Source organism: Emys orbicularis, chromosome 16 (genome assembly GCF_028017835.1).
Source record: "Emys orbicularis isolate rEmyOrb1 chromosome 16, rEmyOrb1.hap1, whole genome shotgun sequence".
In the NCBI taxonomy this organism is placed as follows: Eukaryota; Metazoa; Chordata; order Testudines; family Emydidae; genus Emys; species Emys orbicularis.
In genome coordinates, this window is record NC_088698.1 from 11,694,652 (window position 1) to 11,765,404 (window position 70,753).

The following is a 70,753-nucleotide window of genomic DNA, read 5'->3' on the forward strand; positions in this document are numbered from 1 at the left end:
GGGGGCGGGCTGTGGTGCGGAAGTGGCGGGGTTCTTATCAATGGGTAGGTCGGGGATTGGCCTGTGACCATAAAGAAGCGGAGCTTCCAGAGGTGGGCGTGGCTGTGATTGGCCCGCGGCAGGGAAGGGGCGGTGCGGTATTTGCCCTGGGGCGGGCGTTGCAGGCCCCCTGGGCCAGGTGCGGTATGACCCACCCCGCACTCCGTAGAGGCTGACGTCACATGTGCGGGCGAGGTCTAGAGACCTGGTGGAGGCGTGGGGGGGCTTTGGCCGCGCGCCGCACTGAGGGGAGCGAGCCCGGCCGGGCGATGGAGGGGCCGCCAGGTGAGGGGCTGTGGGGGGTGAGCTCCGGTCTCTGCGCTGCCCAGGCCCCGCGCCCCGCCCTCGGACTGGGGGTGCCCGGCTCTGCTGGCCCCGGCCGTTGCAGGGCGCGGCTCCATCACCGGCTGGGCTGCCGCGGGGGGCGAAGCGCTCTGCGTGCCAGGCCCGCCCAGCGGGGACAGGTGCTGCCGGCGGCTGCTCGCAACAGGAGCTAGCGGGGAGCTGGGGCCGCTGCTCTGCCCCCCGAGACTCTTTTCACTCCCCCAGTGTCCCTGCTACAGCCCCCTCCCCTAGGGTCGTGGCATAGTTCTTCTCTCCTGGGACTCTGGCACAGCCTCTCCCCTCACATCTCCCTATAGTCAGGGTATAGCCCCTTCCCTGGAGTCCTGGCGTAGCCTTTTCCCCTCACATCCCCCTATAGTCAGGGTATAGCTCCTCCCATACCCCTTCCCTGGAGTCCTGGCGTAGCCTCTTCCCCTCAAATCCCCCTATAGTCAGGGTATAGCTCCTCCTATACCCCTTTCCTGGAGTCCTGGCGTAGCCCCCTCCCCTCCCCCTATAGTCAGGGTATAGCTCCTCCCATACCCCTTCCCTGGAGTCCTGGCGTAGCCTCTTCCCCTCAAATCCCCCTATAGTCAGGGTATAGCTCCTCCTATACCCCTTCCCTGGAGTCCTGGTGTAGCCTCTTCCCCTCAAATCCCCCTATAGTCAGGGTATAGCTTCTCCCATACCCCTTCCCTGGAGTCCTGGCGTAGCCTCTTCCCCTCAAATCCCCCTATAGTCAGGGTATAGCTCCTCCTATACCCCTTCCCTGGAGTCCTGGCGTAGCCTTTTCCCCTCACATCCCCCTATAGTCAGGGTATAGCCCCTTCCCTGGAGTCCTGGCATAGCCTTTTCTCCTCACATCCCCCTATAGTAAGGGTATAGCCCCTTCCGTACTCCTTCCCTGAAGTCCTGGTATAGCCTCTCTGCTCACATTCTCCCTGTAGTCTCCACACACCTCTAGGCCAGGGCCAGCCAAGCCATCTGTATGAGTGTAGGGCCATAAGTTTTTGCTTTTTCTCCATCACTGGCACACTGATCTGGGTGAGTGGGAGAGACTGTGAATTGCCAGCTGAGTGCAGAACAGCAGGGCACAGAAGTGGATGCATGGTATCAAGAAGTCACTTATAAGCTTGTGCCTAATAATGACCCAGCTAAAGGCTGGGTGTGCAGCTCCTTTAACTGCTGCACATATCCTAGCTGACATGTGAGTTCAGAGTGACCCTGCCCCTCTCCATTGGTGGAGACTGAAGATATTTTTATATTCTCCAGTCTCTTGCATCCTTTTCTGGGCAGTGGAACCTGGGCATCAACTTGAGGCTTAATTTGCACAGTGTTACTTCTGCTGAAAGACTATGTAAATGTCTCACTTGGTAATGTAAAATTGCTGTTGAAACTTTATCATTTCTTTCATTGGCTATTGCAGCTCCCTCTTGGTTTTAAATATTGATCTATAACAGTTTTTTGACGCTTTAGTGAAAATTTCAGCAGAATTTTCCAACCTGTCCTGCAGGCATAGTGACCTTCTGGGCATACAGACAGATCTGTTGTAGATATGTTGGCCCAGCAGTCATACAGAAAGCTTGAAGGAAAGGGAGTAGAATTCAGTAGTGACTCACATTGTGAATTGCCTTCCTGTCCCAGTGCTCCACAAAAGTGGCTGTTCTTTCTCTGTGTAGGCATCCAGACTAATCTGTTTTTGGCACTCAGTTGTGGTCTTTTATTATGTCTGATTTCTCTTTACGCAGAGACTTGCATTCCCAGACATGCAAAATCCCAATGGGGTCCTTTGTTGTTGAGGTTCCACCCATGCTTTATACTCCCCTCACTTTGAGATATTCCATTGCAGCTACCATCTTTCTAGTTGAGGGTTAGCCTTACAGATTATCTGCAGAGGGTACACTGCTAAGCAATGAGGCACTTCCTTTGCTCCTTCACCCAGCAGCATTCTTGTTGTCCTGGGGGAATTTGAGTTGAATGACCTACTTTGTTGATTACATACTTCTGTTGTCTTTTTCATCCTCACTGTTTCTCCTGGATACCTAAGCCAACAAGGGATCGCTTCAGCTGAATACAGAATTTTTCACTTGCTTTCCTAAACTGTTGTGTAGTCTTGCCACTGCAATGCAACAGCTGTTTAACATTACCTAGCAAGTGAGGTGATTATTGAGAACTTAGGTGAATTTGTAAAGTCCTGTTTGAGCCTTTTGGATGACTGTCAGTCACTGTTAACTAACAACAGTGTTGTAACTCGTTGGAGCAAAGGCTCTGTTTTGTACAGTACATGGTATGCTTATGGCACTAAATAAAGAGAGCTAGATGTAAAGAATATGTATCTTATGCACAGAGACTATTTTATCCAACAGGGAGTCCAGAACTAGTTCACCTATTGCATTTTTTACTTACACTTTTTGGGAAGCTGAACAGTTTTGCTCCTTGTCCTCATGTGTAACTTCTCAGGCACATGGGTTCAGGGACTCACCCTTTACTCTGGAACATGCATCAGGCTTATTGGAAACTGAAACACACATTCCTATACCAAGTGAATGAAGCAGAGGCTGTGGCCTTCTGCATCTTTCTCTTGGATTTTAAATCAACATGGTGTCTGTGAATAAGGTCAACTGGAGTCCTATATTCTAAGTAGCAGAAAGGGGTAAAGCAGTTTATGGTATTGAGCAACAGGTAAGTGGAGGAAGAATTGATTATTTGATACATTTGTAGTTTAGATGAGCTTGACTCAGTTTGTATGGACAGTGTCACCTAAACTAGCAAACCCTTTTTTGTTAGGGTGGGTCTTGTTTGTGGCTTGAGTTACTTAGATACGTGTACATATATTGATCTCTGCACTGGGGGTGAGAGACTCGTGACTTCCTATCCCTTGCAGCTTCCTGTCTCATTATGAATGCTGAGGATGAGACCAGGAAACTGAGTTAAATATCTTTTAATATTTAGAAAAGCCCTAAGCGACTTAAAGAGAGAGATGTTCTTCAATGAAAGATTATCCTAAGTACTGAGGAGAGTACCTAGAGCAAATGTTAATCATTATTGAAGTCTAATTAATGGTTTATAGAATCAGGTTTTTCTTCTAGTCTTGGCTCCTCTCCCATTGTGGTGCCCTGCCTTTTCTACTCTTCCAGGTTCTCTCTTTGACATAGGTTGTCAGGATGACTCTACTCATCTGCTACCACGTGGTGCAGTAGAAACTAACTGTTAGCTCTTGAGCTGTCATGAATGCACAGATTCTTTGTTCATGGTCCTTGATAAGCAAGTTGTTGACCTTTTCATCTGAGGTGTGCAGAATGCACTATGCCTAGAGGTCCATGGTAGGTTAGATTGGCTTCTCATATCTGGTGAACCCTTTCTGGTGATTGAAAATTCCTTAGCTGTTAGATGTGATCCAAAGAGCAAGGCTGCAATTGAGCTGCCTCATCCAGTATGGACTCACTAAAGAGGGCCATAGTTTTTCCTAAGAAAGCGTATCAGGCTGAGTAAATTGGAATAGTTCAGTCTCCTTCATAATCCCCACTGCCACTCTGTTTCCAGGAGTGCAGCTATTGAGGTGTTGGAGGTTTCTAGTGCTGACACTGTTAAGGGAACTGAGCCCAGTGTCATGCTCCTGCTTTTGTGCTTCTAATCATCCTTTTGAACAGTACCCTGAGGTGGGATCTCCCAGGCAGTGTGGCACCAAGGTAATAGAGACTAGTTCTTCAAAGCATAAAGGAAAGCTGGGACACTGAAAATGCAAATTCCCAATCACTGCTATAGTGTTTGGATTGTCTTTTTAAAATTTCACTGACATGAACCATCTAATGGTGCTGAGAGGGAATAGTTACAGCAGGCCCACTCATCACAAGCATTTAAAGACAAGGGAGCCCTTAGCTTAATTGCAGCTGGGCAAGAGGATCACCAAAGGCTTGACCCTGAAGCAGTTTATTCAGTGATGTAAAGTGTGCTGCTTGTTGTGGCATCTGGGCTCATTGAGTGATGCTATCATTCAAAATGTCAGTTTAGGCCCTAGTCTCATGGCATCTGGGTTAATGTAACTCTTTTAAAGTGACTTCCTTCAGCATTTTGTGTGGTGCAGCATAGTTCTGTAGACAGAATATGTTAGGAAATAGCCAGGAACTGTGGGTTCTCCTCTCAGTTCTGCACTGCTTTGCTCTATGGCCTTGTGCAAGTGATTTCCTGTCTTTGTGCCTCAGTTTCTCCATCATACAAGAGTTGGCTAGCCAGTCATACAGTGCTTTCAAACACTGAAGAGCTATTTAATGGCTAAATATAGTTGTCCCTTTTTTCATTCTTGTTCTAGACAAGTGTTTCTCAATTGAGTTTGATCTAGCAACTTCATCTCCATCCCAAATGTTGATGCTGGAGAACCAGGCAAAGAAATGACAAGATGAGGCAATAAACCTGGCTTCTTGTGATATCTGGGGTTGTTTTGAAAAGAGACTTCAGTTGTGAATCCTGAAACACACCAGTGTGTTTTCCTCTCAGCATTGGACAATGGAGTGTGTCTGCTGGAGTTGATCATACCTGAGGAGAAAAGTAACGTAGGAGCTCTGTTCTGCTTGGTCTGGTTACCTAAGCATGTGAAGGCTGGATTTCAGGCATTAAATTTCTTTCTTTCCAAGCTTTCTAGTGAAGAGTAGAAACCCTGTGGTGTTTGTGTTCTTATGCCCAGGATCTGTGTCTCAAATGCAGTATCCTGAAGATTTGGAAAACAAAACCTGTAAATAGATGGATGTGCATCCTAGTTTCTAGCCCTCTGAGTTCATCAGAGGTGATTAATGCAGAATCTGGGCTTGCGGGTTCCTGAGTGTAATGTTTGCTTCTGCATCTTGAGCAAACAAGGAACCTGCAGTTCATGAGAGCCTCAGAAAAATTAACACACTGAGCAGAAACTCTGGCTCCCTTGGCACTCTTTATGAATGCACAGAGGGTGGTAACTGGAAAGACATTTGGAAATGGCTTTTGCTCCCCAGGGAGCCATTGCATATGTCAGTGCTGTACCCTGTCCAGTTCTAATTTGCTGCGGACACTCAGTGCTAGCAGGTGACCCTGAACAGGAGCCAACTCTTGTTACATGTGGCTCGGGGAAGTGGTGGTGGTGGTGGGTTGACTGAGCTTCTGTCAGGTTTTCCTGTTCTCTGAAAACTGGCTGCTCATAAATTGGAAGTCTGGCCTTTTAGATGAATGCTTGGTTAATGAGTGTTGAGTTCCTTCTTTTATCATATCCTTTCCATGCAACCTCAATTGAACAAAACTTTGAGTAGAAAAAAGGTGCATTTTGACAACTGCCCCGCTATGTGACATGTCTTTCCACCCTCTTGACACCACCTAAACTTTGCTCTCGCTTCCCAATCCTCTCTTTGTGCCTCATAGATGGAGAGACTTTCAGGCCAGAAGGGACCATCATGATCATATAGTCTGGCCTCAGAGCCTCCCCCACCAACTCCTCCTTAGTTTCCTTTAGTCCTAGCTTCATGACTCTGCCATGCTGCCCTCTACACTTGAAGTAGTCTGTCCTTGTACGCCAAGCACACTCTCCCCCATCCTTCAAATCCTTTTGTTGTCCAAGCTTGTAAACTCGGGAACTTGTCATATCATCATGTCTATTTTAGTGGAGGCCTTAAAATCCTTCTGCCAGTCTCTAGCTGCTTCTGAAGGGTCAGTAACCCCAGGAAACAGTAAGCCTATAGGATTTGTTCATCTTTTCCAAAACCCAGCTGCCGCTTTCAGTTGGAATTGTCTTTAGGCCGCATAAATGCTTGTAGTAATGATGTACCTCTGTTGGTCCCAGGATATTAGAGACACGGGGTTGGTGAGGTAATATCTTTTATTGGACCAACTTCTGTTGGTGAAAGAGACCAATGTCTGTTCCTGAAGAAGAGCTCTGTGTAGCTTGAAAATTTGTCTTTCACCAACAGAGATTGGTCCAATAAGATATTACCTCAACCGTTTTGTCTTTATGGTAACGAGTGAGCTGACTGGCAGTCAAGGTTATCCTCTTTTAAACAAACCTCTTTTTATTCTCCCTTATCGCCTTCTCTCTTTCCTAGGAAATCCAGTTAATTAGATGAGTTGCTGTAAATCTTCTGAGTCATTAGCATGGGGCAAATGCTAGCTTGGCTTCTATACTAGCCTAGCATATAATGCTTCTGAGTAATAGCTGAAATACTGAACTAGTTTGTCCTTGTAATTTTTGTGCGTGGGAGAAAGGCAACCAAGTGTGACTGCTTGATTTATTTTGCTGAGAGTCCTGCTTTATACTGCAGAGCACAATGACACTGATGGCCATTGTAGTGAGGCATACAGGTCTTTGGACAAAAATGTGCACAAGTGTTTTAAGGTTCCAGTTGGAAATGCACCCCATTTTCTAGAGTTGGGTGTCCGATAGTGGCACTGGCTTTTACTTTTCTAGCCCTGGAGGAGTTGACATTGAACATGTAACTCAAGGATTGTCCTAACAGAGGTTTGGGGAATTCTTGCCTGAAAGCATGAAGAGAGCTTATGCTGTTTGGTAGCCATTCTAATAACCCTCTGCTTTTCGTGTGTAGGTGAAGAGGTCTGGAGATGTCTGGGCTGTGGGGACAGCATTCCAGCTGGTCAACGACTGTACAGGACTGTTAATGAAGCTTGGCACAGCTCTTGCTTCCGGTACGTTAAATCTAGCCTGTTTTTAGACATTACTTTTTCCCTGTGTTCATCCACCAATGTGTTAGCCTGTATGCTGAGTATTAACACTTAGGGCAGGTCTACACTAACCCCCCAATTCGAACTAAGGTACGCAACTTCAGCTACGTGAATAACGTAGCTGAAGTTCGAAGTACCTTAGTTCGAACTTACCTCGGTCCACACGCGGCAGGCAGGCGCCCCCGTCGACTCCGCGGTACTCCTCTCGCCAAGCAGGAGTACCGCAGTCGACGGCGAGCACTTCCGGGTAAGTTTAGACCTACCCTTACAGGGTTTAAACTGGCTGCAGTATTTTACTGCCACCTTTATGCTTACTCAGGAAAATCTTACAGAATGATCACGTGCTCCTGCTCACTACTATATTCTAATGCTGGCATAGCACTTTGAAACTAGATTGTTTCAAACGGCTATTAAAATTGCAATCTGGAGAAGTGCTGCTTACACAACACACAAATAAAGATTAAAATAAAAATGAAAGCTCTGATTTAGTGGTGATAGCAGATAGGTGAGATGCTGCATATTTCTCTTCAGCTACATCCCAAGATAGTGCCCACTGAACTAGGTTGAGGCAGTTTGAGTAACCGTGGTTCTCTTTGCCATATGTGTATGGCTTGAGGGAGCTATTGAGGATTGGCGGGGAGAGGTGCTGATGTGCAGGAAGGTTTTGAGTTCCCCAAACATACTTTCTCCCTGTCAAGCTATTTAGATCTACAACTTGCCATAATCTCCTCTGACCACATTGCTAGCAGCAGAGAGTGAAGAGGCCTTTGAAATCCTCTGCTCTTGGCAGCAGGATTTCATGCATGTAATCTGTTCCGTGAGCAATTTATCCAGTTCTTGCTACATTAGTTGCCTTTCTTAAGGGGTCCTGATTCTGAACACATGCAGCTTCTGCTGACTCCACTATGAGTAGCAGTTGTATAACAGCTGTTGATCAGTCTCAAGGTTTTGGCTTTCATTTGGCTTTATCCTTTCACCCTTGCTTATTTTGTCTGTGCCCAGGGAAAGGGGGGTTTGGGAGGTGGGTGATATGTGTCAGGAGAAGTGTTTACTGTCCTGTGTTTTTAAAGTAAAGATCCTACATTCTGGTTACTGGTGTCTTAAAAAACACATTGGGCTGGCAAAATGTTTCTAGGTCTGGCAGATCATAAGAGACGTTAATCTAAATAATCTCCCAGTTTGCAAATACTGGAAACGAATACTTTATACCACTGAACCCTGGCTCTCCAGTGCTAGGGTATTTGACAATGACCAGTCAAAGAGTACGGGACAATAAACGTCACAGAACTCTAGTCTTCTCTTGTCCACACTCAAAAACAACCTGGGGGTTAAGCACTCCGGCTTCCTCTCCCCCAGCCCCTGCCAACTTGTCAAACTCAGAGGTGCATGACAGACCAGAGCACCGTCACAAAGCGAAGACTTCCCTAACTGATGCCTGTAGGGCTCCGTTGGAATAAACTAACTTTGAATACAGGTTTTAGTTTACACTTGTCTACGTGCTTTTTGCTATGTGACCTTTCAGGCTACTACACAAGGTGTGGGGCAGCTCTCAAGTGGTGTCGTAGCAGATGGACTTGAGGATAGGATGTGAACCACATGGACTCTTCATAATGGGCTGATGGAGACAGTCAAATCCTGCTCTTAGTGACACCTGCGCAGCCTGCATGGCCTTCAGTGGGGCTGCGCAAGTCTGAGTAAGGGCAGGATGTAGTGCTGTGCGCTAGCTTGGTTTCCTAGTGAAGAGTCTAATCAGACCATGCCAGCAAAAGATGCCAAACTCTCCCGTCCTGTGACATGCATCAAATCGCGGAGTCTAACTGATGTTGTGCTTCCCTTACTGCCTTGTGCCCTTGACTGGCTACAATACTTGATTAAGCTACTGTGCTGAACTAGGCTACACTGTGAGAAACTACAGTCAAGGAAACTGCCATTCCCTTTCTTCTTGTTCCAGGGTGGGGCTGTGCGCTAAAACAACAAATTCCAGGTTTAATTGACTGACTCGCCCTTTCTCCTCTCGCTCTGTAGCTCAGCATGTCTCTAATCTTGTGCTTAATATCCCAATGCCAACTTTAAAAGGCCTTTACTGGTAGGAAGCCTCTGGTAGCTGAGAGTTCCGGCAGCTCTTGTGCAGAGTTGTTTACAGGCTTCCTGTGGATTAGCTGACTTTTTCGCCTGGCACATAATTTCTATCATGCAGATTGGCACCTCTCCAGGCCTGTTAGCTTTGTTTATCCTCAGTCAGGCTAGCCTTCTGATCACACTTCAAGCTGGTAGCTGCTGACGCGTGTGCATCTCTCTGAGGATTTAAACTCTTTCTGTCACTTCCCTCCTTTCTTGAATAGCGTGCACAGGCTGTGTCCGTAGATTCTGTATCTTCTGTAGGTATGGCTGGAGAGGAAAGTGATAAAGTCCTATTTGATACGTACCTTGGCCATCTTAAATTGTGTCTGTTGGCTAGCTAGTGCTTTGGCTTGAACCTACTGAGTTATTTGCTGATATTCTTTAGGAGAGGCATCTGTCCACTCTAAATATGCCTTTGCATGAGGCTATCTTCACCTGTTTCTGCTTCCAGATGTCCCCAGCCACCACTGAGATTCAGTCCCAGGGGCAATGGCCACATGGGGTCTTGCCCAGGTTTCCATTTGTCAGGCTTTCCTTTAGATTTCAGGAGTGTCTGAATAGGCATGGTTGTGTCCCCTTCTTGCTGATGCTTATGTCTGAATTGTTATCAATAGGATTACTGGAAGGAAAATCTGTTTGTGTCTGGGCATAATTAAACTTCCTGCTCTAGCAACATAGGGACACAAGTTCTGTTGCCTTCAGAGTGACTTTATTCCATGGTATGGCTTTAAGGTGGATGGCTTACCCTCTGATCAACAGTAGATAAAACATCAGGCTTCTGATGGCCTGTGCCGCTTACTTGATGCTAGTTTCTCTTCCTTGTTCCTGGCTGAAAATATCATACTAAAGCTAAAAATATGTCGCTGATATCGCTTTTCTGTATAAACAATTACGTTTGCCAGAGGGATATTGCGTGTGTTTGAATGAGAGTGGTGGGCAGGGCCGGCTCTGGCTTTTTTGCCGCCCCAGGCAAAAAAGCCTCCGGCCGCCCCCCCCCCCCCCCCTGCGGGGGGGGCGGAGCCTGGGGGGGCGGGGGGGGCGGCGAGCCCCGGCGGGGGCTCCGCTCTCCCCCCGGCGGCCGGGGGCAGGGCGCCGGGGGGGAGGGCGGCCGGAGCCCCGGGGCGAGGGTGGCGAGCCCCGGCGGGGGCTCCGCTCTCCCCCCGCACCAGAGGGCTTCTGCCCGGGCCGCTGCACACTGGGGCCGGGAGCGCAGCCCAGAGGCTGCTCCAGCCCTGCAGCCCGTGGGGCAGCGTGGTGGGTCCAGGCGGAGCAGGCAGGGGCCCAGTGGACAGCGCGGGGGCGTGGGCCGAATCCCTGCTGCTGCCGGGGAGCCCCGCGCCTCTCCCTCCCGCTTGCGGCTGCGGCTCCTTCCCGGCGGGACGCGCCCCGCGGCCTGCCGCCGGAGGGGAGGGCGGCCGGAGCCCTGGGAGGAGGGCGGCGAGCCCCGGCGGGGGCTCGGCTCTCCCCCCGGCGGCCAGAGCGCCGGGGGCAGGGCGGCGAGAGGGCGGCGAGCCCCGGCTGGGGCTCGGCTGTCCCCCCGGCAGCCGGGGGGAGGGCGGCCAGAGCGCCGGGGGGAGGGCGGCGAGCCCGGCTGTGGCCCCGCTCTCCCCGGCGGCCCGAGCGCCGCGCCGCCCCCCTCCAGGTGCCGCCCCAAGCACCAGCTTGGTTGCCTGGCGCCTGGAGACGGCCCTGGTGGTGGGTGATCAGAAATGGGGGGTAGAGGTGAGGGAATGTGGTGAGCTGGCCATCTGAAATGAGTTCTGTGGTTTAAAAGAGATAACAGTTGTGATAAAGGATGCAGAGTGCTGTAGTCTCTGACTCTCTTCCTTCAAAAAAGTTCAGGGTGGGGGGGGAAAGCTCCTAGTACGGCTTTGTCACAACTATGTCCATATCTTAATGCTGTCTACTAGTGGGGACAGCAACACACCTCTGTGACCATGCTGAGGGGTAGTGTTGTATTGCAACCTCACTTCTTGAGTAGTTGTCTGGTGCATGCCTCCATTGTACTTCATAGCTATCCCATGGAGCAGTGTAAAGTTGCAACATTCTTGATAGGATTCTGAATGGCAAAAGTGAACTGACTGGTCTTATTTCACTCTGCATTGGGGAAAGCTCTGAGCAGCAGAATAGGTTCTGAAGTTGTCTTTCTGTAGAAACTTTATTTAAGTGGGTGCTTAAATTTAGCAGAAATTGACTTAGGACTCCACACTTTCCAAGAAAATCTGCTTACCCTCCACTGACAAGTGGTCAAATAGATTTGTTTATTTATTTGTTTATTTATTTATTGATTTATTTTAATTCTGTGTGGACAGGATTAGGATTTCAGATGGTTCCAAGGCTAATGTGCTACATTTTGTGCGATAAAGATTCAAACTAAAGACTATAGCAGTGCAGTTTAAAATGTGGGACAGATATCTAACACTTTCCCTGGCTTTCTTTTCGCTGTTTGCTTGTGAATACTGCCGGGTTTGTGTACGCTGCAGATACATTTGGGGCTGAGATTTATCATGTCCCTTGTAATGAAAGGCAGTTACAAAATGCATCATTTTTCATCTCTACCCACTTCTTATCCTTCTGCTTCTCTTCTCCCCTCCTGCCCCCCCTCCATCCGCATATTCTGGCAGTTACAGTAAGCACCTGGTAGAGTTCCAGGGTTGAAAGGTCAATGCTTTATCCACTCATCCTCATGGGAGTCTCTCTTTAGAGATGTCTCTGCAGTGGATGGGGTGTTTAGCTGTTGAATCTCACTCTGGCTATCGGATTTAGAGAGAAACCGTTCCTAAGTGCTCGTTTGCCCACAGGTCGCCCTGAATTTTCATTGGGGTTAAAAAAAAAAAACAATGAAGCACTTTGCAGGTGGTCTGTCTTCTGAATAGTTAGAATTCCTCAGGGAGGGTGTAGCTGCTGCAGGATCTCGGTGGCCACTCTATATAAGGTAGAGTTGGATATTGCATTCTGAGCTTTTACTTTCAGGTTGTCTTCCAGGGCATTATTATCAAAGTCATTACTCACTGTGCCCTAAGTGTGCACGGTGGTTTACAAACAAGGGTTGCTTGCAAAATTTAATCTAAATAGACAAAAGCTATGGGTTGGGAAGCCCCTGAAGCATGAGGGCAGTGGTGTTAGTGCACATTTTGTTACTAGAGATGTGCACTGTTTACAAAAGAGATGTTGCTGTTCCCAGAAACATATCTAATAGACAATTACAGATTTTTTTCTTGCTTGCTTCTTAGCATACAGATAAATACATTCAGGAAGCTTTTAAGTCTTTTTGAGTTGGGCAAGTGAGTGGTGGTGGTGACGAGGGAGATCCATCTGTTGCTGCTTATTTCAGATGTTCATTCTTAGAGCATCGTGCTTATCTGTGTACCCCTATGAGGAGCTGTCACTGTCCCGGCTTGAGACTGTTATGGTTTAAAGTTAGAAGCGATAGGCAATAACATAGTAAACGTGCAGTACTTCACTCCTGTTTTTTGTACAGTTTGAGAGGTATGGCTGTTTGCAGGAGTTTCACTCAGATACATATTGAAATATTTCAATAGCTGATCACTGTGATCAGACCTTCCATTATACCATATGACCTCTGCTAGCCACATCTTGTGTTGTAAATGCCTTGGAAGTACAAGGAGGTATTGGGTCTGCATCAAGATACTTGGAGTGCCTCCAGGACAAGGAAAAAAGGGCACACTACAGCCTCCCCATTTGCCCAGTAGATGCCAAGCCTGCTCAGAGCTCCTCCTCCCCCAGTTTCTACCAGTCCCATGAATGAACTGAAGTGCCCCTCTGTGCATGGACAGTGATCTGCGTATCTTATAGGCTGGTGGAAGTGCTGAGGAGTCTCAGTCCATGCCTTGTTCACTACCACCCCTGGCATCTAAAGTGCCACTTTAAAAACCAGAGCATTTGAGAATGTGCAGCATGTAACCCTTGCCATTCAGAGCCCCTGGGATTATCTGTATACAGCTTGCTTTAAATACACCAAGACGGTTATTTTGCAGTGTTAAAATTGCAAAAAAAACCCCACCCCTGAAATATAAAAATCTGCTTGAGTTCCTAAATCTAAAATTAACTAGTGGGGAGCCTAGAAAGTGATTTTAAGATGGAATTAATTTGTAAATGGAAGTTGTCCTTTTACCTGTCAAGGCCAGAGTTCAGGCTTCTTTGTTTCTCTTGCAACAGTTAATGTCAAATGTCTAAAAACATTGTAAAGAAAGCAGCCCCTGTTGTGGCAAGTTTGTTAGTCCATTCTGTCCCCAAATCTTGCAGGAGAAACACAGAATTCATGACAACCTGTCAAAACCAGATAAAAAGATACAATTTTCAATTTGCAAACACATGCTCTAAGGCCACCTATGTGAATTATTTAGGATCTTAAATAGTCTTGTATTTTTTTTTTTTTACTTCAAAAATGCACAAACTGGAAATGTTGGCCCCTGCCACACAACCCCACGATGCATGATGGCCCACCTAATTTAGCTGTGGGAATGTTAACTTTAGAATTTCTTGACTCTTGTATGTTCTCACCTTTAGTGCAACTTGTTTGTCCAGCAGAGATCAGTGGTATCTGCAAAATTACCTGGGGAAGATTAGTGGTTCTGGCCGGGAGTTCAGATCTAAAACCTGAGACATGTAATAAACAGATTAGCACCTCTTTGAGAGAAACCCTTTTATCAGAGCTATAATGTTCATAATTGAGTGATAAAACAATTGAGAAGGGAAGTAACTCTGTTCACAGAATTCTGTGGGTGGAGAGTAACTGCTGCTGCCTGATGGCCAGGACTTGTTTAAAAAGTAGAATTATCTTCTTGATAAGATGTTTCCTGTTTAAACAGAAGATTGAATATATGTCCCTTGGCTTTAAGGAAACCCCAGACAAAAATCTCTTCCCAGTTTCTTAGCTGTCTGGGTGGTTTTATTACTTTGAAGTTGGGTTTTATCTGCTGGCTTCTTTCACAGACTAGTAGGCTCCTTATCACATCTCTGGATCAATCTTCAAAGGTTCAGTCTGAAGAGCTGAGATTTATGGGGTCACGTGGACTTGACCATGGAGGGGGTTCAGCCCATGACAGCGGCATTAAGGGGACTGCTTTTGTCACGAGGTGATATGCAATGGGAGGAGGGGCTCTCCAATTTTCCATGGTGACGCTTATTCTGTGGTGTAGCGTTGATAGTAAGGGGGCACTGGGACGTGACCACTGGCCCACTTTCAGCACACAATGTATGGGGAATGTGGGAGAAAGGAGTGCATTCCTAGACACAGACTCACAGCATTGCTGCTTGCAGTGAAGCTGTCGGAAATGTCAGGAGGAATTAGACCTGCATCAGAATTGATGGCTGCATCAGGCTTTACAGCCTTGGTTCTTTCTGCACTGTCTTAGTCTGTTAAAAATCAAACTGAGTAGGAGAAACTGACCGTTTCGGGCTCCTTTTTCCCATAAATGTAGCTGCATCTTGTCATTACAAAAACTAGGTGCCTGGCTCTCTAGTGGAGTTGAAACGCCAGCCACAGCTGTCAAACCTGCAGCCAGTGCCTCCATTGAGGAGAATGCCAGCTGTGTGAGATGGAGGATTTTCAGTCGGAGCAAATCTGGGAACTTTCATCTTTGGTGCATGGCTGGGTTTTGAGACTCTTGTGAGAATGGCAGGTTTTACTGACTGCACAAATATGGGAGGGCTAATAGCAGCAGTAGCATGTGTAACAGGCTAGCCACTCAACAGAGCACTGTACAAACACCAGTGCTTTGTGTTGGGTAGACCAGGGCTCTGAGTAGAACTCTCTGTTCACTGTTCAGTCAGTGGCATGGACAAGGCAGAACAGGCTGAAGCAGCTCTCTGTGCAGCTGTTGTAGGTTTAAGTCAAGGATCGAGTGACTTGTTTGCTCTCGGATTAACCAATCTTTGACCTGTTTTAATGTTACATCCTACACTGCCATTCAGAAGCCTGGGCTGGGTTAAACTGCCGGGCCTGGTCTTCTCTTTCTGCTCTGAGGCAGCCGAGGCTGTATCTTTGGGGGCAGATTAGCCTTCCTCAGAGTGAAGGGCACTGTGCAGCAGAGAATCAACAAGCAGGTTGGAGGGACTGGAAAGGGTGGAACGTGCACACACCACTGTGATCTAGGAAACTGCGATAAGCATTTATCTGACATAAGCAGAGGCTTAACTCTCTGTATTTGACTCTGCCCTTGCTTGACTTCAGTATCAGTACCATTACTGTGCCGAGAGGAGCTGTGTGTTCACAAACTTGGCTTTTATTGTAACAGAAGTTTCAAACCTTTCAGGGTGTCTGTCACATAACCTCTCTCTGGAGTCTGGATCACAGCTCCACCCCTGGTGAAAAGGGTCTATTTCCTTGGTGCTTCTAACCACCCATGTTCCTTTTGTAAAGGATGACTCCTCCTCCCCTCCCACCCTCAGGTGGGTGGAACCAAAGAAGGAAAAACTAACTTGACAGCAGTTCGTTCTTGCAAACTCTACCAGCTCCCGCACAAGAATGTCCGAATTTTAGCAAGGTTAGTGGTTACGCTATCCCACCCAAGGGTGCAATTGCTGCTGAGTGGAGGAGGAGATGGTTACAGCCATGGGAGCCAGGAAAGATCTGAAAAGAAATGAGTGGCTGAGAGACCTGGCACTCCTTAGGCAGTTTCAGAGAGGGGAGAGGAACCTGAATCAGCACAAGGTGAAGTGAGACCTTCCAGCTGCCATGCTGGCCAAGTGGAGTTGTTCAGAGGCAGTTGGACAGGTTTGCGACCGAGCCGGTTTATCCAGTGCTTGAAGATGGGAAGTTACTTGTCTGCCCCAGCTTATTTCACTCCCAAGGAGCCCTTTCGGTAAGTTTTTATTATTTCCCTCCGGGCCTTGTCTCCACTTGGCACCCTGTAATGTCGTCCTGGGCGCCTTGTGTTTGAGGTTCTCAGAATGAACTTCAGCTGCTTGTGTGTGGGGAGCAGCAGGCCTGAAGCTAGGAGCTCTATGACTTGTGAACTGGGGGGGACTAGGCAGAGTTATTGAAAACTAATCTGTATCCATGTTCTTATTGATAAGAGGGTGTGGCATGTGTGCATATCTGTTCCGTAATGCTGTGCTTATGTGCACAGCCCAAGTGTGTACTGGCAGGCTCCCTTTCAGATTCAAACCATAGACGTCTGCTTCCTCACTGCCTCCCAGGCAGCAGCCAGAAAGAATAGGATTTTATGGAAAGCTCCTGGTATATAGAAAGGGAGACTGTGTTCATGGGAATGACACAGAATATGAGGTCCTTGAGTGCCATATGCTTCTCACTGGGATGAGTTTGGGAAGGTAACATAATCCATAGGCAGCAGGGTGTGACCATATCTAATGAATGAAATCAAGTGATTTGCAGGCAATAAGTAGTTACAGTAAATGCCTGGTTATCTTGGAATGAGCTCTTATCTCCGATGTTTTGCTTATGTTAACCCCTTTGGTTTATCTGAATGTCCAAATTCTTCCTCAACCCCGAGTCATTTAAATGGATTGGAGATGGCTCCAGAGCAAGGCCTTGATTGCACTAGTTGCTCCATGTTAGCCAGCCAAGTTTGAAATTAGTCTTGCAAACATAGTTGTGGTGGCCAGTAAGGCTTGGGAAACTCTGCTAAAACAGTCTTAAAATCCTCAAGACTCAAGTTCCTAGCTCATGTGGAACAAGGGCAGGCCCATTTAGACAGGACAGACCTAACTTCACAGGCAGGCTTCTAAAAACCCATTTCCTACCATTGGGAGGAAGTGCAGTCAATACGCATGTATGGGAATTATTCACAAATACATGCTCCACTTGCTGGTGCCTAAAGGAAGTGCCATGGGAGAGGTGCATGTGGAAGCAGAGCTTCCATGCCCTGCCTTCTGTCTGTAGCACCTTGGATATGCTTTCTGTTGTCTCTTTGCCCTGGAGGTTTCTGGGGCATTAGCCAGTGTGCGCACTTCAGCTAGGTCCTGGGTGAGGAGGTGGTTAGGTTCAGTTTTAGGGAAGCGCTATGTTCTGGAAGTGTCCTCCTTTCTGCATGCCAGTTCTTTCCCTTCCCCACCTTTGGAGATGTAGACCTGGTGTAAGGGTGACCACATGTCCCAATTTTTATAGGGACAGTCCCGATATTCGGGGCTTTGTCTTATATAGGCACCTATTACACCTCACCCCATCTCGATTTTTCACACTTGCTATTTGGGCACCCTATCTGGTGTAGGGTTAACCTGCCTCACCTGATGATCCACGAGGGGTTTCCATTAGTGACCTTTACTGAGAGGGTGCAGCCATTTCAGTGATAGTGTGAGGTTTCTCTTCATTAAGATACTGGGTTCCTTTTGGATGTAAAGGAGACTTTGCCTTTGAGCTGAATTTTCCCCCTCACAGTTGGTTTCTTGTTGTCTGATCCATTTAGCATCCCCCCAAAACCAAATGGGCTGCAGGTGAGAGTTTCTGACATCTCTGTGCCTGCTCAGTTACAGAACTCAGCAGCATGGACACAGTAACACCCAGATCCACACCAAGATGTGACCTGTTTTCCAAGTACCATGGAGGCCTAAAGCAGACCTCTGGAGTTGTGTGTGACTGTTCCACTTTGACCCATAAAACCCCCATCACAGTTGAAATTGCATCTGTCCTGTGGGGCTGGCTGGGCTTGGCTCCTTGCTCCGGGCACTCTGACCTGGCCACTGCCTGTGGAGTCAGTGCTGCTCTGAATTGGCCTGGCCTGGCTCCCCTAATAGGGGGTGGTTGGGCAGCTGGGCTTTGAATGGCACGGCAGGGTGAGGGTGGGGCAGGCTTGCTCAGCAGTTCCTACTCCCTGGAGGCAGAACTCATCCCGTGTTGACTACTTTAAATGTTGGGAGGTATGCCTAAAGCGTAGGGACTGGTGGGGATTGGGCATTCAGGTCAGTTACATCCGTGAGTGTCAGCTTCATATGTAAAACCTGCCCTCCTTCTGGGGCCACTGATTCTCTTGCTGCCTCTTTCCCCTCACTCCCATGTGAGGTAAACAAAGGTGCAGCCTCCCAGAGGCAGCTGTTAAAGGACTATATATTTTGTAAAATAATTCAATAAATGGTCATTTTTAATATGGCTTTAGCAAAGTTCTCTAGAGTCTTAGGAATGATGGATGGGGAAGGGAGGGAGTTGAGTATGGAGTGGCACACACTTCTCTGTCTGGCTGTCACTGCCTGCCAGTTCAGCTGTAGTTTAGTGTTCTTGATTATATGATTTGCCATGGAAGCAGCTCCAACGCCTTTAAGTGCAGGGCTGTGGCATCATTAAATGAGTAGGTAGGAGCTACCAGTTTAAAGCCTCTGTTCACCTGTCATGGTTGTAAGTGATGGCAAAGGCAGCATCAAAGCCTCTTGAATTTCTTTAGAAAAAATATAGGAGGCATTGGGATCCCTAAGAATTCCAGCTCTTCCCCCTCCATAAGGCCCATGTTATGGCACCCTCCCTCTGAGTAGAGGTGGTTGCAGCTCCCTGGGATACCTGCCAACGTTGCTCCATCAGTCACTAGAACACTTGGAGGGTCATCTGTTCTCCTGGGGTTTGAACATGCTGCTCCCACGATGTTCCTAACCTGTGAGAACTCAGTGTCCAAACTGACTTCACCTAATCCCTTGGCAGTCTGTTGTGTTGTCCCAAGCCAACCTTATTCATCTAAACCCCAGTAGTGTTGGGTTTTCACACCTTAGTGGAGAAGTGGCTGTGCTTTTCAAGAACACGTTTGGTCTGCTGATGTGGGGATGGGGGACTTTCACATGTGCAGTGAAGACCTTCCCTTGTTAGGCCTAGAGGATTGTTGCAGCCCTCATCTCGTACTTTGCCACTGCAGGAGTAGATAAGTATCCTCACCATTAACCATGTCCAAAAATCAAGAATCTTGTCAGGGATGCTGGAACAATTTGTATAGAGGGGGTGCTGAAAGCCATTGAACCAAACTGTAAACCCTCTATATCAGAGGTGGCCAACCTGAGCCTGAGAAGGAGCCAGAATTTATCAATGTACACTGCCAAAGAGCCACAGTACTATATCAGCAGCCCCCCATGAGCTTCTCCCCTTGCTCCCAGCGCCTCCTGCCCACCGACAGCCCCGCTGATCAGCGCCTCCCCCTCCCTCCCTGCACCTCCTGATCAGCTGTTTCGTGGCATGCAGGAGGCTTGGAGGGGGAGGAGCGAGAGCATAGCAGCCTCAGGGGAGGGGACGGGAAGGGGTGGAGTGGGGGCAGGGCCTGTGGCTGAGCAATGAGCACCCCCCAAGCACATTGGAAAGTTGGCACCTGTAGCTCCAGCCCTGGAGTCGGTGCCTATACAAGGAGCCGCATATTAACTTCTGGAAAGCCACAGATTGGCCATCCCTGCTCTATATGATGGAAATCGCTTCAAGCAGCACCTCCAGCACCCCTAGTTCCAGACTCTATGAATCTTGGCAAATATGATCCCATGCTTGGAGAAGTGCTCTGCAGCTCCAGAAAAATGGACTGATTAAGAACTGTTGATGGAGATTTACTTCCCTTACCTGGGGCTCAAGCGTTGTACCCGATGGAGTGAGAAGAGAACCCGCCTGAACTTGGTGGGGTTATTAGCAGCAGCCAGCCAGCAAGGGGACATGATCAGGTGTAAACTGTGGTGGCTTCCAGTCCCTGAGGAATCAGTCATGTTTTGGGTACTCTCTCAATACAGTGGAGAAAAGTAAATCTGGGATTAGACCTTCCCATTGTCCATATCCTGAACAGAAGAGTGAAATCCACCTTGCTTCTGGATGTGGTGGCCTAGAAAGATAACCCATAAACCAACAGTGCTAAAGTTAATGCACATCAAGTGAGATGGAGGGGAGTTTGTCCCACTATCTTGCATGAGTAAAGCTCCCCTCTTAATCTTTCCTACTAGGGACTTGAGGGTCACATGGTGCCTCTGTAGCCTGGCCAAGGACATGATTTTAGTCAAAGGGTTGGTTCTGGTGACCAGCTCTATGCTGTGCACAAATTTTCAAAATTTTAAAGCATCTTCCTTGTTAGAACATATAAAGTGTAATGGTGGCAGAAGGGGCTGCGTTGCGGTGTGTTGTTCAGTGAGGTGTTCTTCTTGCCAACAATGACTCATGACTGAGGCAGCCAGTTAGCACCGTTGAACAAAGTCTTGTCTCTGGGACCTGACACACTTATTGTTGCCTCATTGTTCTGGGTGGGGTGTTGAGCCTTTAGCTGCAAATTTATCTTGCCCAGATTTGTTTAATCACATAGCAAAGAGCTGACTGCTTACAGACTCCACCCCCTTTCACCTTCCTTTTACTATGAATATGTTGCAACAGCAGTATCCAGAGTTCCTATTTCCTGGTAAAAAGAACAGGAGTACTTGTGGCACCTTAGAGACTAACACATTTATTTGAGCATAAGCTTTCGTGGGCTACAGCCCACTTCATCAGATGCATGTAGTGGAAAATACAGTAGAAAGATATATAGATATTCACACACAAACACACACACAAACACACCATGAAACAATGGGTGTTACTATACACACTATAAGGTGAGCTTATAGTGTTGCTGTTAGTCACCACTTGCTCTTCTCCCTCCCACCCCCTTGATCATTCAGTCAGGGGTGCTTACAGCAAATGAAAGCCAAAGGCTAGCAATTGAAGGAAAGACATTGTTCTGATGCCCTGCAGGTGGAGTGTATGCATACCATTATGAGGGTGTAACTCTTAGGCCTTGGCTACACTGGCGCTTTACAGTGCTGCAACTTTCTCGCTCAGGGGTGTGAAAAAACACCCCCCTGAGCGCAGCAAGTTACAGCGCTGTAAAGCGCCAGTGTGAGCCGTGCCCCAGCGCTGGGAGCCGTGCCCCAGCGCTGGGAGCCGTGCACTTCAAAGCGCTGCTGCGGGAGCGCTTTGGAGTTTCGAGTGTAGCCAAGCACTTACAGTGTCCCAGATCTGGAGGTTGTAATAACAAATGCACTGTGCATCTTAAGGCACAAAGACTCTCCTCCTGCTAATAAAATTGGCAGGGCCTATTGCACATATCAAAGCTCTGTCCCCTCATGAGGGAAAAGGATTTGCGGCTCCCCAAGCTGGGAGAATCTCTACTTTCACAACATTCATGAACTACACCTCTACCCCGATATAACGCTGTCCTCGGGAGCCAAAAAATCTTACCGCGTTATAGGTGAAACTGCGTTATATTGAATTTGCTTTGATCCACCGGAGTGCACAGTCCTGCCCCCCCAGAGCACTGCTTTACCGTGTTAAATCCGAATTTGTGTTATATTGGGTCGCGTTATATCGGGGTAGAGGTGTATTAATCTAGTTTGGGAGGAGGAGTTTATTCATCCATAGTGGGGGAAATGGCTCCAAATACCTCTTACAATGAAGTCACTTCCTTCAAACCACTGGCTATCTGTAAGCAATTTCACCTTGTTCCTTCTGCATCCATGTGAATTGGAATGAAAGCAGTTTTCCATGTTGAGGCAAAATCTGGTTCTCCCCTTGGTGTATGCACATTCCAATCTTATCTCTACTAGCTGGAATTCCCCAATGGAAGCTTAGCACAAATTTACTTAAACTTCCAGGAAGTGTGTTAAGGTAGTGCTTGTGTGAGGGATAACACTGATGGCTCGGAGTCTATCTGCAAGGTGACTGTAGTAGCTTCCCAAGTCGTTGGGAAGGAAGATTATCTTTAGGAGGTGAGAGTATTTGTCTCCATAGTCTCAGGGCTGGTTTACACTGAAAAGTTAGGTTGACTGATTACACTGCTCAGGAGTGTGTAAAAAGCCATACCTCTGAGGGTATGTCTACACTACGAAATTAGGTCGAATTAATAGAAGCCGGTTTTATAGAAATCGGTTGTATACAGCCGATTGTGTGTGTCCCCACATAAAATGCTCTAAGTGCTCTAGTCGGCGGACCGCGTCCACAGTACCGAGGCTAGCGTCGACTTCCGGAGCATTGCACTGTGGGTAGCTATCCCACAGTTCCCGCAGTCTCCGCCGCCCATTGGAATTCTGGGTTGCGATCCCAATGCCCGAATGATGCAAAACAGTGTCGCGGGGGGTTCTGGGTACATGTCGTCAGGCCCCTCCCCCTCCGTCACAGCAACGGCAGACAATAGATTCGCGCCTTTTTACCTGGGTTACCTGTGCTGACAACATACCACGGCAAGCATGGAGCCCGCTCAGCTCAGCTCACCGTCACCATATGACATCTGGGTGCTGGCAGACGTGGGACTGCATTGCTACACAGCAGCAGCAGCTAACTGCCTTTTGGCGGTAGACGGTGCAGCATGACTGGTAGCCTTCATCGGCGATCTGGGTGCTGGCAGCCGTGGGGCTGGCAGCCGTAGGGCTGCATTGCACCAGCCCTTGCCTTTTGCCTTTTGGCAGTAGATGGTTTATTACGACTGGTAACCGTCCTCGTCGTACAGCAGTGGCTGTCAATCATGGGCACCTGGGCAGACATGGTCAGTCCAGCAGTGGCTGGAACTCCGTATGTCCCCCATCCTGCTGCCTTCACAATGACGATGATGGCTATCAGTCGTAGTATGCCATTTTCTGCCAAGCGCCCTGTTGGTTCATCGCACATTAGCAGAGTCTTCCCTGAGCAGCAGATCGTGCAATAGGCCTGAAGGCTACTGCCAAGCACCCAGTATTTGCTGCCAAGCACCCAGAAGATGCCGAGGGCTATCAGTCATGCTGCACCGTCATCTTAAGATCTAAAAAATAGATTTGTTCTGCATTCATTTGCTTCCCCCCTCCCTCCGTCAAATCAACGTCCTGCTAAACCCAGACTTTTGAGTTCAATCTTTGGGGGGGCCATTCTGTGTGACAGTTGTTTGTGTTTCTCCCTGATGCACCGCCACCTTTCTTGATTTTAATTCCCTGTACCTGTACGCCATGTCGTCACTCGCCCCTCCCTCCCTCCTTCCCCTGGTCCGTCAGATACTAGTTTCGCGCCTTTTTTCAGACCAGACGCCATAGCTAGCACTGGGATCATGGAGCCCGCTCAGATCACTGTGGCAATTATGAGCACTATGAACACCACGCGCATTGTCCTGGAGTATATGCAGAGCCAGGACATGCCAAAGCAAAACCAGGACCAGCCGAGGAGGCGATTGCAGCGCGGCCACGAGAGTGATGAGGAAATTGACATGGACATAGACTCTCACAAGGCACAGGCCCCAGCAATGTGGAAATCATGGTGTTCCTGGGGCAGGTTGATGCTGTGGAACGCCGATTCTGGGCCCGGGAAACAAGCACAGACTGGTGGGACCGCATCGTGCTGCAGGTGTGGGACGATTCCCAGTGGCTGCGAAACTTTCGCATGCGTAAGGGCACTTTCATGGAACTTTGTGACTTGCTTTCCCCTGCCCTGAAGCGCCAGAATACCAAGATGAGAGCAGCCCTCACAGTTGAGAAGCGAGTGGCGATAGCCCTGTGGAAGCTTGCAACGCCAGACAGCTACCGGTCAGTCGGGAATCAATTTGGAGTGGGCAAATCTACTGTGGGGGCTGCTGTGATCCAAGTTGCCAGGGCAATGAGAGACCTGGTGATATCAAGGGTAGTGACTCTGGGAAACGTGCAGACCATAGTGGATGGCTTTGCTGCAATGGGGTTCCCAAACTGGTGGGGCCATAGACGGAACCCATATCCCTATCTTGGCACCGGAGCACCAAGCCACCGAGTACATAAACCGCAAGGGGTACTTTTCAATGCTGCTGCAAGCCCTGGTGGATCACAAGGGACGTTTCACCAACATCAACGTGGGCTGGCCGGGAAGGGTACATGATGCTCGCGTCTTCAGGCAGTCTGCTCTGTTTCGAAAGCTGGAGGAAGGGACTTTCTTCCCGGACCAGAAAATAACCGTTGGGGATGTTGAAATGCCTATCGTGATCCTTGGGGACCCAGCCTACCCCTTAATGCCATGGCTCATGAAGCCCTACACAGGCAGCCTGGACAGGAGTCAGGACCTGTTCAACTACAGGCTGAGCAAGTGCTGAATGGTGGTGGAATGTGCATTTGGGCGTTTAAAAGCGCGCTGGCGCAGCTTACTGACTCGCTCAGACCTTAGCGAAAAGAATATCCCCATTGTTATTGCTGCTTGCTGTGCGCTCCACAATATCTGTGAGAGTAAGGGGGAGACATTTATGGCGGGGTGGGAGGTTGAGGCAAATCACCTGGCCGCTGATTACGCGCAGCCAGACACCAGGGCGGTTAGAGGAGCACAGCATGGCGCGGTGCGCATCAGAGAAGCTTTGAAAACGAGTTTTGTGACTGCCCAGGCTACGGTGTGAAACTTCTGTTTGTTTCTCCTTGATGAACCCTCCGCCCCTCCCCCCCCACCCGGTTAACTCTACTTCCCTGTAAACCAACCACCCCACCCTCCCCTATCCTCCCCCCTGCGAGCACCACTTGCAGAGGCAATAAAGTCATTGTTACTTCACGTTCATGCATTCTTTATTAATTCAGCACACAACTAGGGGGATAATTGCAAAGGTAGCCCGGGATGGGTGGGGGAGGAGGGAAGGAAAAGGACACACTGCAGTTTAAAACTTTAACTCTTATTGAAGGCCAGCCTTCTGCTGCTAGGGCAATCATCTGGGGTGGAGTGACTGGGTGGCCGGAGGCCCCCCACCGTGTTCTTGGGCGTCTGGGTGAGGAGGCTATGGAACTTGGGGAGGAGGGCTGTTGGTTACACAGGGGCTGTAGCGGCGGTCTCTGCTCCTGCTGCCTTTCCTGCAGCTCAACCATACGCTGGAGCATATCAGTTTGATGCTCCAGCAGCCGGAGCATCGACTCTTGCCTTCTGTCCGCAAGCTGACGCCACCTATTATCTTCAGCCCGCAACTTGCTCTGTTCATCCCGCGATTCAGCACGCCACCTCTCCTCTCGTTCATATTGGGCTTTTCTATAATCAGTCATTGACTGCCTCCACGCATTCTGCTGTGCTCTGTCAGCGTGGGAGGCAGTCTGTAGTTCTGTAAACATGTCATCACGTGTCCTTCGCTTCCTCTTCCTAATCTTCACTAGCCTCTGTGAAGGAGAAAGATTTGCAGCTGGTGGAGGAGAAGGGAGAGGAGGTTAAAAAAGACCCATTTTAGAGAACAATGGGTACACTCTTTCACGTTAAATTTTGCTGTTCACATTACACAGCACATGTGCTTTCGTTACAAGGTCGCATTTTTCCTCTTATATTGAGGGCCTGCCGGTTTGGTGTGAGAGATCACTCACGCAGTGCCAGGCCACAGATTTCAGCTTGCAGGCAGCCATGGTAAGACACAGTCTTTTGGCTTTTTTAACCTTCTTAACATGTGGGAATGGTTTCAAACAGTAGTGCTCTCATTTCCCATACCAAGCACCCGTTGGGTTGGCCATTTAAAATGGGTTTGCAATGTAAAAGGAGGGGCTGCGGTTTCAGGGTTAACATGCAGCACAAACCCAACTAATTCCCTTCCTCCACACCCAATTCTCTGGGATGATCACTTCACCCCTCCCCCCACTGCGTGGCTAACAGCGGGGAATATTTCTGTTCAGCAGAGCAGGAACGGGCACCTCTGAATGTCCCCTTAATAAAATCACCCCATTTCAACCAGGTGACCGTGAATGATATCACTCTCCTGAGGATAACAAAGAGAGATAAGGAATGGATGTTGTCTGCATGCCAGCAAACACCGGGACCATACGCTGCCATGCTTTGTTATGCAATGATTCCAGACTACGTGCTACTGGCCTGGTGTGGTAAAGTGTCCTACCATGGCGGACGGGATAAGGCAGCTCTCCCCAGAAACCTTTTGCAAAGGCTTTGGGAGTACATGAAGGAGAGCTTTCTGGAGATGTCCCTGGAGGATTTCCGCTCCATCCCCATACACGTTAACAGACTTTTCCAGTAGCTGTACTGGCCGCGATTGCCAGGGCAAATTAATCATTAATCATTAAACACGCTTGCTTTTAAACCATGTGTAATATTTACAAAGGTACACTCACCAGAGTCCCCTGTGTGCCCTCAGGGTCTTCGTTGAGTTTGGGGGTTACTGGTTCCAGGTCCAGGGTGACAAACATATCCTGGCTGTTGGGGAAACCGGTTTCTCCGCTTCCTTGCGGCTGTGAGCTATCTACATTTCCTCCATCCTCCTCTTCCGAACCCTCTTCCCTGTGTGTTTCTCCAGTGAGGGAGTCATAGCACACGATTGGGGTAGTGGTGGCTGCACCCCCTAGAATGGCATGCAGCTCCGCGTAGAAGCGGCATGTTTGCGGCTCAGCCCCGGACCTTCCGTTTGCTTCTCTGGCTTTGTGGTAGGCTTGCCTTAGCTCCTTAATTTTCACGCGGCACTGCTGTGCGTCCCTGTTATGGCCTCTTTCCTTCATGGCCTTGGAGACCTTTTCTAATATTTTGCCATTCCGTTTACTGCTTCGGAGTTCGGCCAGCACTGATTCATCTCCCCATATGGCGAGCAGATCTCGTACCTCCCGTTCTGTCCATGCTGGAGCTCTTTTGCGATCCTGGGACTCCATCACGGTTACCTGTGCTGATGAGCTCTGCGTGGTCACCTGTGCTCTCCACGCTGAGCAAACAGGAAATGAAATTCAAACGTTCGCGGGGCTTTTCCTGTCTACCTGGCCAGTGCATCTGAGTTGAGAGTGTTGTCCAGAGCGGTCACAATGAAGCACTGTGGGATAGCTCCCGGAGGCCAATAACGTCGAATTCCGTCCACACTACCCCAATTCCGACCCCCTAAGGCCGATTTTATCGCTAATCCCCTCGTCGGAGGTGGAGTAAAGAAACCGGTTTAAAGGGCCCTTTAAGTCGAAAGAAAGGGCTTCGTCGTGTGAACGTGTCCAGGCTTAATTTAATTTAACGCGGCTAAAGTCGACCTAAACTCGTAGTGTAGACCAGGCCTTAGCGACACAGTTAACATGACTTAACTCTTGATGTACACAGCACTAGACTGACAGTTATTCTGTCAACCTAGCTGTCGCCTCTGCACTAGGTGGATTAATTATGGTGATGGGAGAACCCTTCCTGTTGCCATAATGAGTGGGTACACTGAAGCGCTATAGCGGTGCCGCAGCAGTTGTGCCCCTGTAGTGTTTTAAGTGTAGATTAGCCTTCTGTCTTTGGCCCCTCTGTTGCCAAGGGAGTCAGTCAATGCCAATAGTGCTAGAGACATACCTGCTGTGAATTGGACTAAAATTGCAAGTACATAAGAACAGCCATACTGGGTCAGACCAAAGGTCCATCTAGCCCAGTATCCTGTCTTCCAATAGTGGCCAATGCCAGTGTTTCAGAGGGAAAGAACAATGTGGTAATGATCAAGTGATCCATCCCCTGTTGCCCATTCCCAGCTTCTGGCAAACAGAGGCTAGGGAAACCAAGTAGATCAGGGGTTGGCAACCTTTCAGAAGTGGAGTGCCGAGTCTTCATTTATTCACTCTAAGGTTTTGCCTGCCAGTAATACATTTTAACATTTTTAGAAGGTCTTTCTATAAGTCTATAATATATAACTAAACTATTGTATGTACATTACATAAGATTTTTAAAATGTTTAAGAAGCTTCCTTTAAAATTAAATTAAAATGCAGAGCCCCCTGGACCGGTGGCCAGGACCCCGGCAGTGTGAGTGCTACTGAAAATCAGCTCGCGTGCCGCCTTTGGCACGTGTGCCATAGGTTGCCTACCCCTGAAATAGATGATAGTTTTGGTCACTACCAGCCTGGATAAGATTTTATCCCATTACTAATGCTGAGGTCGCCCAATGCCTGCCTCACGGATCTTAATGAAAATATCATGTTAGCAAAGCTGTTGCTACTCTAAATGATTCCAGGTATTCTCTTCATCTGTCTAGTGCTGTGCATGCTCATGTGGATGGCTAGTCTTGCTTCTCAAGTTGAGGGCTGAATGTGTACTGCCCTGGGCACCAGGGCGTGTTCAGCACGCATTTTTCAGCAACACCACCACCTGCACAGGCCTCCTAGCGCAATGAAAGTCACATGATGCAAACTGAGGAAAGGGGGAAGGAACATTTAAAAGAAAAAAATTTCTACTCCAGTGCATCTGCGGAGACTATAACAGTAATGTGCTTACGGAGCAGCACCAGGAGCCTGCAGATTTGGATTTGATTTAGTATTTTTGCTGCAGATTTTCCTTTTCAGCAAATGGTTCAGTCTCTGTGCCTATTGCTTCATCTGTGAAATGAGGCGGGTTAGATTTGTCTGCTTGCTTGCTTCACGTGGATTTTAAGGCTAAATTGATGTCTGAAGTGCATTGAAACCCTTGGCTGCAAGCTGCTCTAGAAGTACCAAATCTTTCCTTGGGGTCAGTTATCAGCATGAAGAAGGAGAGAATATACCTGCAGCATCCACCACTCTGTGAATAAACATTGAGCTTAAAAGGGGAAATGTCTTGTGAAGCTCATTCTTCAAAGGAGAATGTATTCCGCAAACAAACCAGGAGCAGAATTCCTGCTCAGTACAGAGTTCCTTCTGCTTGTGGTGAATTTTAAAGACTGTGGCTGGAGGAAAACTAACTCTTACTGGGGCCGTCCGTGATGAACTGTTGCTAGCCATGTCCCTTTGTCATCTTCCAGGTGCTCTGAATGTCAGGACCCGCTCACTAACTGGTACTATGAAAAGGATGGGAAGCTCTATTGTCACAAAGACTACTGGGGGAAATTTGGGGAATCTTGCCATGGCTGCTCTTTGCTGATGACTGGACCTGTGATGGTAAGGACTCTGCTATGCCTCTTTCTGCCCAGGTACCTGGTAATTGCAGCAGACTGGGGGTTTTAGTCTTAGAATTCAACTGTTGATATGAAGTGTTAAAAGTATGCACAATCTATGCATCTTTTGGGATGTAGATGACCTTAAATAGGCCAACTTGTGAAGGAGGGGTGTGAGGACCAGGAGCATTTTGGGGAAGATGGCAAGGAGCTGAAATGCATAGAACTGAACAAGATGAGGCAACACACTTCCCATCCTGCCCCCAAGCTGTGCATCAATGAAAGTGATGTTCAGGGAACTGAGACTCTGTCGCCTGATACTCAAGTTCCTCTAGAGCAGTTAGCCTCATATCCAGTGAGGGGCTGCACTTTTCCTTGCCTTACGAAAGGCTGCAATTGTCAATTTGCAGTCTTATGCTATGTCTACACTACAAATTACTTCAGTATAACTTATGTCGCTCAGGGGTGTGAATAATCCACTCCCCGAGCGACGTAAGTTATAACGACCTAACACCAGTGTGGACAGCGCTGTCGGCAGGAGAGCTTCTCCTGTCGACATAGACACTGCCGCTCATGGAGGCAGGAGTTATTAAGCCAATGGAAGAACTCTCTCCCATCAGCTGAGAGCAGCAGTCTCACCCAAGGGCCCGGGGCCCTCTGGGGAGCTGTGAGCTGATTTCAGGGAAGCCAAGCAGGGTCAGTGTTAAACTCTCTGGGGCCCAGGGCAGAAAGCTGAAGCCCCATCGTGCGGGGCTGAAGCCCGGGACCCTGAATCCCACCACCCACGGCTCAAGCCGAAGCCTGAGCAATTTAGCTTGGTGGGGCCCTGGGCAATTGCTCTGCTTGCTACCCCCTAATGCTGGCCCTGTTTTTTATATGCAGAAAAACAGTTGTTGTGGCAGTGGTGGGCCGTGGAGTTTTTATGGCATGTTGCGGGGGGGGGGGCTCGGCAAGAAAAAAGGTTGAGAACCCCTGCCTTATAGCATCTTCACCAGAAGTGCTACGGTGCTGTAGTGTAGATGTAGGCTTAGACTGAAGCATTTCTGAAGCTACATGATAAAATAGGACCATGTCTAAAAATGGCTTTCCAAGCCCTCTAGTGGCTGGCTGCAGAGCCACAGGCCCTCAAGCATTTCTAAATGATTGAGCACCTCTCGCATGCTCGAGTGTAACAAAATATTGTCCTGCCCCAAATATCCCACCAAAAAGGAAATCCTAACCCTCTTAAATCAATCTTGGCCAAGAATGAAAAGTATCCAATATTTAGGTAGGCTAAATGAAAGCAGTATATTGTGTACCAGCTAGCTAACGCTACTCTGGAGGCAGTACCGACATCTGCTAGTGAAAATAGTGCAGATGAATTCTCACTATTAACGGAATGTTTTCCAAAATTCCATCAGTAGGGAAGGGTCTCATGTAAGAACTATTGCAAACTATGGAATATGAACAAGCCAATTTTTTTTACTAGTCTCTGCTTTCTGGTAACTGGTGGAAGTAGCTGAATCTTGTGCATTAATACTAGTCTTGCAAAATCATCTCTCAGATTTATCAATTAAGGCTTAACATCTACTCTCACCTGTATCATAACTAGTGGGAAGTCTAATATTCGCTCAAATACCTACTTTGCTCCAGGCTAATAAAAATTTAGCAAGACTACCAAATATATGGAGAGGAGGGGTACCTGGGCCACATTCAGTGTCTTATGTTGATGCACTTGTTTCAGAACAGTGTATTGTAACCAAGGCACTGAGGGAGGGGGTTTAGGAAAGGCAGGATGGATTTGCATTGCTCTATCCGGTATTTAACGTTGCTTAGTCTTGGAGTCCATGTAGACTTACTGTTAGTAGGTGCAGTTATTGCTTCCCCAAGCCCCTTTTCAACAGTGTTCCCTCCTTGATCAGAACTTCCTCTGCCTGTCTGTGTAGGTGGCTGGAGAATACAAGTACCATCCTGAATGCTTTGCTTGTATGAGTTGCAAAGTAATCATTGAAGATGGAGACACGTATGCGCTAGTACAACACTCCACACTCTACTGGTAAGATGGGGCACATAACACTCCATTGATGTCCTGCTAAAATGATCCTGTGGTACTGTGCGCTCCATTGCCTGCTGTACGTGCAAATCACTTCCCCATTCTGTCTAGTGGGTCTGCGTGGTTTAAACACAAATGGATGTTGAAAAAATGGAGAGGGTTCAGAGAAGAGCCATGAGAATGATTAAAGGATCATAAAACATGCCTTATAGTGATGGACTCAAGGATCTAAATCTCTTTATCTTAATAGAGAAAAGGTTAAGGAGTGACTTGATTAGTCTATAAGTATCTGCATGAGGATCACATTGAATAATGGACTGTTCAATCTAACAGAGAAAGGTACAATGTGATCCAATGGCTGGAAGCTGAAGCTAGACAAATTCAGACTGGAAATAAGGTGTAAATAGTGAGAGTAATTAACCCTTGGAACAATTTACCAACAATAGTGGTGGATTCTTCATTCCTGACTATTTTTAAATCGAGATAAAGTTTAGAAAAACATCCTATGTGTTCTAGGAATTATTTTGGGGAAGTTCTATCATCTTGGTTTTACAGGGGATCAGATTAGATGAACACAGTGGTCACTTCTGGCCATGGAATCTATGAATCTGTAAACACCAGAATGGAATGATCAAGTGCATTTCTAGGGGTCAGGGAGCACTGCTTGAAGCCTTGATAGCTGATGATGATAGCATTGTTCCAACCTTTTAGGACAACAGGATCCGGCTACATAGGTTTGCAAGAAGGGATGGGAAATGGCCAGTGACTCTCTTCTGTTCTTTCTGTAGTGGAAAATGCCATAACCAGATTGTGCTGACGCCAATGATAGAAACTCTCTCCACGGAATCTCTGCGTGAACAGCTACCATACACACTGACCCTCATCTCTATGCCTGCAGCCACTGATGGCAAGAGAGGGATCTCTGTGGCTGTCGAAGGTGGCTGCTCCAGCTACGCCACCAGTGTCCAGGTGAAAGAGTGAGTATGAAGAGGCCGTAATAGCTGCATTAGCTGTTTCACAATTCAGTAATTGTGCAGAGGTATCTGGGCAAAGGAAAGTGGGAGCTTCTGACTAACTTTTATTTCTATGAGATTCTCTCCAGTTGCTGAAATGGAATTTCTCATTCAGTGACCACATGTGGTAGGAATGAGATGCAAATGAAACCACGAGTGTTTCTTGGCTGGGCAGTCTTTTGTTCTCCTACATTGTTATGGCTAGCTTAAACTGTGATTCAGGGCAGGGATTCTCCACTGCCCAGAAATCACTTATGGGATTATAGCAGTAACAAATAAAGAAACTAGTTACCTTTCCCTATGGCTTGGCTACTGTTTGTGTCCTTTTCCTGTGGGTATATGAGAAGGTCCTTTATTCACCAAGCTTTCTGAGGTCTTGGCACCTCAGAGAATGCTTACCATCACAGCTTAGTGTTCTCTCACATTAGCAGACTGAGAACACTTCACTTATTTCTGGATCTTAAAAGTGAAGAACACTTGCTGGGAAGTAGCGATCCATTGAACTTCTGATAATCTGTGTTTAGGCGGATTCTCCAGCATGACTCTTTCCTTTCATTTAGAGTCAACAGAAGACATATTAGCCCAGATGTCCAAAATGCCATCCACTCTGGAGACCGGATCCTGGAAATCAATGGAGTCCCTATTCGCACGTTACAAGTGGAGGAAGTAGGTATAGTTTTATCTTGAGTAATCCTGCAGTCTATACTCCAGACTGATTTCCCCCCTTTCCCCCCACCGTGTCGCTTCTACTTTGGGACTTTTTTACAATCTTCTCCCATAGCAGTGCCTATTGCGTGGGGCTGTAATGCTGTCATGGATTTGTACTACAGAACAATCCACTGGCTGTGAATGCAAGAATAAGCTTTTGCTGCCTCTTAGTTTGGAGTCAGCATCTAAGTTCCATTGGGGAGGGGAAGATGGCAGCCGGGAGAGGGCAAATTAGGAAGCAGTTTAGAATAGGGGAGGTGTACATCAACAACTGGTAGGTGGTTAAGGAAGCCTGGAGTGCAGGTTGTCTCAAAGGGAAGGAGTTGGACCAAGTGACTGAGTTGAAGGCAGAGTACATGTATCATCAGGCAGACCTGTTTTGAGAGAGGACTGCTGCCAGGCATGGTCAAGTGAGACTGTATCTAGAAGCTGTGTACGGTGTAGCAAGCGACAGATTTGTCTGCATTTACTATATTAAATGCTTTATACAGTTAATCACATTCAAGGTAACTCGGTGCACAATATTAGGCTACCCTTTCGGTCGCTAGACAAACACTTTTTGTCTGCTGTTGGTGTTAGCTAATATCTTGAGCCTTCTCTTCTAAAGCAGAATAATTAGATCTGGGTTTAGACACCTGGGTAGCTTTACATTTCCCTTATGAAAGTGTATTGATCAGCGTTAGGCATGATCTACATACACTGAAGAAAGCAAGTCCAAGAATAACGTGGCCTCATTCCAGAAAAATAGTGAGCTGGGTCTCTTGTTGCTGATCAGAGCAGAAGAGTATCTAGCTAGAATGAAGAGCTACATGTTGCTAGATTGTGAGTGGTGTGGTGGACAGTTATATTGTGTGCAGCTAAACCACAGCCACAGTGACCCGATTGAGGCACTGTAGATTCTAGCCTGAAGGACATTCAGGTGGCTTCATGTTTTTACAATGGTCCCCTTCAAAGGCTCTTACCTTGCCCTTGGATTTGTGTTCAGGTGGAGGACCTGATTCGCAGGACAAGCCAGACACTTCAGCTGCTCATAGAACATGACCCTGTCTCTCAGCGACTGGACGGACTGCGTCTGGACTCCAGGCTCCCCACCCATGTAAACACCACCACCACCTCACGCTCCATTTCCTCATTGGTCATTAAGGGGAATCTGGAAGGAACACTGAACCGGCGCTCCCTCAGGTACCAAACCCTAGGAAAACTGCACTGCGGCTAGTGCTTCTACAGCAGCAGCTGCAAATCTTCTGAGAAACTACTGTTTTTTCCTAGACTATGAGAATACCACCACGGCCTGTCACCTCTCATCCAGCTGTGCGTGTTTTAGCGTGCCCTAGAGCCTCGGCTGTACAATGCACAGTCTTGCAATTGCAAATGACTGAGTCATGGCCAAGCCAAGCCTGGAATGAAGCATTGCCCGGGAGATGAAGTTGCAGATCCCTTCAGTCATTCTCTATGGACTCCCCTTCGGGCTGGCTTGTTTAATAGTGTTTAGACTGATAAATAAAGACTGAATTGTGGGCTCTAAATCTGCTAACCACTTGAAATAAATTGAAAAGTCAAAGATTTCTGCCAGGCTCAGATGGCTGTAGTGAGAGCTTACCCCTCAGGGACTGACCCCTGCTAAGTGAGGCTTGGGTCTTCAGTGTTAGAAAACCTGCCGTCCCCATACTGGGGTCCTCTGTGCCCCACCAACTTCCTTCATCTTACAAAAATTGCAGATCATCCAGTATCACTTCCCCGACACCTGAATCCGTTGCTCAGAATGATCAGGAGTTCCTTGTAAGGTGGAAGTCGGAATCCAAATGGATAGAGATGTGCTGCTGTGGAGGCTGGCCAGCATTGACATTGCTGTTGGCTCACTCAGGAATTTAACACCGGAAGTGACTCTGCAGCATTGGGTACATGCTGCAGCACCTTCCACATCTGCAGAATTGTGGGAAGCTAGTGAGCTAGATGGTTACTAGCATGCACTCATTTAGGGTAATAGACCTTCCTTGCAGCTGACCTAATCTTCCAGTCACTTTCACTCTCCAGGCGAAGTAACAGTATTTCCAAATCTCCTGGACCCAGCTCCCCAAAGGAACCTCTCATTCTGAGCCGTGACATCAGTCGCTCTGAATCTCTGCGCTCCTCCTCCAGCTATTCCCAGCAGATCTTCCGGCCCTGTGATCTGACACATGGTGAAGTACTCGGGAAAGGATTCTTTGGACAAGCTATCAAGGTGAGTGGGCAAAACCATGACCCATGAACTTACTGCCAAATTCCCAAGTTACAGGATATACCTTCTACAGAAACTTTCAAACATCACAACAAAATCAAGTGACTTTTATTTCCTTCCCAGTAGCGTGCTGGGCCTGGGAGCTTGATTGGCTGTTTTACCATATTCACAGTTCTCTCTTCTCTTGTACTTACTCAGCTTGAGTGTAGCTGGTATTCTGGAGAGATGGCTTACATTCTGCTGAAGAGTTTCTGTCCTGTTTAAATTGCAGCCTGTCTAACAAGCATCTTGTGTGCTGAGGTATTTGTATATAACCAGAGCTGCAGAGTGAATGGGTCACACCTCTGTCAAGGGGACAGGGGGAGGACTCAGTGTTACATGAAATGTCTTCCTGAAGGTGCCCACTCAATCTCCCAATTCAGTATTGTGAAGTTCCCTCAGTGCAAGAGTCTGTGCTAGACAGACTGGGACTTATAAGGGATCCAGTGACAGTTACTGTGGTAAACTGTTTAACAGTCAAACTCTACTCCCCTGAGTATTGACCACATCTGTGCAGAGGTCCCTTTGAGAACAAAAAGCTCCTGCAATAGTAACTCTACTCTTCCCTGTATTAACTGTCTGATCTTAGCCATAGAGTGTGGACCCTTCAGGTGCTCCCTCCCTGGCATTCTGCATCAACAGATTTCCTCCCAACCCCCATAATTGGAGTTTCTGCAGTCTGCTCAGATGTCTGGTATTACTATAGCTGACCCTTGAGTCAGTTTCCTGAACTCTATCTACCTTCCAAGGACCAGTGTGAGCTCTTCAGTACCCTGATCTCCATCCCACTGTGCTGTGGGAATCAGTTTCTCCTTAACCACTGTTGTATCAATCATCCTCCTGTGCTTCCTTGGGAATATGACAGTATGCTCCGGGATTCATAGCGCTAAGTGTTCAATCTTTGATATGGTATATACTAATTGGCATATTTATTTTCTCTGCTCATAGACAAATAGCATGTCCAGGTAAGAAGAAACTTTTCCTCTGCAGCATGTCTTGCCATCTGCATCCCTGTGGGGTTAACAGCACAGAGGCATTTCCTCTCGTGTTGGTGCATGCACTGGGAGATAAAATCTCCTCAGTGAGTTCCATAACAGCATTGTTCTTGTTAAGTTTGTTTGATCTACCAGCCTAAAGAGTCCATTTATTTGTCTTCGTTACTTCCCTTCACTTCCCTTGCCTTTGTCACTGTGCTTTAGACACTTACACCTCTTTGCGAAAGGTGATGGCATACTGCTCCTCAGCACTCGGCTGATGTTTGGATAGGAGCAAGAGAAGGGATGCTGTATTGCTGCCCGGTCCTGTTATCCATGCCAGGTTTTCACACTCCACCTAGATCAGAGTAGCGCTGAATTCTACTGCTCACCTTTAGTGTGCACTGGTGTCAAGGCTGAATCCGGTCTTTCCAGTAGAGCCGTTTCCCAGATTCTCCGAGCTTGTGGTCCCTTTCCAGCCTAATGTTCTTTACAACACTTGTCCCCCAAGACCTTGAACTCTAAACATGAGCAGGTGACACTTTGTAGCCACAACATACCAGAAATTATTTAGTAAGCTTCACAAAACAGAGGTGCAAAAAGGACCCCATCATTGTGAGACTGAGCCTGTTTTACTGATAGTTACTTTTGATCAGCAGTCAGTTGTTATGCTTTCTTTATAATTGTAATTGAAGTGAAGCTGGACTCTACATTTCATCCTCTTATCTATGAGAACTTCCATGGCTTCTGCAACTACAGCAGAATTACTCCTTCACAAACCCCCCAAATCTGAGCTCCTGGCTAATGTAAGTTTCAGGGTCTCCCAAAAAAGGCTTGTCTTTTAATAGCCAAGTCAGCACTGCTGAGTCTGTTTCTTGCATGATGGGACTTGGTTGATCCACTGCTTTTCTCTTTGGGTCACCAGGAGAATAGTCCTGCAGATGGATCTCATGTTCCTCAATGCTGAGTTGAGGGCCTGAGGGTTTCTGCTGGGCTCTTCAGTTCCCACAAAGTCTGAAACAGGAAAGCTCTTCCAGTTTCTTCTCTGAGATTAAGACCAGTTTCCAAATGTTCTGTTGAAAGCTTCTACCCTGTTCTCTATGGACTGAACATCAGCTTGTTTAGGTGCACAGAAATTTAAGCAAGGTAGACTCTGCCACCCAAGCTGAATTACTGAAGGAGTCAGCAGGAGAAGTTCTTCCAGAAAACCTGCAGTCATGCTCTAAATCCAGAGTCAGGCTGATTTCAGTGTGAAAGGAGTTGCTGATTAAAAGGCACCCAGATCCTCACAGAGCAATGCAAAAAAAGTCAAGAATCATTGGATAAGACTTCAACAGCTTTCATGAAGGACCTGGCACAGTTTTCAGGCATTTCAGAGCATGGTGGTGTGTGTGACACAGTGAAGCCATGAGCTTTAGGTACTGTCTCGCATGTCGTCACCTTGGTGCCACCCTTGGAGATTGCAGTACACTTTTTCACACCGAATGTGGAACCTTGACTGCTAGCTGTCGCAACTAAACAGTCCCCAGTTGTTCATCTCCACCCAGCATTGCAAAGGAACAAGTTTTCAATAAGCCCATCAGAAACCTAGCACTTGCTGGAAGCTACATGACAGCAGGGATATCTGTTGACTTGGTGTGAATTGCTTAGTTGTTCTTCTTGACCCATGAAAAAGGGAACCATCCTCAGTAATTTCACTAATACAGGCTGAAGTGGTTGGTTAAGGTCTGTGTGCATGGGGACCTGCTTTTCATGTTTAATTGTGCTTGTATGGTTTAAGGTAATTCCAGGCACACACAGGTGCAGGGTTAATACAGTTAGCAGAGGCTCTAGTAGCCTGCAGCGCACACAGATCCTGCACTGCTTAAAATTGAACCACTAATGGGGGTTCTTGGGATACAATAATATTGTGGACTCAAAGGCCCACACCACAATGGGCCTTTTGTGAGTTTATTTCAACTTAAGAATCTTATGGGAATTTTTTTTTGTGGCAGTTTCCTGCAACTCCCTGGACCTGGTCTGTCTGAATTTCCTCTCCTCTCCCTGGTCAGCGGTGGAGGGAGATGTGACCCACAGTTTGGGAAACCCTGCTCTAAAGCATCTATAGGTTTCATAGGGCTTTCCTTCCTACTGTGACAGTGTCTGTGTCCAACAGGTAACGCACAAAGCAACAGGGAAGGTGATGGTGATGAAGGAGCTGATTCGCTGTGATGAGGAAACACAGAAGACTTTCTTGACAGAGGTAGGAGCAAGATCTCAAGTAAGGCCAGGGAGCCAGTTGTGTGGGGGTTACAGCTCCTCTCTGCCCCTTGGTAGTAATGCATACCAGTGATCTTAGCAGGGAAGCAGCATGTTGGGGGAAGAATGGACCTGGTTGAAAATGTATGTCACAATTAAACATGACTGACTTATTCAGAAAACGAAGATGACTTATTGAAGATTAATGATAGGAAGTCTAAGAGGCACTCTGAGCCTAAGAGGCTATTTGGTTGAACTGTGCTTAGTGAATATAAGTGTAAAACGTAGGATGCATCCTGTACAGCGAGCTTTCCAGTATAAAACATTAATAGGAAACAGCTGACTCAGAGACCAACATCTGGAAGATGTTCCACTTAGTTACAACAGAGAAGGGAATTTTTAAATCAACCTATTGAATGGCTGCCTTCCTCGTTCCCCAAAGTCAGGCTTCTCTGAAAAGCAGCTTCCTAAATACCCGAATGCTTCTCTTCTGGCCCTAAGTATGTCATACAGCACACTAGCTGCAGTGTGGAAGTCTTGTCAACTAAACCATAACCAGCCTAGGGGCTCTCCAGCCTGATCACTATCTTTCAAGAATCAAATAATAATGTAAACAAAGGAGGCAACAATGATCATTGAATTGTCTTAAAGTTGGGCTTTGAATGGACTTTCTTCTGATACCTCTGGGAGGTGCAGTGGGGCTCCACGGATGGTATGTGCCCCTTCTCTCCCAGTGCGGGGACCAGTAAGTAAAGCTCCTGAGAATCTCAGGAAGGCCTATACCAATCTTTCATGGGGGTGGGGGGGGATGTTTCTGCCTCCACAGGTGAAAGTGATGCGCAGTTTGGATCACCCCAATGTGCTGAAGTTCATTGGTGTACTGTACAAGGACAAGAAGCTGAACCTTCTCACGGAGTACATTGAAGGGGGGACTCTAAAGGACTTCCTCCGCAATGCGGTGAGTAAATGCCTCCTGGAGCATGTATGGGCATCCTGATGGCGCTCTGGCTACACAACACTGTCTTTCTGCTGCTGAGTGTCCACAAGAAGCCCAAAGAGCTGGATTGTCATCTCTCCTTTGAAGCTGGTTCCTCCAGGTGAAGGGAAGCGTCCCCTGCTTTTGCCCATGCTGTAGCTGGCCTGTGGATAGAGCATTGTGCTCTCCAGGACTATATCATCTTTCTCCAATTCTAGCAGGAGGTGGCCAGCTAGTGAGATGAGACCTGATCACTCAGGAGTTGTCATTGTTTTGCAGGACCCTTTTCCTTGGCAGCAGAAGGTCAGCTTTGCCAAAGGAGTTGCTTCAGGAATGGTGAGTCAATCTTCTGTTGAGACTGCTCCTCCGGGATTCTGGGTTGAAGCATGGCGGGCTGATGTAATAGTATGTTCTATAATGGCCTGCAGAAGCTACGTGGTAGTTAGGGAAATACTGAGTGCTTATACCAATGTTTTGAGGGGGTTAACTCCAAAGGATGTATTCACGAGACTTGCTCTAACGCTGCTTTCTGTCCCTCTGTTTCAGGCCTATTTGCACTCCATGTGTATCATCCACAGAGACCTGAATTCGCATAACTGTCTGATCAAATTGGTGAGCTCTGGAATATGGTCCTTCCTTTCTTTTCTCCTCTCCTCCCTCTACTTTACTTTTCTCCATGTAATGTTAGCTTCCATGGACACACTAGGCCTTCTGGTTACTCTCCCTGGCAGCGTGGAGACGATCCCTTCTTGTAAGCCTTCTAGCATGTATCCAGTTTTCATTTCAATGTCCCCATAAATGAAAGTTCCACAGCCTAATTTTTTACTTTCACCCCATTAATCCTGGTCACATCCTTGAGTCCTCTCCCATTTTTAAACCCTTTATACTCTGTTGTAGCCTCTTCCCCACTAGTTGTTGCCGAATTGAGCTATATACTTGGCTCTCCTAACCTTCGTCCATAAATTGCACCCACCGTCCCTTTTTGTTTCTTCTCTGATCATTCATTTTGTGTCTCTCCCTCTCTCTCTCTTTAATATGCTATGAGATCTCAGCTGTGGGCTTCATTCCCTCAGCCCTGACTCTCAATGTCCCCTTAGTCTGAATAACGGGTCTACCTCTGGGCTGCGAACCCCAAGGTCAAATCTGAGCAGAGAGTTTGCTAGGAAAGACTTCTGGGTAGAATTAGATAAGCTAGATAGAGCCAAATGCATTATAGCAACTGTAAGAAAGTAAATGGAGTTAAAACTCCTCCTTCACTGCACGAGGACTCATGGGGTGAGTAAGGAGAGAAGACAGCCCATCTGGTCTTGTCTCCCTCTACCTCTTCCCCCTACTCCCTGGGAGACTGCTGGGCTCCCATGTTCGCTGCATTCTTCTAGCTAGCTGTAGGAGGCTTCCTTATTGCCTGCCTGCACAGCTGCTGCTATTGTTACATTGAATGTGCAGTTTATAAGTGACAGGAAATATAGCCACTCTGTGCTAATGAGTTACCTGTGGGAGGAACTGAGGGGGAATCAGTTGTTTGTGATTAAATCCCTTGGCTAGGATAACACTGTGGTGGTTGCCGATTTTGGACTGTCTCGGCTGATTGTGGAAGAGAGAAAGAAACCCACCCTGGAAAAGCCATCTGTCAAGAAGCGAACTCTACGCAAGAGCGATAGGAAGAAGCGCTATACTGTGGTCGGGAACCCGTACTGGATGGCGCCTGAGATGTTAAATGGTAAGATGCTCATAGTGTGGCAGGTGAGGAGCCACCTCGGGCACAGATGATGGAAACTCTGGCCGTTGGCAGCAATCAAATCTATTAGCTGCCTAAGGCTTTAGACCTTCTAATACACAAGCTTCTTTCTTGTCAACAAATCTGGTGGACGTGCTTTCCCTTGCACATCACCCCTGCTAAATTTCCCTGTGGCCAGTAACGTAAGCAGCAAGAAATGGGGAGCCCATTCCCGGGAGTGGCCAAGACTCTTTGGGAGGAGTAATGGGCCTATACTTGCTATCATCCAGATGTTGGAGGCAACAAAACAAGAGGCTTGAAACAATGCGACTGGCTTTGAAATTAACTTGATTCTTATGTCTCTAACGTCCTTAGGGATGCAGTGAATGGGCTGTGCTTCATAGAAATGAAGTACAATAGAACTGTGGGGCAAACTTGTAATGTTGAGTGTTGGACAGACTAGAGGGGAATCCGGCTGTTGCATGGTTCCCCCCACCCTCGGAGTGGGGAGGGCAGTGGCTATATGTCTTGAGGGGCAGATCTTCCCTGGCACTGGGTTAAGGGCAAACACATGTCCCCAATGGGACCTGCTGCCTGTGTTAAACCCGAGTGAGGGGAGAATGCAAACTCAACTGCTTCTGGTGAATTGGGCCTCCATGTGACCAGGGCATGGCTGCAAGGCAAACACATGAACAACTAGAACTGCCACTAAATCCTCCAGGAAGAGCAAACAGGGTCATGGTTGCAGTATAAAGTATTGCCCAGCTGACTTCAACATCAGGCTGTTCTTAGGAATCTCTTGGGAAAGGGAAGACTCTGATTTTATGGTCTCCCTATCCTGCTGCTCTCTGCTACCACTTTCGATGCTACCCTCATCTTCCTTTGAGCTCTGTGCTGTCGGGCCCTTCGGAGCCTGGCAAAGGGTTATCCTGCTTTTCCGAGGCATTAGAGTAGTGTTGCAGGAACGTTAACGTATAGCATGCCTGGCACCTGCCAAGAGAACTGCCAGCTGTGCCCCCAAGATAGTCTGCTCTGACGTCATATCCTGGGGTACCAGGGCTCTTCCCAGATCCAACACTCGCTTGGCCCTGCTACAATTCCATTCCTGGCTGTGGAGGGAGGCCTCTATCTCTGCCTAGCAAGACCAGCCCTGTGGATCCTGTCTCCTCGCAGAGGCCTGCTTTCCCTGTCTCAGCCCTTCGCTGTCTGATATTGTTAGCATTTAATTTATTACCTCTGCAGTCACTGCAGCAGAAACTGGGCATCCAGCTTCCTGGGCAGCCAGCACTGGCTTAGTGTACCATGGAAATGCATTGAAAGGACTATCAGTGTGAATGGCAAAGGCTCTCTGGATTTGACATCAGCAGTCACTTGAACCCTGGGGACACGTTTAGGACTCTGCAATAGAACCCTTTCTCCTCCCTTGAGCACCCTTTTTCTTCCCTTGAAACTGGGCTGTATTATAGGCCTTATGGAAATGAGGGGTGTGTGTGTGTGTGTCTGTGTAATGGCAGTGAAAGAGAGCTGATTTTGATGATGGACATTTTTTGTCTAGCCACAGACTGAATACAGCAGTGGCAGTTTCCATCCCTGCCTCTCCACTGTGCTTCTTGTTCTATCTGAACTAACCTCCTTCTAAGCAGTCCTTCAGCTCCATGGCCCATTCCCTTCTCTGCAATCTGTGGATAATGCCAGTTATGGTGGAGGCTCCTGTGATAACTGAAGCCAACAAACTGTTGTTGGATGGTGTCTACTCTAGGTCATTATCCAGCTAAGATACTGTCCCCATTTCCCAGGCTCTGGCAGGAATATGGTTGGTGCACAAACTTCCTTGTGGTGGTCTGTCAAGAAAAGTTGCCCTGGAAACTTTACAGCTTTATTCTGCTGCCTGGAATCCTGTTTGTGCCTCACTCTTGCAGTAACATGCTTCCATTACTGCAGTGGGGAATACACCTGACCTTTCCAGGCTGCGTCCAGTAAGTTTGGAGCCAGCAAGTGAATTTATTCACTGCTACTTTAAGCCAGCACCACAACAGTTAATCAGAAATGCTCAACAAAGGCTGGTGGTGCGAAAACCAGAGAGCTCTGCCCTCACTGAGCAATCCCTTCAGAAACGTGGAATGCGGGAGGGCTGTTGGCTACTCCAGCCTGTACCTGCATGATAAAGAACAGCTAAGGTGGGCATTGAACATAAGACATAATTGGTTTTTATTCCACTCATTTCCTTGCAAAATAGCCATGGGGGGGAGCAGCCACCAGGCTCTGAAACTAGATGCAGCTGCTCTAGGTGTACATGCTAATTGCTACTTTGCCATGCTAGAAACCCTCTTGCTCCCCCACATCAGTGACTAGCCCCAGATCTGCCTGGGAAACAAATCTAACATTGTAAAATGGTCATGAGTGCAGGCAGGGACACCTCTTCCCCCACCCTTACCAGGATGCTGCCGAGAAAAAAGTCACATTTTACTTGGCTGAGCACGGCTGTGCTTGACTCCACTTCGGAGCACTCGCTGGCCTGCTAGGCTGCCTGGGCCTGGATTGTGACTCTTTCCTGGTGCTGGCTTAGCGGTTGCTGCACAATGGGATGCTATTCGGCCTGACTGCACTAGGAACACCCCTAGTTCACAAAGTCGCCTGTCTTGTATTTCCTGCAGGGCAGAGTTATGACGAGACTGTGGACATCTTCTCATTTGGGATTGTTCTCTGTGAGGTAAGTCCAGGCCACACTGGGGTGTCTAGTGGGTCTGAGCAAGAGGGCTTCCAAACATCACCGGGGTCCTGTCCTACCTCTTCCTCTCCATACACAACAGAAGGCAGCTCTGTGTAGCTGAGTCTGGAGTTCCTGACTCAAATGTACTGTGGCTAGGACTAGTCTGGAGAGTTGCACCTTGTATGCCCATCTCACCCCCCTGAGTGTGGGGGTGGGAGGGAAGAGGGCACTTACTGCTCTGTTGGTGCAGTTCCCGCCTTAAACTTAGAACTGGTGCTGGGAAAGAGACAATCTGGCTCTAGCGTAAAAATCTTGGGATTTAGGTGGCATCTTCCAGCAACATGGGAGCTTAGAGCTGAGATTCCTTCTCCCTCCTCCTGAACCCTGGGTCTTCAGCCTGTAATTAGCCATGGTAATTCAGGGCCTTTGTAAGGTTGAGATTTGACACTAGAGAGGTGGTCAAAATCTGTCTGAAGGTGAAAAGTGGGGCTTAATTCGCAGATCCTGCTTCTAGAAGGAATATGTCTGATCTGGCTGCACGGTGACTTCTGTGCCCCACGCCTGCTGTGTGTAGAAAATAGGACATCTCTTTTCTTCATGATATGAATGTCTGATACAAATCCGAGAACCAATATCCTGTGTGCCTAAAACTTCTCCCCACCTCCTTCCCTTGCATCACCAGCCAGATGTGCGTTACGTACAGATTGTTCCCAAAGGAAAGCACAGCCTTTTAAAGTACCCAATGTGTATAGAAGTGAGAGCAATCGGGGGTGGCAGGGAGACCCGAATTGGAGTTTTCCTTTTAATGCTTGGGTGGAGAATATGGAAAAAATGTCTCATGCATGAATGGTACGGCCTCATCTAGAATACTGTGCTGGTAACCAATGTTCCCTCTAATTTTTTCCATCCAAGTGCAGAATTAATTTTATGTGCACCAATATCGAGGTGATGTGCACCACAAGTAGAAACAAAAAACTTGGGTATGATAGATATTTATTTGTTAAAAGTTACCATTGGGATAATTACTCCAGCCAGGACAGGTTAGGTATTTTAGAACTCACTACTCAATTAAATTTAAGCCTGAGAGAGAAATAAAATTATGAAATGCATAGACCAGTCAAAAAACTAAAATAACAGCACTTTGAAAGAATAAAATGACAGAGAACTTATATGTGCATTGCAGGAAGTACCAAGAAATAACACAAGTATGTGTTGGGATGTGTCCGAGACAGTGCGTGTGTGCTGGCTGCTGGGGAAGTCTGAGACACTGTGCTCTGTCTCTTTAAGGTGCTCACCAGAAGGCTCAGACCACAGCAGCTGAGCTCTCCTGCTCCTGAGACAAGTCCGTCCTCCCCTGCTCTGCAGAGATGGGGTACATGGGCTGGAAGGAGGGGGACATCCTGACATCAGTGCTTCCCTATGCCCTCCCACCCGCTCTGCACAGCAAGCAGGAGGATCCCAGGAGCAGCTGGCCAGGGGCTCCAAGAGAGAGGGCAGGAGCAATGTGGCTGCAGAGCAATGGGGGGAGGGGCACCTGAACACACTGCTGTGTGTGCATGGCACTTGATTTGCTCCTGGGTGGCCGTGTGACTGTGCAGCTTAGAGGGAACACAGCTGGTAACCCATCTTCAAGGTTAGTGCAAATTTGCAGGTGGGGTTCAGAGAACAGTAGCAAGAATGAGTAGGGGCCTAGAAATTCTTATAAAGAGGGATTGAAAAGAGTTGGTTTGTTTACCTTAGAAAGGAGACACATAAGAGGAAACATGATAGAATATATATGAGAGAGAGGTTCTCTTCCTCCCATCTCATAACTAACACAAACACACACACATACAATGAAATTGAAAGTTAGAAAACTCAGAAGTGATAAAAATAATTTTCTATAAAATGCACGATTAGACTGTGGAACTACTTGCCACATGATGTGGTTGTGGTCAACAACTTGGTAATATTCAAAGCGGGACTGTATTTATATGGGTAACAAGAACATCCAGTTAGCATAAAGTATTGTAACAGAGTATTGGAAGAGAAATAGAACCTCATATTTCAGGTCTTAAATCAATCTAGGTGTTGGGGATTAGGCTGAGACCTTTGTGGGGGGCAGATTATCACACATCTGCCTGTTCTGGGGTTTGTTGCACATTCCTCTGAACCATCTGTTGTTGGCCACTGTCAGAGATGGGATTCTAGACCCTATTGTCCACAGGTCTGACCCAGTCAGGCAATTACAGTCCCAGGCTTTGACTGGTGGCCTTCTGTATCCAAGGTGACTGGTAGAATTCAGTGCAAAATGTGTTCAGTGTTAGAAGCCCTTAGATAGAGGCAGAGAACCTAAGTAGTGTCCTGTGTATTCTACAGTCGTCTTCCCCATTTCTTTCCTCTGCTTGGGTTTCCCTTCTGAGATTTTTGATTGGTCCCCATAATAATGTGTTTGATGCACCATTTCTTTCCCTCCCTCCTTTGTCACCCTCCTGTTGCTCCTGCAATGTACTTGCCTTCCCCCAGCTCCCTGGCATGTGAGCTGTGTTGTGGGAGGAGGGTTTTGATAGCATAATGACATAGCATGCACACAGCCCTCCATGATAAGATGTTAATACCCTGGGAGCAGAGGAATTGCTTCCTACTTCAGTGCATGGACTGATAGTGGCTAGGACACTGCACAGTCTGCACTGAAAGCTAAGGTTGTATTGTACCCCTTGCAGCAATACCCTAGGGAGGCGGGAATTGACCTTGGGCTTGGTTTTCCTCTGCCATAGCAGGGAGAGACTTCTAGGGTCAGCCCCTGTACTGCCTGTGAGGTTTGCCTGTATTAAATGGTGTTGCCTTGATCCTCCTTCATGCAACAAGCCCTTCTGTAGCTGGGGACTGGTCCAATTCTAGCTCTGCTCCCCCTGCCCTGTAATCTGACACGAATTGTAATGTTTCCAGTGAGCCAGCCTAGCTCTAGAGACTGAGCAACCCCCACCGGCTAGCCCTCAGCTGCTGTCCCTGCTGCTACAATTGCTGTTCCTGAGCAGTTCTTTCCCCTCTAGATCATCGGGCAGGTGTATGCTGACCCTGACTGCCTCCCTCGCACACTGGATTTTGGCCTCAATGTAAAGCTGTTCTGGGAGAAGTTTGTTCCTGCCGATTGCCCTCCAGCCTTCTTCCCTCTGGCTGCCATTTGCTGCAGGCTGGAACCAGAGAGCAGGTAAGGGGTGTGAAATGCCGGCTAACCCCTAATCTCTGGTTCTCTTCTGTGTCCAGTTTGTATCTTTGCTTCTCTCAGGCTGGAGAATGCCCTCTCCTCCTGCCCCCACTGGGAAGGTGTTGCTCTGCAGAGTGGGTCAGAGTGGGATGGCAGGTATGCGCTAATATCCAGGGCACTTCAGTTGCTGTGTCCTCACTTCATGGAGGAGTTTTTTGCTGCTGTCTTCCTTTCCCCATCACTGTCCCAGGAGCTAGTCCACTGCTGTCCTATTGACCCTGTCTTATCACTTCTTTCTAGGCCCCCATTTTCAAAGCTGGAGGATTCCTTTGAAGCCCTTTCTCTCTACCTGGGAGAACTGGGCATCCCCCTCCCTTCCGAGCTGGAGGAGCTGGACCACAATGTGAGCATTCAGTATGGGCTGAGCCGTGACAAGCTACCTGAAAACACAACCTAGGCGACCCATCCTGTGATCTGTGCTACTTTTCATTGGATCCTATACGAGTGGTGTGGAGGGGAGATGTACTTCGGCCACCTGCAGGGCATTCAGAGGGCACCAACTGCATACTTGGTGCATCACCTCTCCCTCCCCCATGAAACTAAACCGCCATGTCTGTTTGATCTCCTGGTTTCACTGTGGATTTATGGCACATTTTGCAAGTGAAAAGGGCTATTTCCTGCCTGCTGCACCAAGGAGAGCTGCTCAACACAACACAATTCTTTGGGGCCTGTCTGGCTTTGTATCACTGTGGTGCCTTAGAACTTGACATGTGACTGTAAGCTGTGAAATAGTCCTGGCCTATCTGCCAGGAAGGGAATCACTATAGGAAGTCTCCTTTGTTAGGAACTGCTTTTCTGGAATCACTTGTCCCAGACTTTTTAGTGACTGTGCTCTCCTTGGAGGACCTGGAATACACTAGAACTAGGAAAACCAGGCACCTGGCAAAGGGCTTAGTCAGGGACTCCATTGCTTTTCTACATGTCAGGGTGGGAGTTCCCGAGCTGCCTAGGGATTGGGAGAAGCTCTAGGAATTGAGGGGAGCTTGAACGAAATGGTTGTGGTATCATGTCTGTGGGTAGAATTTGTCTCAGTTAGTGTAGTTCACCCTCCAAGGCCCTGTTCAGAAACACTACAGCCAGTGAAAACTGGGCTTTGCTCACCCTCCTGATGTGAATGAGGCTGTGCTCTGAGTCGAGGGTAAGAAGGGGGAGACTGAGTGGTTCTCAGGTATGCTTTTAACTCTACCAACACCTTCAGCTACTGAATCCACACAACCAGTCCCCCAGGCTGGGACCTCAGAGCAGGCAAAAGGACACAAGTCTGAATGCCCAGAACTGCAGCAGCACTCTGATCCTGATGTGCTGTATAAATGGGAGACTTGTCCCCAAAGAGCTTGTGCCTGTTTCTGGGCATTTGGCCTGGTGCAGGTAGATACATGCCTCATAATGGTGGCAGAAGATACCTGGTGGAGAGCTGAATAGCTTTATGCTGAGGCATTTGGCTTGGACTAGGTGAGTGTTTGACATGGATAACCCTCATGAGCGGAAGGAATTTGAGGGCATGCTGAAAAGGTTACTCAAGGACAGATGCTAGTGAATTGGAGTCTCATGTCTTCCGTCCTCTGCGTGTACTAGTTGGAGGATTTGTAATTCAGTAGCTATTACTGCCCTTCTCCAGCAAGACCTGCAGTGGAGGGGAGTTCCATAAGTGTGTCTGCCACTGTTATCTGTTCTGGAGCCCCTGACACAGAACTTGGTCTCATTCTCCAAACAGAATCCTTCTCCAGAGTCATCCCATGCATGGAGGGAACAGAGAGCCTGGGGAGGGAAGGAGGCAGCATATTCACTGAGGCTTTGAACTGGGGCATTAGAGGGAAATGTAGGAGGAAGGAAACCGCTTCCCCAGTAATATGTGGCTGGTGCTACCCAGTCAAAGGCTGGCTGCTGAGTCCACTTGAGTTCCATGCCCTCTTGGTAAAACTGGATTCAGTCTCTGCTCTCCTTTGCAACCCCATAATCTACTAGTGAGGAATGTGTGTTAATGTTTGTTCCTCTATTCCCTAAGGCGTTGGGAATATGTGAAAGCCTGGCCATAGAAATTACATGGGATCAGCCCTCATGTCTGTCTTAAGTTGGTTGTGTTTAATTTGTATGGTGGTGGTTTTAGAAACAGGAAAGTCCTGTGCTGTGAGCCAGTGGGGGAGTTGTCAATTGGGTCCGGTGGATTCAGGCATTCTGATTGTTACAGGACTTTCTTCCTACTACTTAGTAGGATGGGGAAACTCAAGGGAGGGCGACCTGGGTGATGTGTGGGTGGGGAGTCTTAACTCCATGTGATTGCACAGCACAATGTTTGTTGACTAAATTAAAAGCAATAAATATACCCTAGGGACATAAGGCTGTTTGTCTGCTTTTGGAGCTTATAAAGAACATGAGGCTGCCATACAATGGGACCCCTCACTCAGCTGTTGCAGGACTGCAGCAGTGCATCACCAGGGACATCCGACTGGTAGCTGCAGACTGACTTGACTGAGCAAGGGCTTTGTAGAAGGTTAGGCTCTGATGCCTGACCTATGTGCAAATCCTCTACAGAACTGCCTTTAGCTAGGGTAATGGAACAGGTGGCAGTGACAGTAGCTACTGTCAGGCCTAGACTTAAAAATAAAAAGCATTTGTCATTGCCAGTTTTGAAATCACTGAACTCTAGCTGTGCTGCCTGCTCTTAATCCATGCCAGTCAGTGTAACCTCCTGACTGTGTTTACGCCAGCCTTTCCACAGCAAGAGCCAGAGGACCTGAGCTGCCTCTGAGCAGGAAGTAAAACAGAATCCACTTGCATCAGAGCAGAAAAGGAATAATTAGATCCTCTCTCCACAGGCCCAGCCTGCTTAGTCACAGTAGCTTGTTCTGGGCTAGTGAATAGACAGCTGCTTTTTTAGGAATGCTCTGCTCCATTCTAATGCTGGACTTTGCCAGTCTGTCGACAGAGTCAACATCCCATGGTGTTGGCTCTAGGTGAAGGCATGTTCTTCTCTGAAGTGCGGAGGTGATTGTGGTTGTCTCTCTCTCTCTCTTATGCAGGCTGGGGTTGTAGCTCTCAATGGAGCAAAGGGTGAACTACAATGGCCTTAATTATTCTTTCCTCTCACTGCTTTGCAGTTTGGGGTAGGGGGCCTTGCCTGGGTTTGAATAATGCTGTTAGCCTGCTCGTGCAGCTACATGCCCTGAAGGAGCTGAAATGTGTTCAGAAAGGCATGCTGAGCTGGTCCCAGTTCCTAGGTGTGAGCTACTTCTTCAATTGAAGCCCACACAGGTTTCCAGAGAACCTTTTTATTTTCCTTTTTAAGCTTTAATACAAGGTAGCACGATCTGCATCTTTATTTTATTATGAGGTATTTAAAATATTTACAAAGAAATGGTATTCAAAGGCTTTTAAAAAAACATTTTCCCTTTTCTGAACCATATAACCATCAACACTTAATCTCTGCTCAGTAAGTCCCCCTTAAAGTAGATGGGTAGAAAACCTTATTTGGATGGCTTGAACCCTGCTGCAGAGATGAGGATGTGCATTTCTCTGAATTAGTCCTACACCGATTATAAACCACCCCACTCTGAGAAACAAGTGCTTCTTGCTCATACATGTGCCCTAAAATCTTTATCTAAATGGGCCAGTTTGGATAAACAGCCCCTGCAGTGTGACCTCTCCTGGAGCCTGCGCAAGGGACACAGAACAGCATGCACAAGGCCTTGATGTGCCTGCAATAGGGCAGCTGTCTTGTCTTTCCAGTTGCATTCACCCTAGGACTGGCTTAAACTCTTGTTTGCTGGAAATACACCTCCCTGGGGAAAGTCTGAAAGGAATTCAGAAATGGCTACTATCCCTTTAAGCAGCAAAGAGTACTTGGCCACTCTCCCTGAAGCTGATTGAGGGGTTGTCTACCTTCCCTCCACTTTTGAAATACTTCTGCTCCTCTCCTGCCCTAGCAGCCAGCCCAGCTGGGTGCTCTGGAACCAGGCTCCTGTTGTCCCAGCCCAGGAGAGTGGGAATGTGTCCTGGGCACTGGAAGACTTTGCTTTATGAGCATCTTGAGTGAGATCTCTTAAGCAATGCGTTGGGGCTAACTTTCTGTCTCCCAGCAGAAACCGAGCTCTTCACTTGCCCATATTGATAGGTGGCAGTTGACTCTTCCCCTTCTCTAAAATAAATTTGCACAGGACAGCTTTTCTCCTATTAAAGTAAAATGTAAAACTACATTCATAGTCTACATAACCCTGCTGTAAAGCTCCCACCTGTCTCTGATGCTGCTGCATCAGATTACAGGCTGAAATGCATGTAACACTTGTCAAAAGGGAAGGGAACAGAACAAGAGGATGTTGAGAGTTCCCATTCTGAAGTATGGGAGGTGGGGCCACAGTGGCACATTGCTAGCTTAGGAAACCACTCCCCCTCCCCTGCTGTAGTAATCCCTGGAGATGAAAGGGATTGCACCAGTCCCCAGGTGAAACAAGTCCTGCTAGCCACACAATGAACAGCCCCATTTCAGTGCATCTCCAAGTCCTGTCATTTGCTGGAATTCATCAACAAAAAAATACAAATGAACCCCCCACTCCCAAAACAAGAGACTGGGGTCTTAGCCTCAATCATTTCAACCTGTGCCTCTCCTGACCCTAGCTGCTCAGGCACCAGGAGTACCTGCCTGGCCCATGAGAGGTGCATTGCCATCATGTGCCTCCTCCACGGGGGTCTGGTTGGTGTGCACCTCTATTGTGTTCTCATCCACAAGCTCACAGGCCTGGTTTGTGAAGGCAGAGAGTGGAAGGGTGATGCGCTGCATTTCCCGCTCATAAACCTTCTGCTCGTGCTGCTCCTTCAAGTCTTTGGTCCTAGAAAGAAAACCAGAACAGATGCTCTGAGTGCTGACTGCAGCAAGGTCAGTCCCTACAAGTGGGCACTGGCCCAAAGGAGCTGCAGCAGAAGGGAAGAGGCTACTGCTCCAACAAAAGACCAGGACTTCAACATGAATGTGAGATGCTGGGTTTTTCCCCAAACTTCCAACTACAGTGGTGAAAGCACCCAGGCAAACAGAGCCAGGTGGGGTGTGGGGGGAGGTTTGTATTCATCCAGTAATACAATATCATGGAGGAATCAGGGAGGTTAAAGCCAGTCCGCTCCCACCTGTCACTGGACTCAAGGCCCAGACAGTAGCTATGGAAACAACATGTGGCAGCTATCTGGATTTTAGTTTATGGCTCTGTCTTGAGTCCCTGTAACATGCAGGACTGCTGAGTCAAAGCAGGAGCTACCAATGTTTAGAGAAGCCATTAACTGTGAATGGTAGGAAAGGATGCAAGAGCTCTGGATGGTGGCTGGCACTTGCACAGGTGAGGTGGGATAAACACACACTTTGAGCAACGAGTATCTTCCAGAAAGCAAACTGAGTTAATGGCACTGCTCCGAGTAGGTGTGTAATGATCTTATGTGCCTGCTGTGTTCCAAAGAGACTTGCTTCTGCAAACTACCTGACCCCTCACATGACAGCAAGGAAGGTGACACGTCTTCAGTGTCTGGTGCCAAGAAGTGACTTTTTTTTTTTTTTTAAATGAGTGACAGTTATTGAACTCTATAGCGAAGGTAATTAATGAGAAACCAACCAGTTTTGTGTTTTATTTTTAAGACAAGTGCCACATGCAAAATTTAACTTTAACTGGGAAGCCAATTCACCTGAACATGGCTAGCTGAAAAGGGAAAAACTGAAGCATCCAGTGCTGACCCTGCCTGAAGCTTGAACTTGGGCTATTTTGAATTAAGGGAGGGGCTACTAAGAGTCGAGCCTTCCCAAAATCCAAATCTTCTCACAGCAAAGACAGTCCTGGCAGAGCCAGGCCCCAATTCAATGGAAGTCTGGTGGATCAGAAATTACATTTCAGACTATACTCTGCTTGAGCCCTGGAGTAGCCAGCTCCCACTCAAGGGGCTAGAACAGCTTCGAGGGTTTATTGCCAGACAGTTCTAGTGCAGTCTAACATTCTTTCTTCCCTCCACCCCCCGCCAGTCGTCTCTATCTACCTTCACTAGCATGCTCATTAGCAAGTGCTAGATTCGTGCTCTAACCTTATGTAACACTGTTGGAGTCTCTGCTGTCCAAGCTTGCTGATACATCTTATGTAAGGACTTGGCTCAGCCTGGGAGGGACTCATTCTGCTTCACTAGGAGAGGTTGGCGGCTAGCTACAAGAGTTAAGCCCTAAAGCAGGGATGTGATAATCGCTCTGTGGCTGTCTGTCTGGAATGCTATAGACAAACTGCAGGCCCGATCAGCTGGTCAGGTGCACATGTAACTCTGACTGAACTGAAGGGGACTTGAGTGTGTGCAGCTGTCAGGCTAACTGGGCCATGCAATTCAAAGGACACATTTAGGAAAGGGAAAGAATTATGATTCTACCCTGTTTTCACTCAAATAGATGAAGGCATAAACACGAAAGGGAGAGATGGCTTAGACTGCCATGAGTAAGAAGGGGAAGAGTGGGCTCAGCCCGGGGAAGACACCGAACAAAGGGCAGGTTACTGTGGTTTGGGTGTTTGTTTTTAAATACAGCTGTTATTACGGTCTCACTGTGTTAGGGCCTAATCCTATGAGGTACTCAACTCCCACTGATTTAACAGAGTAGCCAGTGCTTATGACTCGCAGATGTGCTGGCAGGTCCATATTGGGGAATCATAGGCAGATTGGCCAGTGTGTCTACATCACTGCAGCCCTGCCAAGGGCCTCTGACTTGCAATAATGGAATGAAATTCCAGAGCTTAATAAATCTTGTTTCTGAAAAGTTTCACAGAGCAAGTGGTGAAAGCTCCGTCAATCAAGACATAAAAAACTATATGGTGCAGTATCCTGGAGGCTATACTTCAAGGGGAGTGGGCTCCTCCACTGGCCCTGGGGGAGGGAGAGTTATTATGGGACCTAATACCTCTGTGTTTAAATGAGTTCCATCGAGGCTATGACAAGACCAGATCTCACAGCAGCACCACCAACAATGTATAAGAGCCTACCCTTCTCAGAGTCCTGCAAGAACTGGGACTTAGGTGTTATCTATAGTAGCTCAGAATTTCCTGACTTTTTATAGGCCTGTATCACAGCCACAATGCAAACTCTTGATCCAGAGACTACTTACCTTTTGTAGATGTAGCCCACAACAATGCCAGCTCCAATGGCAATGATTATCACCATCATGATGAAGGCCATCACATAGCCTGTGGAGAAGGAGCAGAAGCAACAAAGTTAGGAACAATGCAGCACCTCAGCCTCTATGTACAGCAGTGGCTTTAGGGTTCAGAAAAGAAACATCCTGTTGTAGTGACACTCAGGAATCTAGAGTGTGTTCCTGGAGGTCATACCTAATGTCCCCAAGTCCTTCTTTTCCTTGGAGTTCATCCGGACTCTCTGACTGATCCCAATGACGGGCTGCACAGCAGCTGCCTCGCTCCGGGCTGGTAAAGTATCAGCTGGTTCAAATACCTGGTCTATCCCCTGAGAAACCTCAGCCGCAACTGTAGGGACCAGAGTCTCTGTGGAGGAGGTAACATCTGTTGGGGGGGAAAAATACATTAAAATATTAAAGTGTGTCACCAAAGTTTCATAGGAACAGCTATCTTGTGAATGGGGGACAAACCCATCTCAGACCCAGAACCCTGGGACCTTCCTCATCTTAGACTGACAAATACTCCCACTCCCCCTTAGATGTTACAATGCCTCCCTACAGATGGGAGAACACACACACACTTTTCAGTTCAACTGCTGCTAAAGGTCAAGAGCAATCTAGGCAACTGGCAGAGCAAAGTACCAAAACAGGAGTAAGAGAACAGAGGTGAGAACTGAACCCAGAGCATTAATCAAAGGGCCACTAGGTAAATCCATTTATAGCTCAATATACAGAGGGGAAAAAAAAATCACACTGAATCTTTTCTATGGGTCTCAGAATCCCCATCCCACACATATGATGGCAACATTCCTTCCTTTAGGCATTTTTCCTTGGAGCATTTTGGTTCAATACCTCCAGAGTCTGTGATCATCCAGACTGACTTCCCGTACAACACAGACCATAGGACTTTCTTGAATTAATTTCTCTTTGAACTATAGCATATCTTTTAGAAAAAAACTATTATGTGATTCGGGGGGGAGGGGGTGTTGGGTTAGTAACAGGCAGGAGACCACCAGAAAATAAGGGTCCCTCTGCAGAGGGATGTTACTTCACACAGTGTCTTTCAGAAAAGAAGAGCACAGGATCTGGCAGGGGCTATCCCTAGGGAAGAGAAAGCAATGGGACAGCTCCTTCCCCGGGCAGACATACCACAGCAGGGAAGGTGGGTTTAATCTGACAAAATGGCTGAATCCCTGGCAACTGCACCAATTGCTCAGCATATTGGCTCCCAATCCCAGGCAGTTCCCCAGTCCTAGGACTTTTAAATAAAGAGCCGTAAACAGGGAACATCTGCTCTGCTTTGTCCTTAATGAGAAGCAGTCCCAGGGTAGGAGGATTGAGAAGACTGAGGGAGGCAAGAATTCTGAATCCTGCCTGGGGTGGGGGACTACATGCAAGGAGGGACATGCTCTCCTTTAGAACAAAAGGGTGGGTAGAAAGACATGCATGGGGTCTCCTGGAAATCCTCCCAGCTTGGTATTGTCTGCAAACAAAAAAGTGTAGCCTCTATGCTATTATCTAAATAATGTATGAAGATATTGAACAGGACCGGACCCAGAACTGATCCCTGCAGGACCCCATTCGTTATGCCCTTCCAGCTTGACTGTGAACCACAGATGACTACTCTCTGGGAACATTTTTTTAACCAAAACAAATTTTGAAATGAAAGATGGGGATGTCTGGGGGAGGTTTGGGGGGCACAGACTCTCAGACAGTACAGAGGAGAGCAAACAAGCAGATAGTTCAGACAGGATCAGTGCAGATGTGTTCTGTATTGTGCATGTTCTAACATTTCCCCTGGAATAGTCCTAAACAGATTATTCACCACTCGAATACCTCTATCAGGAAGATTTTCCTGGTATGCCAGTTCTTCCCTTTCTTAATTTCTTCCTGTTGACCCTAATTATTCCCCCATCAGACAACTCCTCTCCATACCTATAGGTGGTTAGCCCGTCCCCCTATCAATCCCACTGTGTCCAGTCTGGATAGCTTTACTTGTTTAATCTTTGCCTCCAGCCCCCTGTGGTTTCACGGGTGCCCCAGCTGTTTGGGAAGCTCCCCACAAGCTGGTGCCTGAGCCTTACAGTCCCTGACATTCTGCTGCTCTTCCCTCCCTCCAGTTTGTCAACATCTGGGCTACCCACCCTGACATGGCCTTTCCCTGCAGTGACCTAGGGGGACTAGGGGCTGGTGGGGAGGGGGCTGCGCAGATTCTCTCTCTGAGGCGCGAGACACAGCCCAAGGGGCAGACCCACACGTGGGTAGGGCCGGGATGACGTCACGGAGGGGGCCCTGGAAAGGGATGGGGGACGGCGGCGCTGGGAGGGGGAGGCCTGCTCACTCCACGTGCAGGGGGCGGGGACAGCTCCGCCCTGGGGGCGGGGTCAAATTGTTTACACGCCGAGCTCTCGCCGCTGGGATGACATCATCCCAAAACGGGAGACCAATCGGAAGCCCCTAGAAGCTTGGCAACAGGGCAGCCAATCCCGCTGCAGCAGGGGTGGGGACTGGGAATTGCACCCCCTTGTTTTTCACCCGATGCGCTCCCCCTGCGCACGTGCCCAGGCCCCGCTGACCCCACGCGGGGAGAGCCGCGGGCACGTGGCCCTGCAGCGGGTGGGGGTCCCCGACTGGGGGGAGGGGGGCTCGCGCCAGCCCGGGGAAGCGCGCGGGGAGCCCAGCGCCGGGCGGAATCCCGCTCACCTGGGCAGGGGGCGATGTCGCAGGGGCTCCGCTCCGGGATGCCGGCCTCGCCGCTCACGTAGCACCAGGGGGCCGCAGCGCCGTCGGGGTTCCGGCAGCTGCTGTGATCCTCGGTGACTGGGGGACGGGAAAGATGGTTAATGCGCGGCAGGGGCTGGGCTTTCACCCCCACCCAGCCCTGGAGACACACACAGGAGCGGGGAGCTGGGGGGGACGGGGACAATAACACAACTGAGGAGCTGTTTGGAGCCACCCCCCTGCAATAAAACCCACCCACCGCCGAGCAGCAGCTTCGGCCACCCCCGCGGTGGGGGAGCCGAGCGCACCTACCTTCAAGGAGAGCGGAGCTGTAGTTTCTCCCCACCGCCAGCCAGTTCAAGCACGGGTCACCGCTCGAGGTGATCTGTTGGCTACCCCGGTAGGACACGCCATTGCCACGGACACATTCTGGAGAGAACGAGAGAGCCCCACAGGCACTGAAACTGCGCCCGCTTTGTAACCCACAGCAGCACCCCCTGGTACCGGCCCCCCACGCTACCTCCGTCTTCTCGCCTCTTCCTTCATCGCACCGTTCAAACATCAAATCACCAAACACCCTCCCCTGACGCCATGACATTTCCGATGTAAATGGGGGCAGCAAGTCTGTCAGCTCAGCCAAGCAACTCTGCCGGGCTGCTGCTTCGCCTGGGTTTTAGTCTCTTCAGACTGCCCCGCAGGGGAGGTTTGGGCAACCAGCTCCTCTGATCTTCAAACTGGCACATAAAATAAGCCCAGTCCCCTTGAGTGCAGGGACTGGGCCACAGGACCTCTCCGGGTCCCTACCAGGTCTATGATTCTATCAAAGGGTAAAGAAGACGTGACCGATCTCCAGACGCAGGGACAGTGGGGGTGCGGAAAGTAGAAACCATGCCTTGGGTTGTTATTACCACTTCAAGCCAGGGAGAGCTGCCGCACCCCTAGTTCTAGCACCCCTCCGAAGGGGTGGCACAGGGAAAGGGGGGGGGGAGATGCTTCCCTACCAATCTCAGCCTCTGGCAGAGAGAAGGATTTTCAGGAGGCTGAGCTTTGCCTTTGTTCCTGGTAACAAAGATGGAGCTCGGAGTCCCTCTCTCCGAAATCATACGGAATAAGACACCCCTACCCCATAGCAGGGCAATGCAGGCTCCATCGCCTGCCCCCCAGCTCGGGGAGCTCGCGGGAGCAGGGTCCGTGTGTGTGGTATGGGGGGTTCAGCTCTCACCTTCGGTGGCAGACGCTGCTGTTAGCAGCGCGGCGCTGAGAAGCAAAGCTTGCACCCAGTCCAGCATCCTTGATCCAACCGGGCACCAGCAAAGGCTGAAGAAGTAGCCGTGGAAGTCTCAGCGATCTGGGAACGCTGCTCCCTGTCTCGCTCCGCTTTGGCCTCGGCCCCTGCTTTGCAGTTGACAGATGTCTTGTTATTTTCTCCTTTCGTAAACAGGCTGGGCTCAAACTCACTGCAGCGAAGGCTCCTCCTCTCCAGATTCACTCTGGGTCCTAAACATGCAGCGAGAGAAAAACAGCTGCAGCAGAGAGAGTGGCGGAGCAGGCACCCCAGGGTCTGTGTGCCCGACCCCTGGCTCTGAGAGTTTCGAGGAGTCAGTAATATAAACGGTGAAACAGAAGCTCTAGGGCAAACCCCGGCAACCGGGGCTTTCACGTCCCCTGACCTCCGAAGGTTTTGCACGATTTTGGGATCGGCGAGGGGCGCCCAGGAACCAGTTATAGCCGGAGTTAAATCACATTTAACCCCTCCGTGTCTGTTGTGTGCACACAGGGCGTAGTGGAGCCTGTTCAACTCCTTCGGCCTACTGCCTATGGGGAGGCGGTGTGCTTCTGCTCTGCGGCACCACTCTCTGCTGTAATCTCTTCGGGGATAATAATCCCCAGGCCCACACCCACAGACACACCAAGGAATATACACACCATTCAGAGATAGAGAGAGAGAGGCAGGGCCTGAAAAAACTTGCCCCCCTTTAAGGTAGTCTCGTTTCAACCCCTCCATCCAAACTTTGTATATTATGCTAGATTCATGTTCCAACAGGGTTCTTGGGAGTCCAGCAATGCTGCTCTTTGATCTGTCTGCAAGAGACACTAGTGAGACACAACTTTCCCCTTACCACCTTCAGCAATGAATCCCTCTGTGCCACTAGTCACCCACGGAGGGAGTTAGGTAAACTTGATTTCCTGTGTGACAATGCATGTTATGAAACAACGCCATTAGATGTTTTTTGCTGGTCTAATGGATTGGTAACAGTGTGATGATAGCCACAGAAGGGCCATGCTTGCTGTCCCACAGGAATAGTGCCATGGAAGTGAGGGTTTGAAGAAAAATATGATTCTAGAGTGAAGAAAGATGGATGTTATTCTATTCAGGTTCTTATACTGCAACACTATGGTATCTGAGGGAAGGTATTTGCAAAGTAGAAATAAAAATATTTTTGCATAACAGTTGGCAGGAAACCTGGTAGGGTTCATCTATACTATTGAAACTGGGATGCATGTGTTTGCCTGTCTCAGCTTCTTCCTACAGCCTTGAAATCAGTGACAGAACATGTCTGTACGATGTGGGAGAGATAGACCCAGGTTGGCACCTTTTAGACAAGATCCTGAGCTTAATCATGTGCAATTAATAATAGTATATTGGAAACAAACCTGAGCTGCTGGAGTTAATGAACGTGTTTATAGCTATAATTGCTTGTTATTACCAAAAATATTTCCCTTACTCCAACAGCTTAATAGAGGGAGAAAAAAATAATTTGTCTCACAAGTGTAGGTTCCCGATTTTCAGCTACAGGATGGGTCACAGGCCCCATTTTACATATTAATGTGTGATTCCTTCTAATCTCTACCAATCTGGATCCTTGGCCTCCATATTCATGACAGATTTGGTTTTCCCAAGGATCCTAATCCTGCCCTCTTTAGTCTGGATATGAGGAGGAATGTCTCTCTTTTAGAAATGTACACAGGGGGAGATGGCCAATGAAGGGCTCCCTATTCACCTGTAACTACCAAGGTACACCCTTATTTCCTAATTTGGGTTCCTCTGAGTTTGCCATAGTAAGCAGGAGATCCCAAACAATGTCACTAAACCTGGTGGCAATCACTAACACACAGGCTATGCTTTCACCTCAAGGACATCAATTCCTAGAGCTTCTCTGCTTTTCATCTGTTGTTCTTTATTTAATCCCACATAATTTAGAATCTGTGGCTCTGGTCCTAGCTTTCTGGAGAAATGTTCACAGCAGAGAATGAGAGGTGAAAACTCCCTGAAAAATACTGTTAGTGTTGGTTCCATTGTAGGCATTCTATCAAAATAATGCAACCTTTTTGTAGCAATTCCAAACAATAGGTTTAAAATAGTTATTTCTATTTTTAAATATGTAGGAGGCACTCGGATACTGTGATGAGGGTAACCATATGAGTACCTATATTGACAGACTGTTGTTTCCTGTTTTAGACAAATTAAAAACAATCAGCTAAAATATTCAGCCCTTCTGGATGGGAGAAAGTCTCTAAAAAGGTCTAGGGAGGAAGGATGGGCTTGTGGTTAAGGCATAAGACTGTGAATACAAGGTTCTATTTCTGGCTGTGCCACAGAGCTTGTGTGTGACCTTGGGCACTCCACTCTCTCCTCTGTGCTTCATTTTCACTTTCTATAAAATAGGGGTAGTTAATCATGATTTCCTACCTTAGAGGGATGTTGAGAAGATCAGTGCTTATAAAATGCTTTGGAATCATCACATGGAAGCTGCTAAAAGAGTGAAAAGTATTTTTATACCAGAAGGCTACAAAGTCTAATGGCTAATGGATGACTGGGCATCCAGCAAGTGTATATTCTACTGGTTCTCCACATGATCTTGGTGAAGTTAAGCTTCCTGGGACTTGTTTCACCACCTGTAAAATGGGTATATTAGTACTCACCCACCTTTAAAGGACTTTGACATCATTGGTGAAGGAAGCTGCATAAGTACTGGTTCCCACTAGCTGAAATGTCTGCTCTGTTTAAATGCTTTATGTTTTACTGTGGGGACAGACTCTTGCTAGGCCAGATTCCAAGGTCTTATTTCTGGCAGCACTTTCACTGAAGTCTGTGGAAGTTTTGACTAAGGCTGTAGGATCAGGCCTTCTGAATTCTGCCTAGATTGAAGCTGATGGAAAGTACACCTAGGCATCCAAGGGCAGAATTTAGCCTTAGCTGTTTGCAGTGTGAGAAACCGTTGTTAAATCAAATTGATTTATTTTAGCTCATCCCATGAGACAAATTAAAGCTTCATAGCCATCTACACAAGAGACACCTCCTTACCCTCAAACTGATCCAGAAACTGCAGGGCTGGGGAGGATCTGTGGAAACAACACTCAAATTTTCCCAATCCTCCCTCCTGTTATATCAGGGTATGAGCTGTGCTTCTTATCCCACACAACTAAGTTCACTCAAAGCTTTATGAACTTCCAGTCGAATCAGGGAGTCTAGGAGGGACTCAAAAGCTCTCACATTACCAGGAAAGCACAACAGTGCCGGGGTTTGCCCTAGAGCTTCTGTTTCACCGTTTATATTACTGACTCCTCGAAACTCTCAGAGCCAGGGGTCGGGCACACAGACCCTGGGGTGCCTGCTCCGCCACTCTCTCTGCTGCAGCTGTTTTTCTCTCGCTGCATGTTTAGGACCTACAGTGAATCTGGAGAGGAGGAGCCTTCGCTGCAGTGAGCTTGAGCCCAGCCTGTTTACCAAAGGAGAAAATAACAAGACATCTGCCTTTTCCACCTGTCTGACTTGTACACATTTCTTTTTTTCCTTTTATCTCCAGTTTTTCTGGGGTGCCAGGGCAGATTTAGGCCCTGCAGTCTGACAGAGCAAAGTTTAATGAGATGCCATGGAACTCCAGAGAGCGGGGAACTCCAGAATTAAAGGCTGTGCCTGCTCATTAGGAATGGGTTGAATCTATTTGCTCTGTTCTTACAGCTGAGAGCTTCTGTTATTTTCTAGAGACTTTATTTGAAAAGGATCTGTTCCACTGATTATTGGATGGATACCTCTGTGCTACATCCATGGCACTTCTCAGTCAAGGATCTTAAAGCACTTCACAGAAGTACATCAGTATGCCATTTTACAGCTAGGGAAATGGAGACAGAGAGGTTATGTGATTTTCTCAAGTTTGCATTGTGAATCCCTGATCTAGGTTCTGTTCACAGCTCTGTCTTGTGCTCAGTTTGGTGCTTTAACCACTACACAATACTGCCTTCCATTGATATATCTGTATCCCCAAATGCAGACAGTGTCTGTACAGGCTGATATTATGGCATTTACCTTATAATAGCAGACCAAACTGTCACAGATGTTTTCTTCTTCCAGACTGTCCCTTTGGTTTTCTTTGTTCTACTTCTTCACCTGTGGAAAAACTTAATAAATTTTAAAGAAATAAATATTCCAAGGTAGTTAAGCACTGGAATAAGTGGCTTAGGAAGATTGTGGAATCTGTCATTAGAGATTTTTAAGAGCAAGTTAGACAAAGATATGTCACAGATGGTCTAGATAATACTTAGTCCTCCCTTGAGTGCAGGGGACTGGACTAGAAGACCTCTTGAGGTCCCTTCCAGTCCTATAATTCTATGAAAATAACAGTGGAGCTTACCTGCCACACAGAATGCTGTGAGAATGAGGCAATGTTTGTAAAGGGCCCCGAAGAAAGAAGGCAACAAGTATACTAAGTGTTCTAAGTACTTGCAACTCTAATAAAATGCAGATAATTCTGCAAACCATTCCTACTCCCAGCTCGGTCATAAAACAATGTCAGGGTTTCTCACCTAACAAAGCCATCCTTACAAGATGCTTCAGGGGACAGAAACAAATTCCAACACGTTATTTCTGGCTTACAAAAATGATGAGGAGTCAGTCACAAGGACTGGGACAAAGGGACTCCGACTACACATGGAGTTTATGAAGTTGTGGGCCAACATGCAGCAGCAGAATTACAAGACCAAGAGACAAACCATGCATTACGGGTCAGAGGGGAGAGAGGGAGGGAAAGTTCTGACTCCATTGCTGGATCTCCCTGCTGGCATGTTAAAGAAAAGGCTCTCCCCTCCCCCCTCCAATCCAAGAGCAGGAGCTACTGCCAAGTAAGTGCCAGCCAGAGCCTCCAGGACTAACAAGGAAGTCAGCAGGAGCAAAACAACCTGGTCTGATATTTGAACTGGTCTGGACAGGTTCAGAGAGTTTGCTCTACTTACTCAGAGTGCTTTCGCTGATGAGTTTTCTGCATGGTATATAATGAAAGGATAGAGGCTCTAGCAGTGTAATCTGGGTCCTGTGGTTCAGAGGAGGGCAAAGTAGCCCCTGTGGGTGACTGCAGGGCTTGAAGGGAGAGTTATATTTTTCCATCACAAAGGAGTCTGTGCTGAATGCCTTCAGCTCTTGCTGGCTACATTTGGAGTCAGGACACAACCCCCAGCATGATCGAACCCTTCAGACAGCTACATCTTTCTATTGTGGCCTCTTTTGTGATAATCTGTACAGCATTTTACCATGATGGTAATCAGTACCACTCATCACCAAAGCAAGCAAGCAACCCAGAGTTATTTGTATTCATGCTGGTCTATTTTGTAACAGACTCAATTTAGATCACTGGTTTCAGAGTAGCAGCCGTGTTAGTCTGTATCCGCAAAAATAACAGGAGTACTTGTGGCACCTTAGAGACTAACAAATTTAGATCACTGTTGTCCTTCTCAGAACTCCCCCTTCCTGGTTTCTGGGCCAGGAACACAAATAACAAAACTGCTTGGATTACATAACCTGTTGTTTTTACTTGGTATGTATCACGGCAGGATATCACCAAACCCTAGCTATATTATTAGGCACAAGGCACAGCTGTCTGAGAGGAGGGGGTGATTTCCCAATCTAGGCTACGCCTCACACTTATCCTGTCTCTCTGCAGTTAAAGTGTGCTACTGCTGGAAAAACAGAGCCTGTCTCTTTAAGGATGGAGGAGAAATGCCTTTGTGAGGAAGCCAGCATGGTTTTAGTTGGGAGGCACCATGATCTAAGGGGTGAACGCATGGGCCTTGAAGTCAAGAGCTCAAGATTTATGAATGTTAATTTTTTAGATCCAGTTTTCCCTACATCCCACATACACCCCAGCTCGCCACTTAGGGATCTCCAGAAAAATTAAACTGAAGGTTAGAAATGCTTTTAACTTTTTTTTTCCTTTTAAAGGAATTGTTCTCGTATTTCCTCCTCCTCGTCTGCTGTTTAGTGTCTTCTTATATCGGAGATACTTGCCTCTAGGGTGACCAGATAGCAAGTGTGAAAAATCGGGACAGGGGGTGGGAGGTAATAGGAGCCTATGTAAGAAAAAGCCCCAAATATCAGGATTGTCCCTATAAAATCGGGACATCTGGTCACCCTACTTGCTTCACATTTTAAAGGCTGGTGCTGTGTGTCTGGGCCCTGGGGAGTGCTTAGGCCTCCCCTGGTGCCATCTTTCTGATTAACCAACCCAAATGTAACACTAACAGTTTAACTTCTCTAATGACACCTGGTTCATTGTGAGCCTAGTAGTCAGCCAAATTTTTTTCCCTTCAACTTCAGAGTTGGATCTCTTCTGCAGCCTTCTTTACATGCCAAGTGATTCTGCTAATTCTCAAGCAGGTACAGATACAAAATTGTAATCTGAACAATAGTTTCGCAAGGAATGTTGTAGAATTGCTAGTTGTTTGATTACTTGATGCAGGTAAAATTCTACCGCTTATAAAGTCTTCCTTGCTATGTTAACTTCAGACAATATACAATGCCACACCACTAAGCTGCACAGAAATTTGAAAGTAAGCATTTGTCCAGCAATGGATCATGCTTCTGCATGAGATTTTGGCTCCAGAGGTACCAACCAGTGTTGCATTATCAGCTACGGATAGCTAAGCATCATACACTTCTCCAGCTTAGTACTTCATGGCTCTTACTGCTTCAACTGCATCTTCTTTCAGGCAGTTGTTTCATTGTAATACCCAAGTGTCCAACGTGTTTCAAAACAATATCCCATTGACAAACGGATTGAAAATAAATGAAAATAGCCCGAATGACCCCCAAAAGGTTCACTCCTTCAGTACGACAGCCAGCAGCACTGCTCAGTACCAGGCTGATAGAATGGGTGCTACAGGACACAAAAACTGTTCAAGAGAAGCTCATCCATCTGTTTCTGCACTCCACTATTCTTTCCTTTCATGTGAGCTCCGTTGTCACAGCATTGCCCTCTCACATCTGCAAGAGGCAGTCCCATTTTATTTAACTTCTGGAGAAGAACTTCTGTCATGCCTGCACCACTTGAATCATCCAGTTTCACAAATACTAAGAAGCATTCCTGTATTTTCACATTTACACCTTTTTTCCAGATCTTGTGGAAATAAATCTTACAATCACAGACATGTCTACCGCTTGGCTATTATCCGGTGTGCAACCATGGACGACTAAGTAATATTTTGATTCCTTCACCATGGATAAGATTTTGCCTCTGATTTCTGATGCCAAAAGGTCAGTTAGCTCGTTCTAAATGTTTTTTTTCCCCCAATGTAAAGAAGACGGGACTATTTGACGTTATTCTTTGCAGAAATTCTTTCATAATGCCATCGGACAGGACCATCAACTCCACAAATTTTAGGAAGTTTCCATTACTTGGTTCCTACAGCCTGTCTGAATGGCCTGGAAGAGCCAAATTCTGAACTGCAAGTGTCCAAGTAAGAGTGACAAGTCTATGCAGAACATCATGCCGGTGTTCTGTGTACACACTAAGTATATACTGATTATTTTGATCAAATATTACAGTTTAATCTCTCCTGCAGTCCATTCCACATCTGAATGATTAAATGTGATCAAGAGATTTTTCATGACTGCTGAAAGTGGCAGATACATTTTTCTAGTCTCAGATGCCATTGCTTGCCAATTTGGACTTGACATTCAAAGTAAAGATCTTGCAACAAAGGCAAAATACATTATCACTGCCACCCTACCTCAGCCCTGCACCTGGATCCTTGGCCTAATCTAGCACCACACTGCTATCCCCCACCTGGCCCCTGGCCCAGTCCCCCCCCCCCGCACTCACCCCTCAAAATGCACCACCCCCACCTGACCCCCCCAGCAATCCCTGCACACGCCAGTCTGCCCCTCCGACCTTTCCAGAGGAGCTCCTCGCCCACACACTGGCAGCACTGCCAGAGACACGGTGGAGTTAAAGCGGTGGCTGCAGTGCAAGTCCGGGGCAGCGGCCAGGGACTGCCCAGGCAGCAGGGCTGACATGAGGAGCAGTAGGCATGGACTGGGATCAACATGGAGCTGAACGGATTGCTGCACTTGAGGTGCCACCACCTAAGCTGCAGTCGCAATCTTCCCTGGCAGCCCCACCCCCAGGCATCCCTCCCAGCTTCATCCCCCACGGCTGTTGCCTATCTGCTGCCTTAGTCTTGTCCTTGCAGAAAGGCAAATGTCTCTGGTTTTCCTCAATTGTGCACGTCACAGACATGTGGAGACAGCACATTTTATAACTCCTACAATATGTACAACCTCTCTTCAGCTACTACAAACATGCAGAAGCCAGCCCTGCAAGAATGAGAGCACCTCCGCCTGCAATTCTGGTTTTGAGTTTCATTGAATCATAGAAATGTAGGGCTGGAAGGGACCTCAGAAAGTCATGAAGTCCAGCCCCCTGTGCTGAGACAGGACTGAGTAAACCTAGACCATCCCTGACAGGTATTTGTCTAATCTGGTCTTAAAAAACTTCAGTGATGGGGATTCCACAACCTCCCATGGAAGCCTGTTCCAACACTTAACAGCCCTTCTAGTTAGGAATTTTTTTCTAATTTCTAACCTACATTTCCCTTGCTGCAGATTAAGCTCATTTGTTTTTGTCCCAGCTCCAGTGGACGTGGAGAACAGTTGCTCACCATCCCTTTTTTAAACAGCGCTTCGTATATTTATTATGGCCACCCTCAAGACTAAACATGACCAGTTTTTTTTTTAAACCTTTACTCATACGTCAGGTTTTCTAAACCTTTTATCATTGTTGTTGTTCTCCTCCTCTGGACTGTCTCCAATTTATCTACATCCTTCCTAAAGTGCGGCACCCAGAATTGAACACAGTACTCCAGCTGAGGCCTCACCAGCACCGAGTAGAGCCGGACTATTACTTCCCATGTCCTACATACAACATTCCTGTTAATACACCCCAGAATATTAGACTCTTTTGCAAACGCGTCACATTGTTGACTCGTATTCAATTTGTGTTTCACTATAACCCGCAAATGCTTTTCAGCAGCACTATCACCCAGCCAGTTATTCCCCATTTTGCAGTTGTACATTTGATTTTGTACTTGTGTTTATTGAATTTCATCTTGTTGATTTGAGACCAGTTCTCCAATTCGTCACAGGAGTGTTGAATTCTTAATCCTGTCTTCCAAAGTGCTTGCAACCCCTCCCAGCTTTGTGTCATCTGCAAATTTTGTAAGTGCACTCTCCACTCTGGTATCCAAGTTATTAATGAAAATACTGAATATTGGACCCAGGACTGATCCAAGGGACCCCATTAGATACGTCCTCCCTGTTTGATAGCTAACCATTGATAATTGCTCTCTGGGTAAGGTCTTTCAACCACTTGTGCACCCACCTTATTGTAATGTAATTTAGACCACATTTCCCTACATTGCTTATGAGAATATTGCATGGGACTGTGTCAAAAGTCTTATTAAAAATCAAGACATATCACGTCTACTGCTTCCCATCCATCCACTAGGCCAGTAACCCTGTCAAAGAGTTTGCCATCTTCAACAGCAACTCTGGTTATAAAGTGAAGGTCCCAAGCTGCTGTATGAAGACCACAAGGATCCAGAAAGGCCTTTTCTCAGTGGGACAGGCAGTGTTACCATGCCTCACCATACTATTTCTTACAAAAGAAAGACACTGGGGTAGGATGCAGTGCACTTGATTAGTGAGCTAACACTTGACATGGGCAGGCTGCAGGGCTGTTCTTAAATAAAAACATATTTATTTTAAAAGTACCCTTTCATCTTCATTTTCCTCCTGGTATTCAGTGGGGATGGCCAACGGATTGCATCTGCTCTTTCACACAGACACTTGTTGCTAGGTCACCTTCTCCTGAAGGAGTTAGAGAAATCTAATCAAGCAGACACAGAGAAAGGATTGTGTGTGTCCAAAATAAGCCCATCCAAACATGTACACATTGCTGCTCAGGACAGCACAGCCCTCACACAACCCTGTGGTGACGGCAAGAGAAGCCCTTGTGAGGCTGGCAGGAGCTGTCCCTGCAAAGAGGGAAATTCAGAACTAGGAAACATACAGGCCGTCTCTCCCTGCACCCTGGGCTTCTATAGTCGGGCTCCAGAAAATCAACGCATGCACCCTGCAGGGTTAATTCTCTTTTGGTTTATTACCATTTAAAATCAGTGTGTACCCCCTTGTACAAAGGCCTCAACTTCCAACAGAACCAACAAAAAATACACACAATAGAAACAAATAGGTGAGTAACAGTAATTGCTTGATACAAATGGGTCCCTAAGACAGCTGAGGTGGCAAGTCAGGCTCAGTTTCAATAGAGGTAGACCTATAACTAGGCAAGAAATTTAATTAAAGTAGGGAGAGAGTCATCCATCCTTATCAAAGCCTCACCTCCTGCTTCCATTGAAGATAGTGGCAAAATTCAATGGCAGCAGGATTGGGGCTATCCAGAGCCAGTGGCAAGCTTCTCTGCTTCCTCCCTTCCAAGGCACCATCTCTTCCATATGCCACTACATCAGAAGAAACATACTGTACCAGCTTTCCTGATTTACCCGCCTCACGCCATACATCAGTCATTCACTGTTTAGGACTTCTGAGAAAAGTCTTTTCATCTTAATACACCCTGTATCAGCATTAATTGCAGCAACTTTCCCTCTCTGCCTTACCATTGTGGTCTGACTTAAGTATCTCCCAATCCATGCCCTTGGGTTCTAACAGTTGGCAGAGTCAGCCTGACAATTCTGGGGAGAACACATAAAAGCTGCCTGGAGAAGGTACCTGTCTGTAGATAAAGCAGCCAGAAAGCAATTAGCAAGAATGAGACACCAATTTATCATACAAAGCACATACCAGAGGTCTGTGTTTACTACATGATTGCAGGTAGCTTAGACGTTTATACATCAGCCAGTGTCTTCAGGAAAGGTACCCTCCAGCCCATTCCGTGCAAGGAAGTCACTGGAATGTCAATTAGGCACAGATTATTTCCTGCAGTGAACATCTCTCAGATCACTTCTAGGTCTGCAAAACTGCAAAGGCCACCCAGGAAAAACTACATTCAGCTGGACCCAAAGACCACATCAGTAATGCCAGACAGCTTTTAAATACTGCACGTTTACAAAATAATGCATCCCAATGTTTGTACAACTTTTGATCCATTACACCTGAGGTCCAGGGTGCTGAACAGATGGAAGAGAGCAGAATTTGGCCCATTAACTGATCAGTCTCCACAACACACCAATGAAGTATGGTTCCCATGCCTTGTTTTATAGAAGGGGAATGAAATCCAGGAAGAGGGTAAAGAGTTGATCCTCCCAGGTGCTAAGGGTGGTGTTAATGGGAGTTGAAGGTGCTCGGCATTCCACAGCTTCAGAGCCTGAATTACCACAGTGCAAATGAATGACAGAGCCAGGTTTACAATTCAGGATCTCCAGCCTCCCAGTCCCATGCTTTGAATACTGATCACATTTCTTCTCAGAGGAACATGAACTAGCACAGCAGTTCTCAAACTGGGGGTCAGGACCCCAAAGTGGGTCACAACCCCCTTTGAATGGGGTTGCCAGGGCTGGCTTAGACTTGCTGGGGCCCAGGGCTGAAGCCCAAGCCCCACTGCCCAGGACCAAAGCCAAAGCTTGAGGGCTTCAGCCCTAGGTGGCAGAACTCAGGTTGCAGGCCCCAGGCCCGGGGCTGAAGCCCTTAAGCTTGGGCTCTGGCCCCCCACCTGGGGCAGTGGGGCTTGGGCTTTGGCCCCCCACCGGGGGCAGTGGGGCTTAGGTGGGCTCAGGGCTTAGTCCCTCTCCTGGGGTCATGAAGCAATTTTTGTTGTCAGAAGGGGGTTGTGATGCAATGAAGTTTGAGAACCCCATAACTAGCAGATTACTGTGAAAACCAAGTCCTATGGATCATTCACACGGGCCTAGTGGGGCCTTGCTTTTGAAAAGGAGGTTTGCACAAATGGAAAAAGGCGAGGCCCAGGAGAGGATGTTCAGACAACTCTAGTTTTCATCTAAGGCCTTGGCTACACTGGCGCTGTACAGCGCTGCAACTTGCTGCACTCAGGGGTGTGAAAACGCCCCCCCCCCCGCCCGAGCGCAGCGCTGTAAAGCGCCAGTGTAATCAGAGCCTGCAGCGCTGCATGCTCGCTCGCAGCGCTGCACGCTACTCCCCTCAGAGAGGTGGAGTACATACAGCGCTGGCGGCGCGACTACACTCACGCTTCCACAGCGCTGCCGTGGCAGCGCTGTGAATTCCCGAGTGTAGCCAAGGTCTAAGCTTTACTATCACTTCCCCCTCCCATGCCACCCCTTGCTGATATGTTCCTCCTCCTTTCTGGGATAGAACTGAGTATACAGGTTCAGAGATTCAATATTACTTCACTCAAAATCAAAATTCAGCAGTGCCTAGGCAAAAGGTAAATGGTACAGAGCCTGCTTAACTGATGTGAAGGGATTCATCATACTGGTAAGGCCAATACACTCCACAGTATAGTTTAGCACTTCTCTCAGATTTTGTCACCCTGAACAATTGAAAACATGTAATTTTATTTTTATGGGGTAATAAAAGGAAGCCTTTTCTGTTTCATTGTTTGGGGGAGGGAAGGGGGGGAATCTGTAACTTCCCCTGTTTTGGCTTGACTCATTTTATATGTAGTGAAACCCAGAGCGTTTTACTCATCCTTTCAAGGTCAGAAATTAGTTCTTTTGAAATGTACTTTGGCATCACAAGTACTTTCTCTTTTTATATTAAAGCTGCAGATTGCATCACCCTCCAGACTTAAGACAGGCAACGGCTTAAGTTCAGATATTACATTTTAAGAACTGAAGTTTAAGGAAAAACAAGACATTAAAAAGTTACGACAGACACTACAAAATCTAGGTTAGTTTTCCT

At 47.6% G+C, this 70,753-nt stretch overlaps 2 protein-coding genes across 2 annotated transcripts; one reads left to right on the forward strand and one right to left on the reverse strand.

The window, feature by feature from the left end:
• Positions 1-221: 221 nt before the first annotated feature.
• On the forward strand, positions 222-47,133 carry LIMK2 (LIM domain kinase 2). Its single transcript, XM_065417799.1, has 16 exons — positions 222-324; positions 6,921-7,020; positions 28,733-28,868; positions 30,790-30,899; positions 31,685-31,873; positions 32,470-32,575; positions 33,603-33,799; positions 34,652-34,838; positions 38,004-38,090; positions 38,913-39,044; positions 39,342-39,398; positions 39,609-39,674; positions 40,608-40,782; positions 43,434-43,489; positions 46,522-46,679; positions 46,977-47,133. The coding sequence occupies exons 1-16, from the start codon at positions 222-224 to the stop codon at positions 47,131-47,133; spliced, it is 2,016 nt and encodes a 671-aa protein (XP_065273871.1).
• A 2,862-nt stretch (positions 47,134-49,995) lies between these two features.
• Positions 49,996-58,042, reverse strand: PIK3IP1 (phosphoinositide-3-kinase interacting protein 1). The gene is made up of 6 exons (XM_065417610.1): positions 57,815-58,042; positions 56,905-57,021; positions 56,575-56,691; positions 54,068-54,256; positions 53,845-53,923; positions 49,996-51,559 (listed from the first exon to the last, which is right to left on the reverse strand). Exons 1-6 carry the CDS (start codon positions 57,879-57,881, stop codon positions 51,352-51,354), a joined length of 777 nt encoding a protein of 258 aa, XP_065273682.1. The 5' UTR covers positions 57,882-58,042; the 3' UTR covers positions 49,996-51,351.
• Positions 58,043-70,753: the final 12,711 nt, after the last annotated feature.

Bases quoted from the DNA above. Each gene is read 5' to 3' on its own strand.
- LIMK2 (XM_065417799.1), top strand. From the start codon at position 222: ATGTGCGGGCGAGGTCTAGAGACCTGGTGGAGGCGTGGGGGGGCTTTG. The intron at 325-6,920 runs GTGAGGGGCTGT...TTTCGTGTGTAG, and splicing joins GGCGATGGAGGGGCCGCCAG to GTGAAGAGGTCTGGAGATGT. The intron at 7,021-28,732 runs GTACGTTAAATC...GTCATCTTCCAG, and splicing joins TGGCACAGCTCTTGCTTCCG to GTGCTCTGAATGTCAGGACC.
- PIK3IP1 (XM_065417610.1), bottom strand. From the start codon at position 57,881: ATGCTGGACTGGGTGCAAGCTTTGCTTCTCAGCGCCGCGCTGCTAACA. The intron at 54,257-56,574 runs GTGAGCGGGATT...CCCCCCCAACAG, and splicing joins CGACATCGCCCCCTGCCCAG to ATGTTACCTCCTCCACAGAG. The intron at 51,560-53,844 runs GTAAGTAGTCTC...TTTTCTTTCTAG, and splicing joins GTGGGCTACATCTACAAAAG to GACCAAAGACTTGAAGGAGC.